At 44.6% G+C, this 60948-nt stretch overlaps 1 protein-coding gene across 1 annotated transcript; it reads left to right on the top strand.

Annotated features, from left to right (window-relative positions):
* Positions 1–5323: 5323 nt before the first annotated feature.
* Positions 5324–38952, top strand: ABHD5 (abhydrolase domain containing 5, lysophosphatidic acid acyltransferase). The gene is made up of 7 exons (XM_004581396.3): positions 5324–5486; positions 13700–13785; positions 17038–17410; positions 33381–33535; positions 35658–35769; positions 37789–37975; positions 38517–38952. Exons 1-7 carry the CDS (start codon positions 5443–5445, stop codon positions 38604–38606), a joined length of 1047 nt encoding a protein of 348 aa, XP_004581453.1. The 5' UTR covers positions 5324–5442; the 3' UTR covers positions 38607–38952.
* The last annotated feature ends 21996 nt before the right edge of the window (positions 38953–60948 follow it).

The raw sequence follows: 60948 nt of genomic DNA, 5'->3' as shown, positions 1-60948 counted from the left end.
TGTGATGTCACCTTGCCCATGCAGCAGCCTCTTGCATACTACCCAAACTCTACTCCTTCCATGCAGACTGCAGCTGCTGAGACTTTGCCACTCAAGAACCTACACCAGTGGGCCAGTGTTGTGGCCTGACAGGTTACACTGCTGCCTGCAATGCTGGCATCCGTATGAGCACTGGTTTGTGTCCCAGCTGCTCCATTTCCCATTCTTGCTGATGGCCTGAGAAAGCAGCAGAGGGTGGTCCAAGTGTTTTTTTGGCCTCTGCTACCCATGTGAGAGATCTGGTGGCAACTTCTGGCTCTTGGCTTCCAACTGGCCCAGCTCTAGCTGTTGTGGCCATAGGGGAAGTGAACTAGCAAAGATCTTTCAATATAATCATCACATCCAACATTACCACTCCCATTATGTATCTGAGATTCACATGACACTTCTAAAACTAAAAAAAAAAAAAAAAAAAAAAGGATAAAAAAGAAAAAAGGAAAAGTAGAGAATAGAATAAGGACATGGAAACGCTGCTCTGCCTCAGAGTCCACTATTTTGACCATTCAATGAAACCTTGCCCCAGTTGCCCAGATTACATGCAATGACCTCCTCACAGCCTGCTGATGGCTTTTCTCTCGGGAGCCAGCTCACACTCATTCTTAATTTAAATGAATCTTTTCTCAACTTTCTCCATGTCTCTTCCTTGATTTCCTTCTCATGTGGAGACAGGAACTTGGACCAAGTCTAACCAGAACACGGCAGCCACCAGGCAGAGGAGATGGCTTCCGGTGACCTGTCACTCCCAACTGCCTTTCTAACCAGAACGCAGCAGCCACCAGGCAGAGGAGCTGGCTTCCGGTGACCTGTCACTCCCAATTCCTTTCTCTTTCTCCTGCATCTATGCTTGTGCTAATCCTACCACCCACACCCGCCCGGTCCCCACTAAGAAGCTTGCTTTCTCTTGTGCGATGGCGTGCGTCTGACAAAAGTTCTCCTGAGTGACCGGCACTTGAAATCCACCAAGTAATAAGCTTCATGTCGTTCTTAAACATTCCCTGCTTGTGGCCTGGGAAAGCAGTGGAGGATGGCCCAAAGTCTTGGGATCCCATGCCCTTGTAGGAGGCCCAGAAGAAGCTCCTGGCTGCTGGCTTGGATCAGCTTAGCTCCAGCCGTTGTTGGATGCTTGGGGAGTGAACCAGCGGACAGATGATTATTCTCTCTGTATCTCCTTCTTTCTGTATATCTGCATTTCCAATAAAAAATAAAAATATAAATCTTTTTTTTTTTTAAAGAAGAGAGAGAATACTACAGAATGAGTAATTTGCAACAAACACATTCACTTGGCTCCTGGTTCTTGAGGCTGATTAAATCCAAGAAAAGGAGTTGGCTCTGGTCTGGGTCTTCTGGCTGCCTCAGAACCTGACAGGACACATTACACAGATGAGAAAGCAAGAGAAAGCGCCAGAAGGAGCAGAGGTTGGTTTTGTAACAAACCCATTCCTGGGATAACACTTGCCCACCTCCCAACACTGCTGCATCCTTCACTGCACAAGAACTTTGGAAACACTCAAACCCAAGCGTGGATCTAGGGCCATCAAAACACACAGCAAGAGTGCTCTGATGATCTGTTGTGTAGCAATCTACACAACAAAATTAACAAGCAACACAATGTCTGAAAACCAAGGGTCAGGTCACATTCATCTACACAGATGCTGGAAATTCAAAGGTCTCACTCTCAAGTCTGGTCCCCGGGTGTTCTGCACATGGTATCTCCCCATTGTTAGCAAGCAGCCACATACTATGGGCATCTCAGGGTAGTTGCACTTGGGTTATGGCAATTGAATTTTAAAGGGAAGCAGGTGAACTGGTAAATACCAAAGCTGACATCTCTTACGTCCAAGCCTTAGAAATTACACTGCATCATTTCTGCCACAAGTCAGGAATTAAATCAGGGGAAGAAAAAATAGATTCCAATCGATGTGAGAATTGGAACTTGTGGTTATGTTATTCCACTATAATTGACATTTAATTGGCTATTTAGGAAAAAAACTTTTCATTGTAGGAAGTTTTATTTTAGACTATATTGCTCAATTTAAAATCATTAAGCTATTTAGATTTTCTATTTCAAGTTATCATTTTTGGTAAGTTATATTTTCCAAAATGTTTTTAAAGATCTATTTATTTTTATTGGAAAATCAGATATACAGAGAGGAGGAGAGACAGAGTAAGATCTTCCATCTGATGATTCACTCCCCAGGTCAGCAAGGAACCAGGAGTTTTTCCTGGGTCTCCCACGCAGGTGCAGGATCCCAAGGCTTTGGGCCGTCCTCGACTGCTCTCCCAAGCCACAAGCAGGGAGCTGATGGGAAGCAGAGCTGCTGGGATAGAACCGGCGCCCATATGGGATCCTGGTATGTGGAAGGTGAAGACTTTAGTCACTAGACTAGCATGCCGGGGCCCAAATGTTCTATCTATTTCATCCAGCTGTTGAATTTATTGGCAAAAACCTATTTGTAATATTGTCTAATCATTTTTTTCATGTTGGTAAGATCTATAGTTATATCTTTTTTTCATTCCTGATGGTGTCAATTTTTTTTTTCTTTGCTTCTCATGCTTTTCTTAATTAGCTATATAGAATTTTATTAGTTTTATTAAAAAAGAATTCTTTTTTAATTACAAACTGCTTTTTTCTACATATCAACCTGTTTGGGGGTACTTCTTGAGGGTATTAGTACAAAAACAATCTAATTTCTGATAATTTATATAATAAATCACTAAGTTATCACTCATTAATTGCTGCCATAGTATTCTATACGTTGGAGATTCAAGATTTATTTTATCATGGGCATTTTCTATGCATCTTTTTTTTTAATGACACCAGAATCCTAAAGCCAACATCTTTTGTGCCTCTATGTGCACGTGTCAAACACCAGCCCCTCAGACATTAAATTGTTATATATCGTTGTATGATAATCTTACTTCTTTTTGTTGATATTGAGAGGCAGGTGGCATTGACTGGCAACAGAAATATACATGTGACCAAGTGTTAGGAGTCCACCCCAGATCTGCAGTCAGAAGCTGCAATTTAACGAGGTCCACAAAGAAGTTTGCCTGAATAGTAGAGTCTGGGGTCCTGTGATCTGTTTCCCAAGTTCCTACAGCTAACTGGCATCTAACAGCTTCCCTTGACTCAGCTACCATTTCCCCTTATCATTCTGTGTCCTTCCTAGCATCTCCCTGTGACAGTCCTTTAATCAGGCACTCAGGACACAGTCCTCAGAAAACTTGCCCTTCTCTACTAGGGTTAATGAGTGTTTGTGGTAAAGATACAGGACTGCATGACTGCTTGGCGTTCCCCCTGGGGGTCTGGAAATCTAAATCAACTTTGCAAGGAATGGGGCATTAGTCATCACCCTACATGGCATGTTTGGTCTGGGTGGGACCATGGTAGCACTCAGTTCTTCAGGTCACAGAAGAGATTGGTGTAGAGCATGCAGGAGGGAGGAGCTGCTTCTGTTTCTCCCACACGGGTGCAGGGTTCCAAGGCTTTAAGCCATTCTCCACTGCTTCCCAGACCACAAACAGGGAGCTGGAAGGAAAGTGGAGCTTCTGGGATATGGACTGGCAGCCATATGGGGTCCCAGTGTGTGCAGGGTGAGGATTTAGCCTCCAGGCTATTGCGCTGGGCCCCTCAATTTTTAACTTTCATTAGTTTATAACTAATTTAATATGATTTATAGATACAATTATAGAATATGATAGTCCCTTCCTCCCGTGGGGGTATAGATAATGGCTATAAACATGAATTGAATGGGGAAATGGCCATTTTGCCCATATACAGTAAATCTTCAAGTAATTTCAGATCATTAAAGCTACGCTGGTATAACAGTCTTTTAACCACTGGTTTGGCAAAGGCACGAGACAAAGTTTTATGGAACTGTATTTTCAACAATGCTGACACACACAGAAATTTCCCCATTTCTTTTTTTAAATTTTAGCTTCCACATATAAAGGAGAACGTGCAGTATTTGTCTTTCTGGGTCTGGCTTATTTCACTCCATATGATGTCCTCCAGTTGAGTCTGCTTTACTGCAAATAGCAAAATTTAATTCTTTTTTTTAAAGCTGAATGATACTCCATTTTCCCCATGTTTTAATCCATTCATCTGATGGAATCTAAATTTTGACTGTGGTGAGGAGTGCTGCTGTAAGCACACAGGTGGATCTCTGTAATAGGGGCAGCACTGGAGGAACTGCTCCCGCTTCCCGTGGTTCTGTTCCACACCAGAGAGCACCCGCTGTCTTTGAGGAACTCCTAGTGTAGCTGAAGGAGCCTTAATCTCGCCCCATTGAAAAGCCATAGTGATGATGCTAGGCTGAGCCTGAGTGGCAGATAGTTGGCAGGCATTCTCAGAGGGCGTCAGGAAGACAGAGCAGGGGAACTGCTAGGATTGGACCATGTCCCCAAAACTTACCTGCCTGACCCCTCCTCTCTAGAGTAGCAACACTGGGAAGCAGGATTAATGGGAGGGGGTGGCTCACGGAGCCTTGCGGGCAGGCTGCTTTGCCCGGCAGTGGGATCCTTACGAAGGACAACCCACACACCCAACCCCCTCTGTGTGCTGTCTCTCTGGTTTTCTGTCACAGGCTGACGATTCCTGCTGGGCTTCCCAGATTCCCAGCCACCCCACTGCAGCGGGCCAGGCCCACCAGGGCACGGAGCCATCCACCGAAGTCTAAAGTTAGGGGTCGCGGGCTCCCTAAAGGCAGGAGGCATGCCTAATGCCTCCTTTCCCAGTGCCTCGAGCAGAGTAGGCACCAAGTTAGGCAAACAAGAGGAATAGCTGCAGGGTAGTGGGTGGCAGCTTGTCGGAAAGCAGGTTGACGTTTCCAGGAGCCAGGCCCCTGCCGCAGCCTGAGGTGACTACACACTGACACCCCCAAGGACAGCAGAGAATGTACCTTTGGCTGACAGGCCCTGGGAACCCTCCTCTCCCCTTGGCCTCTCACCTGCGAGGAAGGATTGGAGGAAGACCAGAGTGCACCTGCAAGGTGGCACTTCTCTCCCCACTGGACAAAATCTGCAGGCTCTCAGACAACTCTCAGCTCCTGACAGGCCATGTCAAGGGGATGAGGCACCGATGCAGACGTGCTACAAGTCAGTTTACCATCTGACTCGGTCGGGCCAGTCTCACCGGTTCCACTAACCTGTCAGTCTCACCCAACGCCCACAGAGAAGCGCGCCTGAAGGGATGACGTCTGCGCGCACCTGATGCGGCGTGGCCCGGCACGCGCACGCGCACGCACACGCCCTACAGCACCGCCCGCTCCTGCCGGTGGACAATCCACGCATGCGCGGCCGGCGCGGCCTTAAGGGCGGCGGCGGCTCTGGGCAGCCCAGTCGGCCTGGCAGCCGGCTTCCAAACTCGGCCCCGGCGCCTGCGCGGCTGCGGCAGTGGTGGCTATGGCGGCGGAGGAGGAGGTGGACTCGGCAGACACCGGCGAGAGGTGAACGCGGCTAGGCCATGGGGGTCGGGACAGGGCTGTAGGGCTCCTCAGCGTTGGCTGTAGGGGCCGGGCTCAGTGGGTAGCGCCGAGGATCCGTAAGCTGCTGCTGGGTCGCGAATCCACGGAGCAGGGAGGAGAAGCCCCGGCCACCTTGACTGCCCGCACCATGGAGCCGCCCAGATGTTGTGTAAGCGGCTCCGAGGGGGCGAGGTGACCGAGGCGTCCACGCCCGCCCTGATCCTCCGCCAAGCGATCTCGGGTGTGCCCCGGCCGACCCCGCACCTGACCGGGAAGCCCTGAGATGGCCGAGTCCCTGGGTCCACTTCTCCGGGTCCGGCTTCCCGAAGTGCCCGGAGAAAGGGGCTGGATGGAGGAGCCGCAGGGTCGAGCGCGCTGCGGGCCCGAGAAAGTTAGGGGCAAGGACAGCGCAGAGCTCGCGGACTCTGGGTGGAAAGCAGGTGGACACTTGCGATTGGATCCCGAGTTCAGAAGTGATCACCCATCTTTCACATGCAGAGCCTTTGCTGGCCAGCTCTTCCCTGCCTGGCTTGTTGTTGTTAGTTGGGTCGTAGTTTCTGTTTTCAGATGAAGACGGGTACCTGAATCGTTGTGCAGGTTACAGGACAGATAACTAACAGGAAGTGTTTGGAATATACAGAATGCCGAGTTTATTGCTTTTCTTACATGGGAAGAAGTTCATGCACTTGTTAGCAGAATAGTTAGTGGATAAGTTATTTGTTATGAAGATTGTTTATTGCCTTGTTTGCTCGTTTGTATTGGGGGGACCTGTTTTTAACACCCTCCCTCCCCACCCACCGGCAATGTGCGTTTAATACTTGCTTACTTGTCTACTTCAGATGTTTGAAAAAACTAGCATGGGGAAAGTCAGAGATATTGAAACCCAGGAGATGGAGAAATTGTACATTTTAGATACTGGGTTCTTTGGGTCTTGTTTGTGATGAAGGGGCCATTGCTCTGGTGTGTTGATGACATCCTTGTTAACTAAGGTGGGATGCTGAGGGTCTCCCAGATGCAAGCAAGAACATAACAGGTAACTTGTGTTCCCATGTGGTTTGTGAAAACAGTGTTGGCTGTTTGCAGATGTGCTGTGAGGTGAGTCCTTTGGGCTCAGTGTTGTTGTGATGGTGGGAGGTCCCTGAGGGCAGCATTTAAACAGCTGTCCCTGGACAGCAGTAGCAGTGGGCCTCCCTGGTGGTGCTGGCGTACCCTGAGCAGTGGCCAGTGCCCACGCTGATAGGACCTTCGGAACTACATCAGTAGGTGAATAGGGAAAGCTAAGCCCAGGCTCCTGTTGGGTGTTGCCCAAATGTTGTCAGGGGTGGGGGTGGCTTGTGCCTGGGCACTGTTCCCATTTTGCAGTTGGAACTGCTGCCAGCTAGTACTAGGACTGGCTGGTTGGAGTCCTTCAGCTGTCTGAATTCAGGCTAAGACGTGTTCCCCGTATTTCTGCTGCTTCTCATTTGGATTAGATGTTTGAGTCATGTTCCCTGTCCCTAAGACATCTGGGATTTGGTTGGGGAGGGGATACTAACTAAGGGAACAATTCTGAAGTAGTCATTTGAAGTATAGAATTCTTGTGTTTTCCTTTGTGGCTTTTAGTGAAGACAGGCTTGCCAGGGAAACATTTGGCTTTCAACATCCAAGCCTTTCCAGTTGCAATACAGTTGAAAAAGCTAAATGTACCAGAATACGGTAGACTTCCGTGAATTGTTGTAAGGCTGGCCTAGAGAATCATGAAGTGTCAGTTGAGTTTAAAGGAAAGCTGCCATAGAGTTGCTGAGTTGCAGGGTTGTGGAGCTGGAGTTGAGTTATACTAAAAGGCCACTTCTGTATTTTCTGTTGTTTTGCCAACCTTTGGCAGGTTGAAATTGGCCATGGTGGAACTATTTAAATCATCAGATGCTATAAATAAAGTGTAAAAGATTCTCTTCTCCCTTCTGAGTTTCTGTGGGTTTGTTAACACTGGGTTGACACTGTAGTTTGAATGTAGCTCTTTGCCTTGGAGGCAGAGTAAGTTTTTCTGTTTTGTCTTTTTGAAAGATGACAAGATGTGCGTCTTCTTCCCTCCTCCCGTTCTGAAGCCCTTGCCTTCTTAGGACCAGGACTTCTTAATAAAACTCACAAAACCCCTCAATGCCACATCCTAGTAGCTTTTTATGTTTCTCAGTACTTATCTTTCCTGGCTCCTGTAATGATGGCTACTTCCTTTTGAAACTCTTTTCTAGCATGTATATTCTTTCTTACCCTGAGAGACAGCTATTTTTATTCGATTCTCTTGTTTTTCTTGTTCTCTGAAGGTTGTCAGCCATCCCCCAACATTCTGTGCTCATCCTTGATGAACTCCCATGTCTGTGAAGGGGACACAGGGTCTCTTTTTCTTTCTGGTTCTCTTCAGTGCTTGGTGGAGTCCTCCAGTAACATGTCCAGACTCTTGCCTTGGGCCTTTCTTCCATCAGACTACAGTAAGCAAGCCCAGTTCTTCCAGGGGATTTCTGTTTTGATCAGGGTAGTTGCATTCTTGTGGTCATCCAACATCCCAGCGGTGACGGTGCTGTCTTTTCCTGTCCCATGTCCTTTTGTTGCCCATAAATATCAAATGTGTTACTTAGTTGAGCAGATTCTAAATGGATGGTCTGTAACTGGGAGCCAGCCTGGCTCAGCCTCCTGGGTTCCTCCTCCCCTTGGTTAGGACAGCTTTGGTAACATGCTTGCTGTGTAGCTCATTTCATGGGTTGCTTCACATTTCCAGAAGGCAGGGTCTAATTTGTAGCACTGCTGCACGTGGAGTGGCTTTTTATGTGTTCTCTCTCACATACATTGGCTTTATGATGGGTCCTTAGGCTGACATCAGAGCCCATCCTAGCCAGCATGGCTCCCATTTAGCTTTGGCATCTTACTTCCTCGCCGGGCACTGGACTCTTAATTAGAGCCTGGCTGTATCTCTCTTGTTTCCTAAACGTTCCTTGCTCACATCCTCTGAGTGACTTGGATTATGTTCTTTTCTCTAATACAAGGTGGTGATCTCCTTTCTCTGAAGGTACACAGTGTTTTTCTGAACCTTCTTTGTGGTACTTGTATCAGTATTTCATAATATAGTTGTGAGTTTGCTGGATCAGCTCAGTGAGGACAAGACTTTTGTCTTACTGGCCTGAAGGGACTTTATCAATAGTAAACTTCAATACAATTTTACTAAACATCTCAACTGTTATAAATTATGCTGATGCAAGCATGAAGATCAAAAAGAGTTTTATATATGAGAGTACTTTGGAAAGTTTATGAAACATTGAAATTGAAAGAGTATTTTGATGCAAAGTGTTTTGAATATTCATGTGATCTCCTGTATACATTGTAGCTGTGTTGAAAGAAAAATTAAGATCATGAACTCACATTGTGCTGGGGAGGTTGGCATAGGGTTGTTTGCCCTGACCTTGGATGAACCAACCCATACTTCGCTGTTTTTTCCTGCCTTCCAAAAATGCCAATCACAGACTAACAAATGCAGAATTTAGTCCTATGACAAAGAACTTGTTAACAAAAAAAGTCTCAGAGGTGGTCCACTCAATTGAAAACAAAAACAAAAATCACTGAATTAAACATTTTAGAATGACACATGTTTCTGAATGAGGCTTTAAAGATATAATTTAGGGCCCAGCGGCGTGGCCTAGCGGCTAAAGTCCTCGCCTTGAATGCCCCGGGATCCCATATGGACGCCGGTTCTAATCCCGGCAGCTCTGCTTCCCATCCAGCTCCCTGCTTGTGGCCTGGGAAAACAGTCGAGGACGGCCCAATGCATTGGGACACTGCACCCGCGTGGGAGACCTGGAAGAGGTTCCAGGTTCCCAGCTTCGGATCGGTGTGCACCGGCCCGTTGCGGCTCACTTGGGGAGTGAATCATCGGACGGAAGATCTTCTCTGTCTCTCCTCCTCTCTGTATATCTGACTTTGTAATAAAAATAAATCTTTAAAAAAAAAAAGATATAATTTATTTATAATAAGTCTTCTGAAAGACATTGGTTTAAAAATAACTTAGATTAGTTACTTAATTTTTTACTCTAACTTCATGGTTCTATAATTTCCAACTACTGATTGTGCATTATAAACGAGTTGTGGTTTTATTGGAAATATTCATTTTGAGATGCAGGTGTTTATAGTTTATCATCTAGTAACTGACTTATTGAGCAAGATCAATGTAAAACTACACCTGTAACTTCTTCAGGTATGTTTGGTGATGAGCTCATGAAGGTGTCTGATTCCAGAATGGTTTGTTTATTGTATGGCAGGAAATAACAGGAAAAATATTTCCACCACTCTGACTTGTCTTAAAGCACTGATTTTTCCATTTCTGGGTCTTTAAAAGTTACAGGTTAGAAGGCAGAGGTGCTAAAAGACTTTTAATTAATGTTTAAAACAAAACATAAAGTAGTGGGGTTATATTTGACAAATCTCATTCAGTGATAAGATTGCCTGTATCTATGACTTATCTAAATAAATGACATAAAATTAGCCATTAAAATTGTAATTGTATCAGATAAACTCCATGTTTTTTTTTTTTTTTCTGTTCCCCAAGAATGGGATTTAGGAATTCAGTTCCCAAAAAGACTTTGGTTGCCCAAGTGTTAAAATTTCCAACTGGGAATGTTCAGTCATTCACTCTTGAGGAATTAGTTCAGAGGCATAGTATATAGTCATGCATCTTAATTAATGTGCATATTATAATTAAAATAAAAACCTCACATTTTTTTCTAAATGAAGCCAGATGCTTTGTCTAGGTTAGTATGAAGCAAACATGCATTGTTTCTTTTGATTGTGTCAGTATGTGGATGGCTATTTTAAACGTAAGTGTATTACAATGAAATCCTCTTTGCTTATAACCTAATTAGAAATGTTATTTTAAGTTTCCGAGAGAGTGTGGAAATTGTCCAGACTTCTGTACATTTTCTTCAGATTACTATGAAACTTCTTTCCTGGTTTCACAATATTTATAGATTGTGTAATTCCGGTTTAGTAATACTATAGATAGTTAAGTGCTTAACAGAACAAAATAAAGATTACAAGGAAACTTAAATGTTGATGGCCTAGCTTATAAATACAATGCTAATTATAGCTTTTCAAAGAAAAAGTTAAATGGGGAAAATAATGGGGTCGCATGGGCCAAACTCAATATACTTATAATGAGTTTCTTAGGTAAATAGAATCTGATAATATGCTAAGCGCATGTTACTTGACTTTCCTTTATGCCACCTCTAGTGTGGGCTTATAAAATATATTTATTTATTTATTTATTTATTTATTTATTTATTTATTTATTTATTTGAAAGAGAAAGAGGACTCCCCAGATGGCCACAGTGACCAAGGCTGGGCTAGGTTATGGCCTGGAGCTTCATCCAGGTTTCCCACGTGGGCAGCAGGGGCCCAAACACTAGGCATCTTCTGTTCCTTTTCCCAGACCATTAGTTGGGAGCTGGACCAGAACTGGAGCATCTGTGACTAGAACTTATTGAAGGGTGCAAGAGAGATCACACCAGACAAATCTAGGATGTATTAAGGAGTCTTTATTAGCCAAGCTTGGTGATGGCAGTGCCCACTAGAAATTAGCAAATGAAGTCTCTGTGGCAATCCAGTCTGAATCGAAACCCTGAGAGGAACAAAGGTCATTAACCTGAAGTCTGTCTGTTAAACTAAAGACCTATGTCCCAGCTTCCCCAGCAAAGTAAGTTATCCTAAGAGATGTGCAGTGAACTACCTGAACACATTTATAAAGCTGAAAATATTCACCCTTTTTTGGCTTCTCTGTCCACATTCTGTTACTGCTAGACCTCATCTCTCCTGGAACTCTTGAAAGTACACAGATTAGAAATACAAAGCACCTTAGCATTTGCTTCTTCAGTGACTCACCCAAGCAGTGAGCAAAGGGTGAGGAATACAGACATACAGGGGCCATGCTCAGGGGCTACCTGTCCTCAGAGTCTGTCCACAGGAAGCCGGAGAGCACACAGGTATTGGGGAGGCCAAGAGTTGGAATGCCAGAGCAATGGAAGCACAGGACCAAGAGAGCGAGCCCCCTCCCTGTCATGGGCCTTGATGGGGGCATGCGTTGGGAGTGGTTAAGCACCAATGCAATGCCTACCTGTGGAAGGGGCAGATGTCTCATTGAAGGAGTGCTTGATTTACCTCAAAGATGCAGTTGGATGGGTGAGTTTGAGAGAGGTCAGATAGTACAGGTGGCAAAGGAAGAAGTGGAGATTGTTGAACAAAAGGCCATCAACCCAAGGATGGAAAAGGGAGACATTGCTTCTCACTCTGCGAAAGTGTTCCTTTGACCCCGTTGTGTGTGGTACCCAATTCTATAGGGACGCTCTAGGAAAGAAGTGGAAGGTAGTTTCTATGAAATGTTTTAGCATGGACAGGAAGATTATCAGTGCTTCGGGAAAATATGTTCCTTATAGTTTCATTAAGAATGCAAGTAAAATACCTTTTATTGTATTTTCAGTGTAAAGATACTTCAGAAAAAGCATACTTTAAAATGTTTTGTGTTTTGATGAAAAAGCTGCTATGAAAACCTGAAGAGATTGCTGCTCTTACTGTGGTTGGAAAGTCTTGCTTTTTTAATATCATGTACTAGACATTGTGAAATACGAGTTGAATTGGTCACTAGGAGGCAAAATCCAGGGACAGACAATCCTGGCGTTTGAATGTGTTTTTATGTTGGATAGTGAGTTAGTGAGCTAAGTATCATTCCTATGTTAAAGGCTGGTATATAACTCTTTAAACTACCTTAGACATATGAGTTATTTTAAAGGTAGCATTTTTTTAAAGATTGAAATAAAGGTTGCTTGTAGTTCCCACCCCCCACCAGTGTGTCTGTTGAAGTCAGTGGAGCAATAGTAGTTTATAGTTCAGTTCTGTTTAAGTTTTGTTTTGTAGTGACTTTTGGTTCTCTCTGGCAAAGAATAGTAGCAAGGAATAGATTTGAGGGAAATTTAAGACAATTGATGATATTGAATTATAAGTAATTTCCTATATTGAATTGTAAGTAATTTTCTGTTGGTATTCATTTATGTTTTTAAATTTAAGTGTTTGATTAAGAACAAGAGAGGTTTAACTTAGTGCTAGGTTGCTTTTTTAAAAATATTTTTTTTTAATTGGAAAGTCAGATTTACAGAGAGAAGAATCTTCTGTTCACTGGTCTGCGGGTTCACTCCCCAACTGGCCACAGTGGCCGGAGCTGACCTGAAGCCAGGAGCCCTGAGCCTCTTCCAGGTCTCCCACGCAGGTATAGGGTCCCAAGGCTTTGAGCCTTCCTCGACTGCTTTCTCAGGCCCCAAGCAGGGAGCTAGAAGGGAAGAGGGGGTCACCAGGATCTGAGCCAGGGCCCATTTGGGATCCTGGTGTGTGCAAGGCGAGGACTTTAGTCACTAGGCTACCACACTGGGCCCAAAGGATATTTACTATTCTTCGTGGAATTGTAGCTTTTTTTGTTTGTGACCTCAGATTTTACCAAGATTTCTCTTCTCTCCACCTCTGGCAGGTACTGTTTTTTGCTCAGCTACCAGTGAACCCGTGCATTTATTCAAAAAGAATGACAGGGAGAGAGGGAAGGAGACAAAGATGTTTCATTTACTGGTTCACTCCCCAAACGGCCACAACAACCAGGTCTAGGCTAGGCTGAGGCCCAGAACCAGCAACTCCAACTGTATCTCCTACCTGGGTGGCAGGTGCTCAAGTACAGGGGTCGTCTTCCTTCCCGGGGCACATGGGCACGTTAGCAAGAAGTTGGATTAAAAGCAGAGTAGCAGGGATTCGATCTGACATTCAGATGTGTGGTATAGGTATTCTGTGCAGAGGTTTACCTTGCTATGCCAAATGCTGGCCCCATACCCATGGTCTGTAACTTTTTTGCATTTCTGCCCTGAAGGGAGTATCTTGCATAGAGGAAAATGCCCTTTTTATCTTTTCTTTCTCTACCCAATTTTATCCTCCACTTGATTATATGGAATCTATCTGTGAGGGAAAAATGGGCTTAGAAATCTACTTGTAGGTACCCAATACTTACTCATTTGCATTTGCACCGATTTTGTGATTTTTGTCCTGTGTAGAGTCACCCCCTCCCTGGCTGCCTTCCCTGTGTGCAGCGGCTGGGAGTTGACAAGAACATGCACTCACTTATTTGCATTTTATGATTGGAATTCTAGGACAGGATGGCTAACTGGCTGGCTGCCCACCTGGTGCCCTACATCTACAGCACATCTTAAGGAAGCTGAAGAGAAAATGCTAAAATGTAAGGTTTTCTTTTTAAATAAATGTAACTGTGATGTTTATTAAAATAGGTCTAATCTATCACAATGGAGATAAGCTTCTGTGAGGTGTTAGTTGGTGGCAGTTGTGCCTTCTTTTGTGCCATCAGCAAGTACCAAATGGCAGTGGGGTGTAGGGGTGACAGGGTGGTTTGTGGGGGTAGGAAGAGCTCAAACCCTTTGGCCTCGGGTTCCTGTTACACTCTTCCAGCGAACTTCTTTTATGGGTGATAGTTGAGATGATACAATCAAAAAGAGTGAATTAAATGGTGTGGGGCTTAGACATTTATCTGTGTGTGTGTAGATGTTTGTCTATTTCTGGTTTTAATCATCTACTAATGTGTTTTCTTGTTTGTTCATTTGAGTGATTCAGGAGTGACTATTTTTGATTATACTCTTAGAAGGGATAATCAGCCATCTTGCATGAATTCCTGCTTACTTCATACCTGAGTCATCCTGGTCAATACAAAGTGACAGAGTGACAGATTTGTCATTATGGTTTATAGTTTACCAAAACAAAAGAAAGATTGTTGACACAGCAAGTTGAACTTCTTCTGTAATGCCAGCATCGGTATGAATGCTGGGTTTGAGCCTCAGCTCCTTTGCTTTTGGCTCAGCTCCCTGCCGATGTGCTGCTGATGTTTTGGGAAAACAGTGGAAGATAACGTGAGTGCTTGGGCCCCTGCACCCACGCGGCAGAGCCTGGTGGAGTTCCACACACGTGGCTTTAGCCTGCACGTTGCAGCCATTTGGAGAGTAGATCGGTGGATGGAAAGAGGACTTTTTCTCTCCTTCCTCTTTCTGGCTGTACCTTTCAAGTAAATAGATAAAACAAAACAACAAAAACAAAAAGCTTTTCTGGAAATAAATAAAAAGCTGGTTGCTTGATTTGTGCATTTAGCACACACACGTTGATTTCCTGACTAGGTTCTAGGGATGTAGACAGGACTACATATGGATTGAGCCCTGCTCCAGCATCAGACAGGAAAGCCAGTGATTAACGCGTAGGGTGAGAGTGCTAATGGGTGTTCCAGATGAGTGTTAGAGGATTCATATAGCTGTGTTCACAATGCTTGGCACTGATACCTGTTGGCTCCTTCTCTAAGCTGGTGACATCTCCCCCCACCCCATTTGTGGACATGGGGTCTGTTATTCTCAAGGACTAGTGAGTTTCTTCTTGATACCCATATGTGCATTACATATGTGGATTGCGCTAGAGGGTGAGAATTCCCAGTTGTATCCTGGGTTTTGTCCATTGCAGATGAATATGCACAGATAATTAAGACATATGTCTGAAGTGTAGCTGTTCAGTTGATAGTTCAGTTGATGTACTTGAATTTCAGATTTTATCTGTAGTCCATTTGGGGTAGTATGTAAAATATTTAGGCTCATAGTATTTTTTTAAACATATTTTTATTGCATTTCATTTTTTTAAATTAATTACATTGCGTTATGTGATACATTTTTTATGCACTGGGATTCCCCCCGCCCCTCCCCACACCCTCCCCACACGGCGGATTGCTCGACCTTGTTGCATTTCCATAGTCCAAATTCAGTTGACATTCCTTCATTGGAGGTATTCACCAAGCATAAAGTCCAGCATCTTATTGTCCTGGTAAGTTCAGTGGTTTCTTGGTGAGACCGTCTCTGGTCTGAAGGTAGAGCCGGCAGAGTATCATCCCAATCAATTAAAAGCCCCAACATAATATTTCCAACCATTTACAACATTGTAGCATTAATTGACATGGTATTGATTAACCAATATGTTAATAGGAAAATGCAGGTTCTCAACCACAACCTGTGACTTCTTCATAGACATTTCAATTTTGGTTTACATTCAACCGTATTCTATACACCTTAAAATGGCTTAGATTGCTATTCAGCTGTCTCATGCCTATTTTAATTTTAGTCTTTAGCAGTTTATAGCATTGAAGCACGTTTTCGCTGAACCTGGCTGTTTTTCGGGTGGTCTAACGCTATAATTCTAACAGGATATATGTCAACAGTTTAGGTGAGCATGTTTAGGAGGGATGTGCAGAGAAATCTTCCATACCCCAGTTAGGAGTAACTAATCTTTGTGTCCCACCCAGTGAGTTATAAGTGCATCCCCGCTGACCGTATCCTGTCTGTTTCTAAGCTTTCCTTGTTGTTCTCTGTCTATCTATTCTAGTTTTGTTTGTTTGTTTGTTTTGAGGGGTTTCTGGAGCGCTCCTGATGGTTATTACGAGAGGGGGTGGGGACCCAAAATTGGAAGCAGACAAGGACCAGAGAAAGCTCCTCTCCCTAGTCCCGAAGGAAGTTTACTGTTCTTCTGTTTCTGCAGACCGCTCAGGGATCCTGGTTGTCGTTCCAGTGACCTTGGATCCTGCTAGGCAGGATTTGGGCTTCTTCCATCCCATGTGGTAGATCCAAATGGGGGTGGGTGACCTCAGAGTTCTTGGTCTCCGAAGGCACTCCATTTCCCCGTGGTCTCCTTGGCAACAGGGATGTAGTCCTCGGTGCTCATACTGATAGTCCTTGGTGAGGATCTAGGAGTCTTCAGGTTTGGGATAAAATAGGCTCATAGTATTGAAGGCAAGTGAGTTTTGATCTATAAAATTGTAATTATTTGCCTTTTCTGAGGCTTGTCCTCAGGTTACCTGTAACCACATGCTGAGTTCCCACCATACCATCACCATGTTTCTATAGAACTTTGAAGTGACTGAGGATTTCAGATGTGTGTTTAATACAGATTCCATTAGTCCTCCTCAGAGTCATGATGGCTTGTTTTTTTTTTAAACATAGTGTTTCCTTTGAGTCTGAGTTCAGTCTCCAGTCCTTGGTCTGTCAGATGGTCTCAAATTTAGGCTGGTTTTCTTCTGTTGATGTCTACAATGCTGGAGCCCTTTAGATCATGGATTCCGAGGTCACTAAATTCCTTTCCAGTTCTGGAAATGTAAGTAATACCCTTGTTGACAGATGTGGAAAAAAAGGCACGAGGTGAGGTGACTTTACAGAAACTTGGCCACAACCGCTTGAGGCTCCTCTGAGGTAAGTCTTACCACTTAGATGTAAAACCTGGTCATTCAGAACTACCGCATCAATAAGATACTTTCCCTAAGGGCTGACCTAGAAAGGGTGAGGATGATATGACAGGATGCCATGTAGTCTCCAGATTGTTGATATTTGACTGCTCTAAGAATACCCCCTTCCCACGAGTATTACACCGAGCAGAATCTCTCCTGTGTTTCCATTAGGTGTCCCCTGCACGTACAAGAAGGAGCCTGTTCGCATATCTAATGGAAACAAAATATGGACACTGAAGTTCTCGCATAGTATTTCAAATAAAACTCCGCTTGTCCTCCTCCATGGTTTTGGAGGAGGTCTGGGACTCTGGGTGTTGAATTTTGGAGATCTTTGCACCGATAGGCCTGTCTATGCTTTTGACCTGCTGGGCTTTGGACGAAGCAGTAGACCCAGGTTTGACAGCGATGCAGAAGAAGTGGAAAATCAGTTTGTGGAGTCCATTGAAGAGTGGAGATGTGCCCTAGGGTTGGACAAAATGATCTTACTTGGTCACAACCTGGGTGGCTTCTTGGCTGCTGCTTACTGTCTGAAGTACCCGTCGAGGTAAGTCCTGCTGGCCAGAGAGGGTGGTGCTGTAATGTGTGTCCACGTGGTAGACGCCAGTTCCTGCCTTTGATGCTGCTGCTGGTGGCTGAGCCTTACATACATAATAAGACGTTCTCCTAAGGGGAGAATAGCCGCAACTAATGGCCAATTAGGTAGCTGAAGTATAAGTCAGATTTTCCTATTAAAATGTACTCTACACATTGATAGACTTGAGAAAGGATTTTGCTAAACTTAGAACTGGTTAAAATTTAATGCTTAATCATAAGACATGATTAAAAACTATTCTGTCTTTATTGTTAACTGTTGTCCTTATCATTTAGTTCTTATCATTTAACAACAAGAACTGTTGTTCTTATCATCTTACCCAGCAAGCTTTTCCTGACTTGTTGAGTTGTAGTAATGGGAGTAAGCTTAGAAGGCAGAAGATACAGATTCTAGTACTAGCTTTGTAATTTAGAGCAAATAAGCTGTAAATTGAATTCCTTATCTCTAAACTACAGAAAATGAATTTTCATAGTGTGTCTTCCAGGGTTTTGATTACACTCTGCCCTAACCTTCCTCACTGTAGAACTGCTTTAATGAGTAGTTACTGTTTGCTTCAAAATCTTTCAGCATCAACTTCTTTTTAACTTTAGTTTTCAATTCTTTACCCTGACATTCATATTGCTACTCTAAGGGGAGGTCACATGTAAGTGCTAAAAAAAATTAGGAGAATGTCTCTGTTTTGTTTATGTATTAGAAATTCAAAAAAAGAATATATGCATTTTTGATTGCCTGTGTATTTTTCCACTGTACTAATTTTTATCCAAAATTGCAACTGACTTTGTTTTTAGAATCTGTGCCTGAAACATGGGATGAGGCTCGTTTTTAGGGTGCCTCTTGGTACAACTCTGTCCCAGTGTGGAACACATTGTGAATTTGTGTGTGTGTATGTGACTCTGTGTGTGTGTGTGTGTGTGTGAATATGAGTGTATGTGAGTGTGTGTGGATGGGAGTGTGTGTGTTTGAGAGAGAAAGAATTTCACCTATGGAGCAGCAGCTCTGTGTTGACATTACTGTCCTCTAGAACAGCCACTTTTCCTCTGCAAATACTTTATTCAAACTTGAGCTTTTAAACCGAATTTTCCTGGAGAGATCATAGTCCTCCTATATGTGCGGACCAGTATCAGTCTTGTGAATTGGCAGAGCTCATTTTTTTTTTTTTTTTTTTTCGAAAGAACCCTAAGCTTTTGTTACTTGGGGTTTTCTGTGTGACCTGCCCTTGGTGGTGAACCTTAGCTGTGTCTGTAGAAAGGAGGCTGTGAATAATTCCCTGGTTAAGCAACAGGGCCGATTGTGGGAGCCAAACTGCTTTTTTTTTTTCTCATCAGGTGCTTATTATGTATGACTGTGGTGTTTACTCTGTGGAGATATGACACGAGACTCTGACTAGACCCTGGTCATGAAACCCTTAAGCTTACAATCCCAACCTTTATAGCTATCCACTGATTAGGTCAGGTGGTGAGATTTCTCATTTGAGATTGTAGATTCTCTAAGGAAATCGGAAGGCTTTAGTCATTCCAGAGCATGTAAAACAGAGCCAGTGATCCCTGCATCAACTGACTGGATTTTAATGCTAAACATAATGCTATGGAGCACTGAGGACCAAAAACCATTCGGTAGTAGCAATAGATGGATATGAGAATGCTTGAAATAATTAGCATATCTGAATGCAGCTGGTTGCCACCAAAATATTGTACTCTTCTGATGCCTACATTCTTAATTGCAGAAAGCCAAATTATTAAGCACGTTAATTTCAACCTTATGACTTTCCCTAGATTTCACACGTCTCAAGGCATAGTCACAGTTAATTCAGCTCAGAACATTATGGTACCCAGAATCTATTTTGTTTCTTAAAAAATATTTACTCAAAAGGCAGAGCAACAAAGAAATGTAGTCAGGTATTCAGACAGGAGGGCTGGACATACCAAGGCACTTACTGGGAGAAAACAGCTTTATCCTTTGGTGCCTGTGGGTCCAGAGGAAAGTGCTTTCTCTCAGTCCTGAGCCCCAAACAAAAGCAGAGTGTGACCTCTTATACCCTAGCACAAGCAAAGGAGCTTTCTAATACATGTTCCATTATACCATGTTTGAGTATTTTAGTGCAGTGGCGCTACTCATACCTTCCCCAGCTGTGTGTACTTTAATTGCTACAGTTGGCCTAATAGCATTACTGTAGTTGAGGTAGTTGGATGTGCGGTGTTTCTCAAAAAACTCCCTCCATCCTCTGTGTCCAAAAGATCCCTGTTTCAAAATCTCTATGGTAGTTAGGCAGGTGTTTTTGTTTGTTTGTTTCACTTTGAGGAGAGGGATCTCCAGGAGTTCCTGCCACAGAGGGGAGAGATAGAAGATAGAGCAACAGTGAGAGAGATCTTCCATCTACTGGTTTACTCCCCAAGTGGCTGCAACTGCCAGGTCTGGGACAAGCTGAAATCAGGAGCCAGGAGTTTCATCTGGATCTCCCACAGGGGGCGTCATGGACCTAGTTACTGGGGTCTTCTGCTACTGCCTTCATTAGCACATTAGCGGGAAGCTGGATGCCAAGACTGAACTGGCACTCCAGCATGGTACAAGAGGCGCCATAACGTGCTGCATTGCCATGTAGGCCCCAAGGTCTCTTTCTTGAATAGAAAACCTTGAAAGGAAGAATTGTAAAGTAAATTTACCTTTATTGCTTGCAGTTTCATCAATTTTCTTTGTCTCTATATTCTATATAGTTAGTAAAACATCAGAACTGGTTATGTTATACCTTTCTAATTTCTTTATGAGAAAAAAATGGATTTTAGATATAAATGGGAAATCCTTTGGTTTTCTGCCTACTGGCTAGTTAATTTACATCTTAAGTCAACATGTCTCAAAAAGACAAGGCAAAGAGGAAATAAATAGATTATATTGTGTGAGAGAGAAGTAGAATGTTCTAACATTTATGCTTGTTCTGCATAATTAATAGCTGTGTAACAAATTTAGTTACTTTAGACGTTTGTTAAAGCTACAAACTAGAATTGAGGCTTTACAGTTTGTTTTTTCCTTCAGGTGTGCTACAGTGTAACACGTAGTATGGGAAAGCAGCCATTCAGTCCCTTGGGCCTCCCTAGCCTTTTCCTCCCTTGCTTTCCAGCATGGCTTCCCTTGAACCGCTGCTCTTAGAGCCCAGAAAAGAGCATGAGCCAGAGTATCTCTTGTTCCTATGGCTAAGTGCTCTGTCCTCAAAAGCTGTTTTCTTTTTTCTTCTTTTTTTTAAAAGATTTATTATTTTTCATTGTAAAGTCAGATATACAGAGAGGAGGAGAGACAGAGAGGAAGATCTTCCATCTGATGATTCACTCCCCAAGTGACTGCAACAGCTGGTGCTGAGCCAGTCTGAAGTCAGGAGCCAGGAACTTCCTCCAGGTCACCCAAATGGGTGCAGTGTTCCAGGGCTTTGGGCCATCCTTGACTGCTTTCCCAGGTTACAAGCAGGGAGGTGGATGGGAAGCGGGGATTAGAAGCAGTGCCCATATGGGTTTCGGGAGTGTTCAAGGTGAGGTCTTTAGTCAACAGGCCACCGCACCGGATTCTGTGCCATTTTCATAGTTGAACTTGTGGCAGTGAGCCTGTGTTTTCCTCAGACTTTTGTTACTGCTTGAAAACTGAATAATAAATTGTTGTCCTTTATGTAAAAGTTAAAATGAGTCTGCTGCTAATAAATTGGTGATGAAGGAAATGCTCTAATACTGTGTTCAGCCAGTTGGTTGTGTTTAAACAATACTGTGACTTTGTGTTCTGGGCCATTTTGTTTTCATTCTGTAAGAAGAACTGTCTAAAGAGGCAGCTAAAGCTCTATCCACAGATTAAGTCACATCTATCTTTCTAAAATAGATACCAAATGTAAGGAATGTCCCTGGGCTTCATCATACCCTGCATCCGTTTATCCATCAGGCATGTGCCAGGTAGTACCCAGTAATACCCGGGATGCAGGGCCCAGTGGGGAATGAAGGGGAACTGAGCAGAGTCCACATGTGAGTGTTCCTGTAGGGAGTGCTGGGGATGAGGGGAGGCGGGCCATGTGTGAGAACAGTGGATGAGCTTGCTATAAGGGCTCCCTAAAAGAGTTGCTGCTTGAGCAGAGGTCCCAGCAGGATGAAAGTTCTAGTCAGCCGGACAGAAACTGCAGTGGCTGTATGCTGGCCAGGAAGACCAGCATGTCTGCTTCGTAGATGACACCAAATACAGACACTACCCACCCACTTGTTCCTCTAAAGCTACCTTCTTTTATGCCAGTCTTCTTACCAGTGTCTGGTCGTAGAGATGGCATCTGTAATTGCATTACAGAGAGTACAGCCTCTTGCTGGGGAGGCGGCTTGGGCTGCTGTTTTGTAAAGCTGACTTTATAAGGAATAGCAAGCCAGGTGGAAACGCCACAGTGCCGTCACCTTTCCTTCGTCCGTGTACTTATTTTTTGAATTGTCCTTCCCCATACAAAGACAGTTTTATAGATATTTTTGGCAAACTGAGGAAGGGAAGATATGGACGCGTTGAACATAGGAAGTGGTCAGAGGTGGCAGTTTGTGGCAGCAAGTCTTTGAGGAGCCAAGCGTCTGTTGGAGATGCGAGACCTCTCAGCTCAGAGGAGAGCTCAGTGATGTGATGGAGCGAGCAATGTTTGCATCTGAGATGGAGTACGGACCAGCCTTCCCTTAGGTCTGAAAAGTCTTGAAGTTCTGTGAATATTGAATTTGGCGGAACGGCAGTCAGGACCATGGGCAAGAGGAGCAAAGTGCAGCACATTGACCATAGAGTGAGGTGCTGCAGCGCATGACCTACAGCCTGGCCGGGTCTCCGTTGGCACCGTTAGGCTTTTGACAAGCATGTGAATTTGACAGTCTGCGATTGGGAAGAGTTTAGAAAGATAAAGCCAAAGAACGGGAAGCAACTAGGGCATGAAGAAAAGCGGGTTTGGGATCTGGTGTTGCTGTGTGGGGAATACTTGGTACACGTGACTGTTGAGGGCCGCCTCTCAAAGATCCTGCCATTGCTTGGGAGCCATTTACTGAAGTTGAAGGCATTGCTGTTTTGGAGTTGGGAGGCTGCTGGCGGAGGAGTACCACCTGGGCTCTCAATTCCTTAGGCTGTTGCTGGATTATCAGGCCCTTTCCAAGGAGTTGGAAGCCATCACAACAGGCTCCCTTAGGAGCTTCCATAGGGAAGAGGCAGCAGCAGCTGCTGCTATGGCTGCTACTGCCAGCATTGCTGGAACCAGCCCGTGCCTGTGAGCAGAGCAGCCCCACCTCCAGGAATTATGACTACTCCATCTGGTAAGAGTCCCCCATGCCATAGTTGCACAATGGCACTTCCCACTGCTCACGTGCCCTCTGGGAATGAGACCCGCCCCAACAGGAATTAAGAGGCCCAGCTCTCGCAGGAATGTGCCCCTCCAAGACCCTGGGATCTACCTCAGTCATCTTCCTCTTGCAGTGTACCTTGTGAAATTGTGCAGTGGTTATGGCCTTTTTGTCCCATCTTTCTGCACTGATAATAGCTGAGAATGAATGATGTATACAACAGCTTAAACAATTTTACAAAAAGTTTAGTCAAGATACCCAGACCATGTTATACTACAATAGGTTACAGCCGCTCTGTACTTCCCCAGTGATAGGTTTTCGGATGTTTTTACCTTGACTATTTCCCCTTGGCCTTGGTTGGCCCTGTCTCCAGATTGCACAGATCTGGGCTGAGCGATCTGTATTGTCTCCTGTTGAGAAGAAAAGCTGTTCTGTATGACCTAGTGTTGGAGATATTCAGTTCATTGTTCCTTGTGCCTTTTCTGTCCTCCCTGCTGGGGCTTGGAGCCAACAGGAGTTACCTGGGGCTACCTTGGCAGTGCCTACTTTGGACTCTGGCTCTTGAGTTCCTCCTGATATTTTTCCTTGTTCCTTCCCTCATTCCATGTATATAGCTGCTTGTTATTTATGGTTGATGACTGACCTCTAAATATCTAAATCTGAATCTGGTCCCAGTGGGTTGGTTCAAGCTCACTGCTTTGTCCTTAAGGCATAATCTGCTTGGGCCCAGCGGCATGGCTTAGCGGCTAAAAGTCCTTGCCTGAACACGCAGGGATATCATATGGGCGCCAGTTCTAATCCCAGTGGCTTCACTTCCCATCCACCTCCCTGCTTGTGGCCTGGGAAAGCAGTCGAGGCTGACCCAAAGCCTTGGGATCCTGCACCCATTTGGGTGACCTGGAGGAAGTTCCTGGCTCCTGACTTCAGACTGCCTCAGCACCAGCTGTTGCGGTCACTTGGGGAGTAAATCATCGGACGGAAGATCCTTCTCTCTGTCTCTCCTCCTTTCTGTATATCTGACTTTCCGATAATAAATAAATAAATCTTTAAAAAAAAAAAAAGACATAATCTGTTCACCGTCTTCAAACTCAAGGCCAGCCCTGATAACTAGTATCTTTTCATGGTTCAAAAGGATGGGTTGTTCTTTTGTTCCCGCTCTACTGGTTCTTTGTTTTTCCTGTAGTTTAAGTCAGTCTCTGATTCTTAACAAAAGTTGAAAACTTCTAGTAGGGTGACTCACATGTACTGATTGGAACTTTTCCTTACCCTGCTTGTGGGCTGACAGTTCCATCAACATGTCTTCCATGGAATATTGGAGAGTAGGATTTGGGTAATTCTTTTTTTAAAAAAGATTTATTTTATTTTTGTTAAAAAGTCAGATATACAGAGAGGAGGAGACAGAGATTGATTCATTCCACAAGTGGCCGTTGATTCACTGCCCAAGCAGCCGCAATGGTTAGAGCTGAGTCAGTCTGAAGCCAGGAGCCCAGAGCCTCTTCCAGGTCTCCCACATGAGTGCAGGGCCCCAAGGCTTTGGGCTGTCCTCCACTGCTTTCCCAGGCCACAAGCAGGGAGCTAGCTGGATGGGAAGTGGGGCTGCAGGATTAGAACCAGTGACCATATGGGATCCTGGCACATTCAAGGTGAGAACTTACAGCCACTAAGCTACTACGCTGGGCCCAGGTTTAGATAATTCTAATGCTTAGATACTCATTAAAACCAAGTAGCTGCTATCAAATGAGGAGATAATCTTTTTGCTGGAAATGGAAATGAGATGATAGCCTGGGAACTTAGTCTGGTCCAAGGTTATAACCTGTGAACCACAGCCTGTGATCAGGCTTTCCTGGGAGTAAATGTACAACTGCCTGCTGCTCGCCTTGCTGAGGACTTGTCTTCCTGGGCTCTCTGGAATAAATTCTGCCTGGACGGTCTTTATTTCCTCAATTACAGCCACCTTGCATTTTCTGCATAACCACCAACCTCAGTACTTTGCAAGGTTTGTCTTATTAAAACCTTATCACCAGTAACTGTTTTTGAGGTCTTTTGCATGTAGCAGATTATTTGTAACTACAGTTTAGACATTAGTTTTAAAAATTTAACCATATCCCTCAGAATCTGATACCTGTGTGAGGGTATCTGTAACAGAGGTTTTGTGGGCCCGTACTCCTGTTTTAATGTATTGTTCTAAACAATACAACTTATTAAAATAGGCTAGTTTTTCAACCTTTAAGTTTACTTTATTGCCCACAAATGCGTGATGATCTGCAAAATTAATACAAGAGGTTTTCCAAAAGTTCATGGAGAATGCATGTTATGAGAAAACTATGCATAGAATTCAAATTTTTTTGTACTTAAATGACTTTTTTTGCATTAAACACCATGTTTCATTCCATTTTTCTACAGACTTTTTGAAATACCATCAAATAAGAAATTCCAGTAATGTTCTAATGTCAGCTGGGGATCAGAAAAATCCGGGCCGGGCCAACTCCCATGCATAGTACGCTGACTGCTTTATGAAGGTTGTGTGTCCTTGCAGACGAGGATGCAGGGACACATGAGAGAGCTTGCGATGGAGCCTCTGGCAGGGCAGACACCACGCTGGGCTCTGAGGTGCAGGATCCATCGTCACGGGCCATTTACTCCTTTACAAAACTCAAAAGGGACATCTCCGCTCACACATACACTTTGCAAAACTTGTTCAACTGACATTTTAACCTACGGATGATATTTTGAATAAGGCAAGCTAAAACTGAGGCCAAACCAATCATTTATCTGGAGAGTGATGGGGCATCCCTCTGTCATTTTGCTTTGTTCTTGGGTCAGCAGATTAGAAAGAGCCTTAAAGAGAGTAGGAAAGAAACCTTAGTAAATTTGTTAGATAATATTAACAGCCCTTTAGGATGGGGTATCTTTTATTAAAGAGTATATTTGCTTCTTTCAGAGGTAAGTCAGTAAGTGAATAATCTGGCTGTTTCTGACATGAATCTCAACAAGGTGGGGATTTCATTAACTCCTCTCATAGCTCTCTGGCTCACCTCCAATTTTTGCTACTGCAAGTGTCGTTGTTTGTAATAAGAAAAGGAAGTTAGAACCTGGCTGAATGTGAGAGACAGTCTTCACCATTAAAAAACAAAAAACTAATTTCCCCAAACGCATTAGACAGTATTGTCATATAAGACCTTTGAGACTGAAGACGTAAGATCACTGCGCATATGGTATTGTCCACATGACGGTTCTCAATGCAGAGTCATCATTCAGTTCTGTGGTCTTACGAGCACTGTGAAGTCAGGCATACAGTGTTAACAATGTTAGAGCTGGGGTTCATAACATAAGCTTTACTCCTCTGTCCCTTGTGGCTGAGGATAGAAAACCTGCTCCCAGTAGCCTGTTGGTGTCTTTGTGTGTTGGGAGATGTGGGTTCGAGCTCTGGTTCTACATTAGCTAGAGTTGTAGTTAGGAGTGGCTTTTGTGGCACAGCTCAGCCTCCTTCCTACCTGAAACAATAGGAGGGCCAGGTGCCCTCCAAGGGCCCACAGAGCTCGATTTCTGTCTCTGCTCTAAAGTCGTGTTTGGAGAAACAAACTCACGGCAAAATGACTCATTACTCAGTCATCCTTCTGTGTACTAACCAAAATAATAAAACTGATTTTATATACAATGCCCTTGTTTTAGTTTCTGTTTCCATTCTGACTCAGGTAAAGGACTTTAGAATCCTTGTTGGCTCTTGTCAGGAGATTCTGGGTGGTATTTGTTGGCCTCCTTAGTTACAGTTGAACATTACATTGTATCAGAGAGACCTTTGAGCTTTGGTTTGAATTTTTGATACAGCCATGTGGAACAACACAAATAGTTCTGACCCCTTCTCAGCAAGAAGTTTTGTAAGGTGGAAAATTAAAACTACCATTTATAATAAACAATTTTATATGAAGATAGTCTGAAGGTTTTCTGTTTCTTTGATTGGCAAAGAAGAAAACTGGGAAAAGATTAGAAATCAAATCTGTTGTCACTGTATCAAGATGTCATGGAGATCAGACAGGCCATTTCTCGTTAAGCAGTTTCCAAAATCCCAAATAAAGGAAGGCGGCATTGTGGTATAGCAGGTAAACCCGCCTCCCGTGACACTGGCACCCCATATGGACGTGCTGGTTCATGTCCCAGCTGTTCCCTTTCTAGTCCAGCTCCTTGCTGATGGCCTGGGAAAAGGGATGGAAGATGATCCAAGTGTTGGTGCTCCTGCCACCCACATGGGAGACCCACTGAAGCTTCTGACTCCTGACTTAAAGTTGGCTCAGCTCTGGCAATTGCAACCATCTGAGAAGTGAATTAGTGAATGGAAAATCATTCTGTTTTTCCATCGATGACTCTTTCAAATAAATAGAGCTGAAAAAAAATCCCTTAAGTCTAGCTCATATTACCTTCATGTTCATGAAAAGTCCTTTTAAACCCACTTTGAGTCCTAACTTACATTTTTAGAATTGTTGATTCATAGATGATATATGGTGGGGTTCTTGGGAGTCTCTGGCCAGTACCTAGCAGTGAATCACCAGAGACAGATCAGAGAGATACATGCCTGCTTATTGCCAATCAAGTACAAGCTTATATAGGGAGGGGCAGGGAAAATAATTTCTGGGGTAGCAACAGTGGTTCTATAGGGTATGAATATATATGATGTATCACAAGCTTAGTCAGTCAGCCTATAGGTCAAGTACATGACTGGTGGTCATGTACATCACCAAGTGGCACTGTGTAGCCCACCATATCCTCAAACTGTTTACAAGAAACAGGTTTTTGATAAGGGTAGGTGGGGGTAGGAGGTGAGCCTGTTACCAGAAAGTACCCAGTTACCTGAAGACGTAGATGGGGGAGGGAAGCACATCAGGGCGCTCTGGCCTCCGATCAGTGGCAGTAGGCCATGGCTGGGGAGCCTCCGGGCATCTGCTGCGCTCACCAAGTCACCCAGAGGCCTCAAGGTGTGCATTGATTTGATGGGTCTTAGGGCAAACAAGGTGTCTCTAGGCATACTCCGAAGCCATGGGATCTCTAGGCATCTGCCAGGGCCCCACCAGGGGCCTCTGGCCCTTAGCATAGGCCAGGTAGGCTGAAACCCAACCAGGCACAGGCTTGCCCACAGGGAGAATGATATCCCTGTCTAATGAGAACGTGGGCGACAGGTAACGGCTCAGGTGATTGGGTCTCTTGTCACCTACTTGGGAGACCCAAACAGGAATCGTGCTCATGCCTGTCTATACACACATACTGTCTCCCTGCCATTCAGCTAAATAGAAATTACATTTTTTAATGTTATATTGATCTTTGATCATTTCTGGAGTGTTAACCTGAGAGTTTTCTGGGTAGCCAATCCCTACACCGTTTGCTAGCGTATAGCTTGAATAACGACAGCTGCACTCTTTGCTTGTTTCTCAAGAAACATAATTACATACTGCCGCCAAAATCTTTTATTATTTACATTTTGAGATTAAAAATAAAGTCCTCTTTGAATAATATACCTTTCAAATACTACCAAATTTCAAAAATTTTAATGATTGATGTATGTATTTAAAAGGTAGAATTACAGCCTGATGTAGTAGCCAAGTGGCAAAAGTCCTTGCCTTGCACACACCGAGATCCTGAATGGGCACCGGTTCTAATACTGGCTGCTCCTCTGCTTCCTCTCTGTCTCTCCTCCTTTCTGTATATCTGCCTTTCCATAAAAATAAATAAATATTTTTAAAAAGGTAGAGTTGGAGAGAGAGAGAGATAAGAGAGATCTGCACTCATTGGGTCACTCCCCAAATGGCTGCAATGGCTGGAGCTAGACCAGGCTGAAGCCAGGAGGCTGAACTCTGTCCAGGTCTCCCACGTATGTGGCAGGGGCCTAAGGACTTGGGCCATCTTCCATTTTCCTAACCACATTAGCATGGAATTTGATTGGAAGTAGAGCAGCTGGAACTCCAGGTGGTGCTACATAGGGTACTGACTACCTCCTGAATATCAGAAACTTATATATACTAACAATAGAACATATATAACCTGTTATTCCTTAGTATTCTCTTTAATGTGATGAGTTGTAATGTTTAAAATTTTTAATTAGTATTTAACAGATTCAGTGTGATTATATTGTAGATATAATTCTAGGAACATAGTGATATTCCCTTCCTTCCTCTCCCTCCCTCCCACCCCACTTCCTTTTCCTTCTTTTTTTGTTTCTGAGATAATATATTTTAAATTTACATTATAGTTAAAAGTATTTGTATGTCACTGAAAAAGTTTAGTAAGTAAGAAGTAGAAAACCCTGCTTTAGTGGGAATACAGACAATGGCTGTGAACGATAATGGAATGAAAAAATCGCTATTTTGTCCATATATAGTGAATTTTAAAGTAATCACAGATCACTAAAACTATAGTACTATAACATGCTCCTTTTTAAAAGATTTTTTTTTTTATTTGAAAGGCAGATTTACAGAGAGGAGAGAGGTTTTCCATCTGCTGGCTCACTCCCCAAATGGCCACAACAGCTTGAGCATAGCTGATCCAGAGCCAGGAGCCTCTTCCAGGTTTCCCATATTGGTGCAGGGGCCCAAGGATTTGATCCATCTTCTGCTGCTTTCCCAGGCCACAGGCAGCGAGTTGGATCAGAAGTGGAGCACCTGGGATTAGAATCAGTGTCCATATGGGATGCTGGTGCTGGCAGGTGGTCGATTGGCCTGTTGAGCCACTATGCTGGCCGCTATAGTAGTATAACGTTCTTAACTAGAGCATTGACAAAGATATAAAGAAAAGTTTTACAGAACTTTATTTGCAGCAACACTGATGGATTTCCTTCCTTGCTTGCTATCGCTAATTTTTTTTTTTAATTTTAGATCCCACATACAAGAGATAACACACATTATTTGTCTTTCTGGGTCCAGCTTATTTTACTGAATATGATGTCCCATCCATCTTGCTACAAATGGTAGACCTTCATTCTGTTAATAGCTGAATAATGTTTCATTGTGTATATACACCATAATTTCCTTATCCATTCATCTAATGATGGATACCTTGATTAATTCCAAATTTGGGCTATTGTGAACAATACTGCTATGAACATGGTTGTGTACGTAACTCTTTGATTCATTGTGTTGAAATCTCTTGGGTAGTGGGATTGCCCAATCAGATTGCAAGTCTGTTTATTGTTTTTAAATATCCACAGTGGTTGCATTAATTTACATTCCTAGTAGCAGTGTTGAAATGTTCCCTTTCTCGGCATCCTTGCACCACTGAAAGGAGCATTGTTGCTCTCTGGAGTTTGGGTTTTGTCATTTTGACAAGGGTGAGGTGATATCTTAGTGTGCTGTTGATTTGCATTTCCGTGACAGCTAATGATGCTGAATCTTTTTTTTTTAATATATTTGTTGTTCTGTATTTCTTCCTAGAACTGTCTGTTGAAATCTTTTGCCCATTTCTCGACTAGATGGTTTTTCTGTTGTTGAGTTTAAGTTGCTAAAATATTTGAGATATTAATCCTTTGTGCAGTAGGAGATTCACAGATGTTTTTCTCATTCTGTTGGATGTCTCTTCATTCTGTTGATTGTTTCTTTCCTGTACAAAAGCCCTAAGTTTGCAGTTGTTGCCTGTGTTATCGGGTCTCATCGAAGAAGTCATCCCCTACATCAGTATCTTAGTGTCTCTTGTGTATTTTCTCTAGCAGCTTCATCGTCTCAGGTCTTAACCTTAGGTCTTTGGCCCATCTTGAGTTTATTTTTACATATGGTTAGAAATCATGGATCTGATTTCATTTTTCTTCACACGTACACCCAATTTTGTCAGCATCATTTGTTGAAGAGATCATCTTACTCTACCGTATGGTCTGAGCACTTTTGTAAAAAAAATCAGTTGAATGTATGTATGTGGATTAGTTTCTGAGCTCTTTATTCCATTCCATTGATCTGTGTATTGCTTTTTATGTTAGTATGATACTGCTTTAATTATGATTGCTTTGTTTGGAGTCAGTTAAAGTGATGCCCCCAGCTTGATTTTATTCTTGTTAAAGTTGCTTTGGCTATTCTGGGTCTTTTGTAATTCCATGTGAATTTTAGATTGCTTTACCTAATTCTGTAAAGAATGTCTTAAGTATTTTGATTGCAGCGAAGCTGTAGATTGCTTTAGGTAGTATAGATGCTTTAAGGATGTTGATTCTTATTAGTATGTAGTTCTTCATAGTGGTTTCTTATGACCTTTTGTGCTTCAGTGATGCCAGGTGTAATGTTTCCTTTTTCATCTCTAATTTTACTTGTGCTTTTTCTCTTTTTCCTCTGTCAGTCTGCCTAGAGGTTTATCTATTATGTTTATCTTCTCAAAAACTAACTTTTTGTTTTGTTAATCTCATTTTTTTGTTTTAATGTCATCTATTTCTGCTCTGATTCTTATGATTTCTGGTCCCCTGCTGATTTTTGGTTTGTCTTATTCTTGTTTTTCTAAATATTTAAGATGTATCATTAGATCTTCAAGATATTTCTCTTTTTTCTGAAGTAGGCACTTAATGCTATGAACTTCCCTTTTAGTGCTGCTTTTGCTGCATCCTATAGGTCTTGATATGTTGCTTTCATTTTCATTTCTTTTAAGAAAGTTTTTGGTTTCCTTTTTAACTTCTTTAATGACCCATTGATCAGTCAGTAGCATGTCGTTTAATTTCCAAGTATTTGTGAACGTTCTATTGTTCTTCCTGTTGGTTTCTAGTTTTATTTCCTTGTGATCTGAGAAGATACATGGTATGATTATAATCTTTTTAAATTTGCCGAGACTTAATTTGTGGCCCAATATGTGGTCTGTCCTAGAAAGTGTTCCATGTGCTGCTGAGAAGAATGTGTATTTTGTAGTTGTGGTAAAATGTCCTGTAAATACATCTGTTAGATCCATTTGCTTGATAGTATGTTTCAACTGTTACGTACCTTTGTTGATTTTCTATCTGAACTGTCTGTCCATTGATGATAGTGGAGTATTGAAGTCACCCACTGTTATTGTACTGGAGTCTATCTATCCTTTTAGATCTAATGATACTTGCTGTATACATTTGGGTGGTCTTATGTTGGGTGCATATATATTTATGCTTATTATGTCTTCTTGCTGAATTGAACCTTTTATTGAAATATAATGTCCTCTTTTATCTCTTTTTAAAGGTTTAGTTTAAAGTCTGTTTTATCTAATATCAGAATAACTATGTCTGCTCATTTTTGGATTCTGTTTGCTTGGTAAATCTTTTTCCAACCCTTCTTTTTGTCTCTGTGTCTTTGTGAAGTGAATTTCTTGTATGCGGAATTTATTTTGGAGTCTTTTTTAAGATTTATGTAGACAAGGAGAGACAGAGAGAAAGAGCTTCTGTCTGCTGGTTTACTCCCCACATGGCCACAATGGCTGAAGCTGAGCTGATCCAAAGCCACAAACCAGGTATCCCACGTGGGTGCAAGGTCCCAATGACTTGGATCATCCTCCACTGCTTTCCTAGGCCATAATCAGAGAGTTGGATCGGTAATGGAGCTGCTGGGACATGAACTAGTGCCCGAATGGGATGTCATGCTTGCAGGTGGAGGATTAGCTATAGTGCCAGATCCTAGGGATCATGGTTTTGTATCCATTTAGCCAAGTTAAGTCTTTTGGTTAGTGAATTTAACCCATTTACATTTAAGGTTAGTTTTGATAGATAAGAACTAAGAACTTCAGAATATGCTGAAGTTCATTACCCAGATCTCTGAGGGCGGGTGCAGATTTTTTCTATGGTCTGCTTCTGAGGGTAGCCCCAAGAAGCTAAGGCTCATGTAGAGTGAGTGAGCAATAGCTCTGGGGCCATTGCCCCAAACTCCCAAAGTTGTAAGGTACAGAGGATCTGTCTTTTGCCCAAATATTGGCCTGTCTCTGACTATGATGCTATGATGCTAGTAGGAACATATCAGAAGTGTAGTCAGGATGTTTGTGTGTGTGTGTGTTTTGCTGCTGAGTATGGCATTCACACAGGTCAAAGAAGGGAGGAAAGCAATGAATGCAGCTGACCTGTCCATGCTTCATTTGGCCTTGTTGTCCTGAGGTATGAGTGGGTCAGAAGAACACAACTAGCAATGGTGGGAAGAGTAAGGTTCCAAAAGAAATTAGGAGATGGTGATGGGGGAGAGAGGGTACTTGAGAGAAGATCTTTGAAGCCAGGCATACCCATTCTAGCCCAGCAGTTGCTTTGACCCCAGTCAGCTCCCCAGACTGAAGTACAAGTCGGTGGGTGACTGTAGAATCCCATCTCACATGAAACCTTACTGTAGTAAGGTGGTGGTTCACGGAAGGCAGCTGACCGTGCCATTTGACTATTGGCAGTGCTGACTCTGCCTTCCCTCCTTCTGTCCCACAGTCTTCATTGTTTCTTTATCTGTGTTCTTTACCTACAGTTCCCATCAATCAGACCCCTGGAAGCGTAGTTCTTATTCTTTTCATATCCCAGAGCAACTTAGTGTGACTCTACCCCGTTCAGCCATCTCAGATCCTCTCATGCGATGATTTTTGAAGATGATTCATTCCACCTTTACTTTATGTTTTTTTTATGATCTCAAGAATTTACCTAATGAACTTAAATCTCTCTCCAACAGGGTGAGTCATCTAATTTTAGTGGAGCCTTGGGGTTTTCCTGAGCGACCAGACCTTGCTGATCAAGACCGACCCATTCCTGTGTGGATCAGAGCCCTGGGAGCAGCACTGACTCCTTTTAACCCTTTAGCTGGCCTCAGGATTGCGGGGCCCTTCGGTGAGTCCAAGACGGCAGAGTGTCTATAGATTAGCAGCAGAAGAGTATTAGTCACCAATCACCACTCTCAGTCAAAAGTGAAACAAAGAAACCTGCCCCCATGCTTGTTCTGCCCTTTAGTCCCAGGCCACAGACAAAGGGGAGTGAAGCCAGGCTTTTCCCCTCATAAAGGAGTCTTTGTAGTGTCAGCATTGTCATTTATCAGCCAAGCAAAGAATGAGGGGAATGCTGAAGACGCTGTTAATCTTGCACCTTCTGGGAAAAGCCAAGCCAGCAGGGAAGCTAGCACAGGGTGATGGGTTAAGGGAAGCATATTGAGCTGTGACGTGACACTGGTAGATCACAAAGCCTAATGTGATGGGGTATGTGCTAGCAGGTGCCACCACACACGTGTGTACCTTCCTTTCTCTATAATGTCAGAGTGCTGGAAGACTAAAGTCATTCTTTTGTACACACAGTTTGGGGACTCTTCTGGTCCTATTATGAGGTGCCAATCTTTAGTCTCTGGTTTAAGAGTATTCCTCTCAGGCCCACATACAGCCATGGGACTTGATTTCCTTCATTGTCCAAATGATGATAGTCCAACAGCTAAGATCAACCAAGGTATCTTATCAAGTGATGACTGGATAAAGAAAGTGTGCTCTCTATATAGACATGATAGAATTCTATTCAGCCATCAGAAACAAGGAAACCTGTTTTTCACAACAGAATGGAAGCAGTTGGAGACAATTATGCTTAGTAACACAGTCCCCGAAAGATACTGTTCGTTTTTTCCTAATTTTTGCTAACAAATATACAGAGTACAAAAAAAGGTAATGCATATGCGTGAAGCTAACATGTTTAGATTTGATCACTGTTCATAGCCCTTGTCTATACTCATGAGGAACAATGGTTTTCTGCTTGCTACTTCTTTAATTCTTTATTTAATGAAGGGTTAAGCTTTGATTATAAACTAAATTGAAGATTTGACATTGCAAACATTAAAAGAAAAAAAAGGATGGGTGAGAGGGAACGAGAAGGGGGTAGGGCAGGAAATGTCATCCTGTTCTTAAAACTGTAGAAATGAAATACATGGGAATTTTCCATTTGTGTAAATACATTAAAAACTACTGTGATGGTGTGCTATGCCTCTGCCTTTCCCCCCTTCAGCCTGGGTCAGTCAGGAGTGCTTTCAGCCCAAGTACACAAGAACATAAACTATGAGTTCTATTAGGATTTCCTTAGCCAAGAGGTGGTGCCAACACTTGTTCTAGAGCTATCTCTTGGGCTTGGATCTGGGTTTGTGATTCTCTTGGCCTTTTTCCTGAAAGTGTTCACTGCTTCTAAGGGTTGGATGAAGGTGTGGGAATCGCTGCCAGCATGTTGCCTGTGGCCTCTGCTCACCTCTGCTCAGCCCTCCTTGCCACCTCCCCTCCTTCCCCCTGGCTGAGGAGAGCAGTGGGACTGCAGGATTTAGAAGAGTACCAAAGGCTGAGCTGGTGACCCCCAGGCCCCCACAGGCCTTCTTCCCTGTCCCCAGGAATGTTCACCTCCCTTCATAGGGCCTTTCCTCACATTTAGTCCTCTTTGGCTGAGCTACATATGAGCTTGATTTGGTCTTGTCCTGAGGTATAAGTGGGTCAGAAGAATCATAACTAGAAATGGTGGGAAAAGTAAAGTTTGAAAAGAAGTTAGGAAATGGTGATGGGGGAGAGAGGGTACTTGAGAGAAGATGTGACACCCAGGCATACTGTCCACTGCACGCATTTGCTTGCATTTGGTGGTGGAGAGGATGTAGGATATCAAACACACCATAACAATTCTTGGTGTAGCAGCATGATTCCTTCAGAGATAGGGAGTGCCAGAAGAGAAGTGAAGACTTGCTAGAACAAAGACAAGCAAGTCTTGGAAAGCTCCCTTATGACCTGAAGTGCTCCTGTAAACCAGTACACTGTGTTCTTCGGTTATCGTTGGAATCTCGAGAGCAACTTCCTCAGGGTGTGCTTTGTCTCTCCCTAAAATGCGTGTTTGCATATATGCATGTCCATAGCACTCACAGTGCCAGAAGGTACCAGAAGTTTCTCCAGTGTTTAGGCTGTAAGTTATAGTTTAAAACATGCATCTTGTGTTTCCTATTAAATAGGTTTAAGTCTGGTGCAGCGTTTAAGACCAGATTTCAAACGGAAGTATTCATCGATGTTTGAAGATGACACTGTGACGGAGTACATCTACCACTGCAACGTGCAGACTCCAAGGTCAGGTTCTGGTGCCCAGTGTCTGTGTTTGAGTTTCAGACTTTCCTGAAAACATGTGAGTAGTATAGAAGGCATTTCACAGTTGTTAACTAAAAGGGCAAGCACGTAATAGTCCTTAATTTATTCATCTATTTATGCTTAGATGAATATTCATGTGTTGGACGCTGGTGGGGATTAAAACAAAAACATACTTTCTTTCCTGCCACAGTGCTTTGGGAAAGTGAGGAGTACTGGGTCTTGGGCATGGTGAGAGGTAGGTAAAGAAGAATCTCATGTAAACCAATGTTTCTCAGACTGAGTGTAAATGTTTCATAAAAATGGGGTACTGGCTCAAGCTAAAGTGAATGGTTTTCTGTGCTCTGGAACATCTTTGAACTTTTACTGAGTAGTACTGACCCTCCCAAAAGTAGGAGAGACGCTGTGCCACAGTGTTGAAGCTCATTTTTTATTACACCTGTCTTCTGCTGAGCAACTTTTAATGTGTGTAAGTCAGAATGAGAAACCTAACTACAATGGGTGAGGAGTAATGAAGTGTGCAGGGAGGAGACACTACATATGTTCTGACAGTGATTTTTTAAAATATTTATTTAATTGGAAAGGCAGATTTAGAGAGAGAAGCAGAGAGAAAGATCTTCCTCTAGCTGCTGGTTCACTCTCCAAACGGCCACAATGGCCAGAACTGAGCCAATCCGGAGCCAGGAGCTCCCTCTGGATCTCCCATGCGGGTGCAGGGTCCCAAGGCTTTGTGCCTTCCCAGACCACAAGCAGGGGGAGCTGGATGGGAAGTGGAGCAGCCAGGACGTGAACTGATGCCGAGGTGGGATCCTGGTGCTTGCAATGGGAGGATTGTAGCCACAATTGAGCTCTGACAGTAATTGTAAGGAGGGAGAGAAACCAAAGCAAACGAGGGCAAAACATCATTTTTAAAAATATGGCTGTGAAGGTTGAGTGCAGGGCACCAGTGGAGCAAGCAGCCTGAAGACAGCAGGGAATTAGGACAAGGCCCTAGTTTCAGAAATGGAGTATGCAGGTGAAAGCTGCCCTTCTTTCGCTCTGTTGTGATGAGAATTGTTGAGGGAGCTTGTGGATAATGCGACTCTTGAGTCCCATTTCTAATCCCCTGATTCAGCAGCTCTGGGCTGCGACTCAAACCAGTTGGCAGGCAGTTTTAGTCGAGGTGAGCCATAGACATCTTTCACTCACTCCTTAAGACTGACGTTCGGAGGCTAGATGCCAAGCGTCTCCCTCCCTTTGGGCAGAAGACGTATCCAGCTACTTTAAAGACTTTAGACCACAAAAGCATTCTTAGATGTAGTCTCAGCATTATAAATAAACCAGGCTGGAGATTTCTCTGCCAAGAAATGGAGGGGAGGGGCTAGAGGTTCAGGGTGTTCAAGAGACTGGGTTTGTGGCTTGCTTGGCCTCTGGCTGGTGGCTGAGGTCTGCACACGTCTGTGACGTGTTCCGAAAGTCATAGGCGTCTGTCCCAGAAACATCACCCTTCCTCCTGCACTGCCTTGGTGTTTGGCTCTTGAGTGTTGCTCATTTCATGATCGTACACACCCCTGTAGTCCTACTGTGTTGTGATAAAACTCATAAAAGATGATTCAGAATGTTGTCTAATCCTGCAAGAAAGGCAGAAATGATAGCCAAATAGACGTATTCTGGGAGTTTTCAAGAATATATTGTCTGAGTTTCTTAACTTGGTAATGGTTTTGCCGTTATAAGGTTAGTGGCATGAATGCATGAGAAAGCCACCATCCACATTAGTTTGAAGTAAGAGTGAAAAAGTTTTTACTCTCTCTAGATTAAGTCATTTAAGAGTTAGAGAATTAGGATGACATGTTTTGATTTAAAAGGTGTTACCTAATTTTTTTATCATCCAGAATATACAATCCTCTTCAGTGCTTCTGTTTTATTTTCTGTTGAAGCAGAGGTTTTTCTTGATGGAAAGCCTAAATGCAGTACAGACTCATCCCCAGAAGGTCCTACAGTATGACTTTGTCCTTCGCTTTACAGTGGGGAGACAGCTTTCAAGAACATGACAATTCCTTACGGGTGGGCCAAAAGGCCCATGCTGCAGCGCATCGGGAAGATGCACCCAGACATTCCTGTCACAGTCATCTTCGGCGCCCGCTCCTGCATTGACGGCAACTCTGGCACCAGCATCCAGTCCCTGCGACCGCACTCCTACGTGAAGACCATCGTAAGTGTGGCCTGCAGTTTAGATTTCAGTCACAGGTGAAGTCTGTTGTGTCGCTCGGATTTCGTATCTAGTGTCATGTGTGGAGGGTCAGCATTGGACTTTCGTGAATCTTTCTGTCAAAGAGCAAGTCACTTTTCTGAGAGGCCTTTGCTGACCCTGGAGAAGCCACAGCATCCAGGTGACAGCGAGCTTGAAGGAGGGACTAGTCTCATCGTAGCTCAGCTCACTCCCTCTTCCCAAGGCAACACACTCATTTTACTCAGTGTTTCTGCTCGCCCTTTCACTGGTGATCAATTTAAGGGGTGGTGGTCTTTTTGTTTTGTTTTACATGTTAAAAATTTTTGTTAAATTCACTAGATTTTTCTATTCTCAGATCCTTTGGATGGAAATGCTCGTTAAGCGCTGTAAATCAGTGTTGCTTATTCATCTTTGTGTTCTTTAAGTAAAGTGACTCTTCATTTTCTTTGTGAACTGCCTTTGCTCATGTATCCTAGCGTTTTATTCAACACTTTCACTTGTGGGCACGCCCTTCTTTACCCAGGCTATTCTTGGAGCCGGGCATTACGTGTATGCAGATCAACCTGAAGAATTCAATCAGAAAGTCAAGGAGATCTGTGACAGTGTGGACTGAGCGCCGGGAGGTTCTGGTGGAGCTGCTGGCTGGCAGGACTCCTCAGCGGCGATTCCCCGTCTACTTCGAGGAGAGCAAGTGTAAGAACGAGTCGTCTTCCCGACTGTCCTGGGCACATGTTTTCTTTAGGAAGTCACTTGCACACTCAAACCAATTAGTGCCTTCTAAAGGAACAACTTTCTCCTATACAAAATTGAAATGCACAAGAGTCTCCAAACTTAATAGCTTTAAATAAAGGGTTATTTGTCCCTCTGATGTACTGAAAAATTGTTAATTTTTCAATGAAAAGCTTTTTTTTTTCATTTTTATCTAACTTTGCTAGCTGATTACTTTTAATATTGCAGTCTAAAAAAGTGATTTCAGGGTCGATTATGTTATATATCATATAGGTGCACTTTATTTTCCTTGTCTGTGTGTTTGTTCAGTCAAATAACTGATACAGTTAATCCAAATTCAATGTGTTTTTATGTAAGCATTTGTATCTTTTCCTTTGGAATACGTCGTTTTTGAAATGGAGTGAGAAGATAAGTTTTTGGCTCACAGGATGGCAATTAATCACTAACATGATTTTTTTTTTTTTTTGGTTTTTCTCTCTTTTTTATTTAAGGCTGCAAAGCCACATTCAGCATTTTAAGTGTAGCTCATGCTGCTGCACAGTCGCAGCTAACACCTGGAAATGTGTACATGTGATTGAATTTTCTACTTCTAATGAAACATGATATCAACACTTAAATGACTCATATACTGAAAAGCCTTAACTAAAAGCCTGTCCTGTTTTATTCCCCATTGAAACTGTTCCTTTCTATGAACCAGGGCCTAGCACCTGGGTCAGCTCTCCTCAGGTAAGCGGGAATCTCAGTGTTGTCTCACTCCTGGCAAGCTAGGCATGTCATGTTCTCATTAACAGCCGAATCTTGCAGAGGCTGCTAAAACTGGATTATTTAATACTTTACCACTGAAATATTAAAATGGGTGGTGCTGTTACGTCCCATAGTACATGAAATAAGCTAGAACTTGGATTTATTTTTTAATTAGGAGCATCATGTTGACTGAATCATTTAAATACTTGAAGTTAAAGTGCAAAAATTACATAGTGTTGATTGAACTATTAGTAACTACCATCAAGCATAGCACTTTCTTGAGATTTTTAAAGAGAGGAAATCTTTGAAGCTGTGAAAAAGCTCCATTTATAACTGGCTGCTGAGGAGAACCCTCTAAAAAAGGAAATTGAGATGAATTGTCTGCCACAAGGCATCTTTGCCTTGGGTTGTGCTGTCTATTTGTCTAGGAGAAAGGCAGGTTATGTAAATAAACAGTGAACTAGAGCGTATAATGGGTTAATGTTTTGGATTATTGCACTTTTAAAATGGTTAATTAGGAAATTTAAGGTTGCATCACTGTTGATTAACTGCCAGAAAAACTGAATGTGCTGTTTTCAGCATCACCTCCCCAACTAAGGGTTAGGCAAATGATGCTGCAGCCTGGCCAAAAGCTTCCCAATGAAGTGCGTGTCTCCTTTGTCAGATTAACTAGGTTAGTGCAGGCAGGCAACGTGGGAATCCAGATGTGCCGTCTGATGTCTCAAGAACAAAAAACAGCTGACGGTAGTACCTTAGATGGCCAAATCTGGAGCTGTAAGTGCCATAATTAGGATCTTTTTTTTTTTTTTTTTATGCACTCTTCAGTCTTTCTTAATTTTCCCTTGCTGGGTAGATGCCAGTTGTCAATTGTACAAGGTTTCTGCCTGGGAAACTTGGTCCCTTGGAGGTAAATGACTTGTTTCACTTAGTGAATGGGGTTTCTGACCACAGGTGTGCCAAGTGATTCAGGAAAAACATATACCTAACTATCCAATGAGACTTATTTCCCTGCTGACTGAATCTACTTTATTTGAAAAATGTCATAATTCTTGAACAGTCACATTTTACCTTGGGGTGTCTAATTTTCTGAACATTGAACAAGCAGAGAATCAATCCCAGAATTCTTACAAATACAGTGGGTGCTAAATGTTTTCTTAAAATTCGATTGCAGTATTTGTTTGCTAAGTTACACACAATGTATTTTAACAAATAAATTTTGCTGTGGTGGTCACAAAAAGACAGCTGTTATGTCTTCCTCATTCTTTAGTGTGGGTTGGCCTGTTGACGATGAGACGGAGCCCTGGATTGGTGAGTGTTCAGGAAACGCTGTCATGTTCTGAGAGAAGCTGCTCTGTAGGTGTTGTGGCCACCACATGGCCTGTCTGTGCCTACACATTCCCCGTTGATTTCTGTCTTCCTTTTTGTCTCTATGAGGTTGAAGTTAAAACAAAACAAAACAGCTGCCTAGGGTTAATTTGAGAGTACGATTTAGAGAACACTTTGAGATGTCTCCACTTATATACACTTTCTATATTTAAAAGATTATACTTGAGTCTAATCAAACTGAAGTGTTTTTTCATATACCAAAGTATTGGGAAAAAAAAAAAGAATAGACCAAAGAACCCTGGCATTGAACAGTAGGGGAGGAAGAGCAGGGCTATGAGGTACAGAAAGAAAACGAGTCACTCTTTATTCCTTGGCAGTGATACGGAGCATCGCATTATCAGGTGATTTTGCTGTTGCACAGTCTTGCTGATCTGTCATTTCAGCCATATAAATTTATGAGATCATCATTGTACACACGAATTGTTCTTGTCTGTATAAATAATACAGCGAACATCCAGAGATTTAGATTTGATAAAGGAATTCAGGAAAAGACCTGAAAAATGGTGTGGAGAACAGGGTAAGATCTGGATGGATCAAAGACCCAGTTGTAACATTGAAACCATTAAGTGACTAAAAGAAAGCATGCGAATTCCTGTGGAATCTGAAAGTGGAAAAAAACCCTCTGAAGCCTAGAAATCCAGAAGCAACAGACAGAAAAGCATGTGTCCTTTGCTAAAAAGAATAATCTTCCATGCTCCCCGTAAAAAAAAAATGTGCAAGGGTCAAATCTAAGTAAGAAACTGGCAAAAATACTTCTTAATCACCAAGGGTTAATTAAAGCACTGATAGATGAAGAATTTCTTGACCTTGAAATGTGCCTGAACAGTAAGTGAAGATGTGCTTAGTAAGAGAAACTCCAAGTAAAATGGCTGAGACAACATTTCTTACCTGTCAGGGGATATCTTAAGTTACACAATGCAGTGGGGAAAAGAGGTACTTGGTTGTCTCTGTGGATGGAATGTGTTAGTAAATAGCAAAACAATATGTGGGTTCATCCTTCAACCTGGAAGTTCTGGGAATAGGTTAAGATATCTGGCAAGAATGTGGATGCATCACGAAGCATTTTTAATAGAGATCAGACACCATGCAAGTCTTCATTGATAGGGAATTGAAGGGAGAAATTAAGGTCACAGGAAAAGGATGAGGACACCATCTTTGAAAGGGCTCTCATTGGTGATACGTAGAATAGCTTGAACATCAGAAAGAATAGTGGTTTGATGGGCCTGACGTGGTAGCCTAGTGGCTAAATTCCTCACGTTGCGTGCCGAGATATCATATGAGCACGGATTTGAGTTCCACTTCCCATCCAGCTCCCTGCTTGTGGCCTGGGAAAGCAGTTGAGGACGGCCCAAAGCCTTGGGACCCTGCATCCACGTGGGAAACCTGGAAGAGGCTCTGGGCTCCTGGCTTGAATTGGCTCGGCTCTGACCCATTGTAGCCACTTGGGGAGTGAATCCTTCGACGGAAGATTCCTCTCTGTCTCTCTTCCTCTCTGTGTATCTGACTTTCCAATAAAAGCAAATCTTTTTTGTTTGTTTATTTTTAAGAAAGAATAGTAGTTTGAAACAGGACGCAGGTCCACAAGATCATAAAGCTGTCAGTCACCCTCGGAAGTCGCTAAGACATCAATTCAATATTGTGCAAAGTGATCCTAGGAAAAATGAAACATCTGTCTGGACTTCTTCACACATTTAGAATGACAGGATTAGGAAATTATGGTTTTGCCTCCTCTAATCGATTGGAGCTGTTCAACACATGGAATGACCATGTTTACCTGGGTGACTCGCAGTGATGTCTGGAGCCAGTGATCCCAGCATTCCTAAGAGGGGGTCAGCCAGACATTGCAGAAGAGCCCCACACCAGCCGTGAACCTAAACAAGCCTGTGACGATGTGGATACAGGAGACTGAGGAATACGATAAACGTACTAAATCCACAAGAGAGAGATTGGACGATGCATGGAGAGGCAGCTTTTCTTAGATGTAAAGAAAGCAGAGCGTGAGCAGCAGGCGGAAGGGCAGTCATCCCAGCAGCAAGGAAGCCTGGGACGATGCAGCAGAGCAGGTGCGATGCTGTGTTGGCATGAGGCCAGGGCGTGGTGTCATGGAGACCAGAGGAGGGGAAGGCGTGGACTCTAAATATTACTGCTACGCTGAGTTCACTATGAGCTGTGCCCTAGTTTCCACCTGTGGGTGTTTTAGTAATTGGAAGGTAGAGCAATGGGAATGATTCAACATCGAGTCCAAGAGGCCAGACATGAATGACTGATATCTCACCAACCTATGCCAACCAGCTTACCATCCGGCTTTCTGCTGACTTAGGAGAGCCCTCACAGATTTGTAACAATTGTATCTTCAAGACTTGGAAATGCTGTCTACATCAGTGGGAGGGGCACTGGGGCGAGGGGCCATGGAGAGTCAAAATGACAAAGGAAGTAGCAGATGCTGAAGACAACACAGAAGGCCTGATTCTGGTACTGACCTACAGGACAAGGGACAAGTGCTCCTGTCTCAGAAGGTTCTCAGTGGTGACCTAAAATTGTCAAGCATCTCTGTGCCATAAGACGCCCTCTCAGTGTCACATGGCAAGCACTGAGATGGTGGCCACTGACACATCTTCCTTGACAGCTGCGGCGAACACCATACCTGTTGCAGCCAGTATGTGAGCATCATATGTAGGCTATGCCAACTCCCAGAGCCACAAAGCTCAAAGTGTAGTGTGCTGAAGTGTCACCAAGGCTGCTCATCGCAAATGCAGAGTACAGCCTCAAGGGTCTCTGACCCCACAATGTGTATGAAGCAACATTAAAAAAAAAAAAAAATCTTGGGCCCGGAGCGATGGCTTAGTGGCTAAATCCTCATCTTGCACACACTGGGATCCCATACGGACACCAGTTCATGTCCTGGCTGTTCCACTTCCCATTCAGTTCCCTGCTTGTGGCATGGGAAAGCAATAGAGGTTGGCCCAAAGTTTTGGAACCCTGGAAGAAGCTCGTGGCTGCTGGCTTTGAATAGACTCAGCTCTGGTCGTTGTGGCCTCTTGGAGAGTGAACCACAGATGAAAGATCTTTCTGTCTCTTCTTCTTTCTGTAAATTTGCCTTTCCGATAAAAACAGATGAATTTAAAAAAAAAAAAAAAAAAAAAAACCTTATTTGAAAGGTGAAGAGACAATTTCTCAGCTGTCCATAACACACAGGCCTGGACCAGGCCAAAGCCAGGAGTGCAGAACTCAGGCTGAGTCTCCTATGTGGGTGGCAGGGACCCACCTGCTGACTGTCAGAGTGTCTATTAGTAAGAAACTGGAATAGAGAGTACAGCCATGACTTAAACCCAACACTCTGACATGCCATGCAGGGGTTTCACTTGGTGACTTAGCCACCATGCCAAAAACTCACCCAGGAATCCACGTGTTTTTAATGGATACCCTTCCCAAGTACATCTGGCATTAGGAATGCTTGATTTGTTTATTTGTTTTGACTAGACTCAAACCAGAAACGCTGGCTCCTGGAGAAAGCTCTAATCTCAGTTTAATTATTTTACTCCTAGCTCAAGTCATCCGCATCCAGACAGGCAGAAGTCTGGGCAGAGGTTGCATGCAAACTGTAGAACATGCTGTCCAACTCCCTCCCTTCCAGGACTCCTTCCAGAAGTACACTTTTGCTGGTACTGTGGCTGCTGTGAACTCTGTCCTGTTCTTGCAGGCACACAACTGCCAATTTTTCTACCAGAGCTCTGGTCTGTCCTCCACCTCACTGCCTTGAGTCATAGCCATCCCTCAGAACAAAAGCTATAGTAATGTTCTGATTCCAGGCATCAACTTGTTCATTTGCCTTTTCTTAATATCCCATGTGTTAGTTATGGGGTTGGTCCCCAAAAGGAACTCACACTGTTATCCTGGAAGTAGCATTCCTGTATCAAACTGATTTAAAAAATAAAGTTTACTGCACCCAGTGTAATAGCCTAGTGGCTAAATCCTTGCCTTGCATGCGTCAGGAATAGGGTACCAGTTCATGCCTTGGCTGCCCCATTCCCATCCAGCTCCCTGCTTGTGGCCTGGGAAAGCAGTAGAGGATGACGCAAAACCTTGGGACCCTGCACTTGCTTGGGAGACCTGGAAGAAGCTCCTGACTCTTGCCTTGGCATCAGCTCAGCTCTGACTGTTGTGGCTACTTGGGGAGTCAACCAGCGGATGTGAAATCTTTCTGTCTGTAAATCTGTTTCCAATAAAAATAAATAAATACATCTTTTTTTTTTTTTAAAAAAGAGAAAGGTTCTACAAACCCCTGATTTCATCTTTACCCTCTGTTTACATAGCTAGGATTTCAGAACTGAAATAGATGGTCTTATTCCCTTTAGAGTTCTTTTATTCAAACTGCCTTCTGTGGAGTGGCTTCAAATATTATCAAGAATGGTGTGACTGGGCCAGCAGTGTGTTTCAGTTAGTAGGATCTTTGTAGAAAAAATCACAAATCACAAACATTATATGCATAGATAGTTTTGTAAAGAAAATATATGTAATAACTTATTTATTTGAAAGGCAAAGAGTGAGCAAGCAAATTCATTTACTTATTCCCTCGCTACATAGCTGGACCTGAGCCAGGTGGGAGCCAGGCTGGAGCCAGGAGTCCAGAACTCAGTCTAGAAGCTCCCGTGTGGGCAGCAGGGACCCACAGGTTTGAGCCATCACCTGCTGCCTCCCAGGGAAGCTGGGTAAGGACTCAAAACCAGGTATTCTGATAGGGGCTGTGGGCATTCTAAGCTGGGTGTAACCCACATATCACATAACTACCCTTCCATCTAGTCAAGTTTCGATAGATCTCCCGAGGCTACCTGTGCCTCAGCAATGGAGAATTAGATAGGTTCAGAATTAGCCAAGTTTCTTTATGATACAAGATGCCCCGTGCAGGCCAACACTGAATTCCATGGTACAAGGGCTCTAGTCAGCAATCTCTGACTGCAACTGCTCATGGCGTAGCAGGAAAGCCCAGTATCTGTGGCACTAGTGCCAGTTTATGTCCCAGCTGCTCCACTTCTTTTTTTTTTTTTTTTTTTTTTAAAGATTTATTTATTTTATTTTCATTACAAAGTCAGATATACTGAGAGGAGGAGAGATAGAGAGGAAGTGGAGCTGCCGGGATCAGAACCAAGCTGCTCCACTTCTAATTCAGCTCCCTGATAATGGCCTGGGAAAGCAGCGAAAGAAAGTTCAACTGCTTGGACTCCTGTTGCCCATTCAGGAGACCCAAAGTAAGCTCCTGGTTCAAGGCTTTGGCCTGGCCCAATCCTGACTGCGGTGACCATCTTGGGAATAAACCAGCAGGTGAAATATTTCTCTGTTTCTTTTTGTAATTCTAACTTTTAAATAATCAAGCCTTATAATTCTTTTTTAAAAAGATAACAAGTCTGCTTTTCAAATAAATAATACACTTTACAAACTTTTTCAAAAGAACATGAATAAATTGTGACTCCTTTCTACCGGTGTCTTTGTGTGTTTTTATCAACTATACTGCAAGGAAAACATGGCTTGTTGCAAAGGAAGCGAAATCACATCTGGCCGGGGAGATCAGGGAAGCCACAGCAGGTGCCATTTGAACCTGACATATTACGAACCTGGAGATGAAACTCCATTTGTCTTTCATAAGAAATTACATTATGGAATGCTCATTGTGAGCTTTGAGCTTTGCAATATTATTCACTTAAACTTCAGAACAATCCACTGGGAAAGGAACAATTATTCCACCAAGAAGTGATAGTAAAGGCTGGGTGGAGTACATGCTGTTGGGACCTTGCCCAGATGGCTCTGCTGGCATAGTTGCCAGCTGGTTCGCACCAACCTCTCCCGTGAGGACTGCTCTGGGATAATGATGGCACTAGTCTTGCCTGGAGATGAGCTGTGGAAGGCAACGTCACGGACACCTGCTGACTGACAAGGAGCTAGAAAACAGGAAGCGGCTGACAGGAGACAAGAGAATTAGATTTTCTTTGTCTTCCATCTAGGAGACATTCTAGCAAGAGAATTTTATAAATAATCATTTATTGTCCCCCACCCCCGCTTGGAGCAGGCATTTAATTAAGAGGCCTGTATGCCATGCCAGAGTGGCCTGGGTTCAATACCCAGCTCCAGCTCTTGACTCCAGCTTCTTACCAATGGGTCCTGGGAGGAAGTAGGAACTTGCTCATGTAATTGAGTTCTGTCACTCACATGGGAGCCCTGAATTGCATCCCCAGCTCCCAACATTGACCTAGCCCAAAGCTGGCTGTTGTTGGGATTTGGGGGGTAAGCCAACAGGTGAGATAGATCTCTCTCTCTCTGCCTCTCAAGAACTCCATTGTTTAATTGTACATTTTTTTGTGAGGTTCAACAGTCACTAGTCCCTTGGGGCCCCGCCCACAGCTCCTCCCAACCAATTCCCTGGGCCCCTCTCACACCTTGCAGGCTCACTGGGTTGTGTAAATGAGCCAACACGGGTGCCCCTTCCCACCCTCCACTAGTGCCCCCTTTGCTTCCCCTTCACTTCCTCTCTCCCATCCTCATCTTGCCCCCTACCCCTGCCCAGGCATCCCCCATTCCTGCTACCATGGCAGGGGACATTTTCCTTCCCGTTCCGCACCCCCATTCCCACACCCGTTCCTACCCTGTTGGAATACAAGGACCTCCTGATACCTCATCACGTCTGGTATTTCGGCTGGGGTGAACTAATCGTGAAAAGAGGACTTGGCTGCGGAAATTAGCTGCAGGTAACAGCGTAAGAACTTGAAGTGCGTTTGAAATGGGTGGCTTACAGTAACAGAGGTCTGTAACCTACGTTTCTAAGGATCAAGATTTTAGACAAGGTTGAGCTGGGTCGTCTGTCCCCAGCAGTCCAGCTGGTAGCCAAAGCCAGGGTCTCCTCTGAATATGTGAATGAGGAAGGGCCTGGCTTTTTCTGGGACTGTTGCTTAGAGCTTGGTGGGGTGAAGGCTCAGCTCCCAGCTGGCCTTGGCAGAAGGCCACCCTGCTTCTACTCTCCTGGTAGTTCATGAAACCAGTGCCTTGGCCAGTGCTGACTTCAAGTGCAGTCATAGCATCAGTGCTCCTGGAATGAATGTATCAATTGCTTGCAAATTAAGGCGGTTTTTTCAGTTTGGCACCATTTACAGGTTATTTTGTTGTCTGCATTGTAACATGGATTTGGCAGTTTTGCAAATGAAAAGGTCAAATGCCCAGCCGTGAAAGACAAAACAAGCACTTAAACCCCACTGGAGAGAATTTTCCAGAGGATGCCCTTGTGTTTGCTTTGCATCTGGACCGCTCTCACAGCCTGCCTGCCGTCCACGGCCATTTGCATTTCAATCACGTTTCTCTAAAAACTCACACAGTACTTCCTTTTACATGCCCTTTAGTCAAGGAGAAAAACAGATTTAGGGGTACATGTTTCCACCAGCATATGGGAATACATTTTGAAGTCTTGAGTGCAAATGGGCGGTGCCAGCACCATATTAACCCTCTCGAGTTGCCATCTTTTGGGTGAATTACGGGAATGGATTCATAATGACTGCTGTTTTTTTCTTGGCTGGTTCTGCACAGCCCTGTCTGGGAGGCAGGAAGTCTGGATTCTCCCACAGATGAGCTGGGCAGCCTGGGCAAGTCCCCCCTTTGTTGGCGCCGGTTGGTTCTCTTTTCTAGGGGCCGAGGGTGTCTGTGTGAATAATCATTCAGGACCTGTTCTCTGCAGAGAACCTTTGGGTGGTCCATGATTGGGTGCTGCGATGGATGCCATGATGCTGTTCACTGGGCTGGGCCCGTGCTGTTGGCTGTTTGCACCGGACTACAGTGGTCTCCACTGGAAAACTGCACTTGGCTAAACAAGAACAACCTGGCCTTTGAGGTCACATCCCTACACCAGTGACTGCCTCATATCACCTGCCCCTATAGGGAACCCAGTCTACCTGTAAGTTGAGCTGAGGTCAGGCTCCAGGTGAAGCTGAGATAGTATGGGGCAAATCCCAGCTCCATCCACCAGGACGTGAGCTGAGAAACCAGATACAGGCAAAAGAGTCTGTTCAGCTAAATGCAAGACAAAGCCTAACCTGCCACAAAAATCTCACTGAAATTCTTCAGCTTAGCCACAGTCGTTCTCCTTGTGTGCGCCATGATGGTTTCCAGTTGCCATGACAACCTATAGATGTGATTATACACAAAGTGAGAAAAGAAGTGCATGCTTAATTCCTAGAAGTCCTTGCCGCTTCCACACAGATAAGATGAATATTCTTCTCAGACCTTAGTTCCTGAGGCCCACCCATGCAGAAGCCCAAGCACACATGGGGCAGCTGTCTGGTGAGTAGCCTGGCCTGGGGAGTAGCCTGGCCTGGGGAGTAGCCTGGCCTTGGTTCTTTTTGTCAATGAAATCCTCTTGCTTTCTCTTTGCAGGGCCTGACCCCCTTCTCTCTCTCGCTGAAGCCCAGTGCCTTCCTGAGGCTGTGGTGGGCCCCTGGAGTCCCTGGCCGTGTGCTATGGAAACCACCTGCTTGCTTAGCTCTCTTCTGCACTCCATCCTGCTGTCCTCTGTCCCTTCCTACTGGACATTTCACTGAACCCAATACTTAAGAATTCTTGACTCTATTTCCTAGGACTCTGACCCAAGCAAGGTACCTTGGAGGAAGGCTCGTGGGTTTGGGATTTCTGGAGGGTGTAAGGCAGTCATGAAAATGGGTAGCTATGAGATGCAGAAGCAAAGAGGAAGGCTTCAACTCAAGCACCAGGGATTGGCAAATCTATCTCTTTACCTTTCAAATAAAATGAAAAAAAAAAAAATTCTCTTCCATGAAAGAAAGAAGAAGAGATAAGAAAAAGAAGGAAGATAAAGAAGTCTTTGAATCTAGACTATTCCAGAATAATAAAGTGCTGGGCCCTGGAGAGTGTCCTGATTGCTGGGGGGTAGGGAGAGCTCTTGCTTGCCCCAAGAGAACATGCTCCCAATATAATCAGGTTCTCAGTGGCTGCCCAGGGGTGCAGGGCCATGTGATGCCCTCCTGCCACAGTGCGAGGAAGGCTAACCCAGCTTCCTGGAATTTGGCCGCCTGACTTCATGGGACTTGCCCAGCTCTGCTTCTTAGTGGAAGTCAAGCACGGCTGGGTTGTAAGTCCCACTGTGGCCCTGTTTAGCAGAACCACTCATGTCTGAGAGTGGACTTGGCTGACCACAGGGCTCACTTCCTGGAACTCCATGCCTGGTTTCCAGAGCAGGGGAGAGCACACACAGTTCTGCAGTAAAACTGAGGGAACCTCTGGCTGCTCTGTGCACAGCTGGTCACTCTAGACTGTGAGTGAAGATTCTGGACCCAGAGCTTGCCCAGTAAATCCTGGGGGGTGGGGGGGTACACTCAAGAGTTAGGACCTGAGACAAGGCTGGCGTAATAGGCCTGCAGCCACAAGGCCTCTGCCAGCCAGCTATTTCTTCTTCTTTTCTTTCTCCCTTTTAGATTTACATATTTTTATTTGAAACACAGATTTTACAGAGAGGGAGAGATAGAAAGGTCTTCCTCCTACTGATCCACCCCTCAAATGGAGCCCAGGTGCATTTCTGCTGACTGTTGGCTCAGCAGGGCGCATCCGTCATTGTAACCAATTGGGGAGTGAGACAGAGGATGAGAAGTCTCGCTCTCTCTTCCTCCCCCACTGAAATTCTGCCTTTTAAATACATAAAAATGAATCTTTAAAAAAGCATTTCTTTCAGTGACACCACTGTATTAGCAACCACTGCATTAGCAATATTATTTTCAATAATATATATATTATTGGAAAGCCAGATTTGCACAGAGAAGGATAGAAAGATCTTCCATCTGCTTGTTCACTCCCCAGGTGGCTGCAATGGCCAGAGCTGAGTCAATCCAAACCCAGGAGCCAGGAGCCTCTTCTGGGTCTCCTGCATGGATGCAGGGTCCCAAGGTTTTGGGCAGTCCTCTATTGCTTTCCGGGGCCACAAGCAGGGAGCTGCAAGGGAAGTAGAGCAGCAGGGATACAAATCTGCATCCATATGGGATCCCAACACATGGAAGGAGAGGACTTTAGCCACTAGACTACTGCGTTGGGCCCAGCAACCACGTTATTAAAAAAGTTTTACTTATTTTATAGAGAGAAGGAGAGATAGAGAGACCCTCTATCTGCTGGTCATTCCACAAATGGCTGCAAGCCAGTGCTGAGCTGATCCAATCTGAAGCTAAGAGCCAAGAGCTTCTTCTGGATCTCCCATGTGGTTTTAGGGTCCCAGGTATGTGTGCCATCCTCTGTTCCTTTCCCGGGCCGTAAGCAGGAAGCTGTGTCAGAAGTAGAGCATCCAGGACACGAACTGGTGTCCATGTGGCATGCCAGCGCCACAGGTTAGAGGATTAGCCTGCTGTGCCACCACACAGGCCCCAGAGGAGTATCACCTTTCCACAGAAGTAAGGGGGAGAGGTGTGAGGCCAGGCTCCAAGGAAGAACACTGCCTCGGGGCATGCGTAAAGATCAAGGTGCCCACATCCCATATCAGCTTCTTCGCCTCTGACCCAGCTTCCTGCTAATGCGCTCCCTGAGAGAAGTAGCGGGTTCTGGTTCAAGGACTTGCATCCTTGCCTTCCACCGCAAGATCTGGATGGAGTTCTAGACTTCTAGTTTCAGCCTGGCCCAGCCCTGTCAGTTGCAGGAATTTAGGCAGTGAACATTCCCAACCTTGGCTGTGGAGTTGGGGGCAGGGGAACCCAAAACACACCATACAGTCACACTGTTCATCCAGGAAGTACCCTAGACTCTAGGTCCAGTGGAGGCATGTTCCGGAGCCAGACTATGTGCTGAGGAGTTGAACGAATCCTTGAGTTCAGTTTATGAATTGAATGCTACCACGGAAATGTTACCAAAACCTGCTTAGTAGTAATCATCTAGGGTCAGCATTGCGATGCAGAGATCAACTCGCTGCTTGCAATGTCAGCATCCCACATGGGACGCCAGTTCGAGTCTTGACAGCTCCTCTTCTGATCCAGTTCCCTGCTTTGGAGAGATGCGTGTTGTCTCTAAGACTTAGATGTCATGAGGAAAAGGCTGGTAGGTTATTCACGGTGGGAAGGAAGGTCACCTCACCACGCAGCTGGAGGTCAGATGAGGCCCGGGCCAGAGACCCAGGGAGCTCGATCATTCAGCAGCCGGTGTTGGCAGCAATGAGAGCAAATGAGTTGGAAAAGCTTCATTCAGAGAGGACGGAGAATGGAGAGAGAGGCTGTGAGGAGCAAGGGCGCTTGGTGTTGTCAGCTGGCAGATAGCAGTGTGTAACCCAAGACGGAGACAGCATCACAATCAATGTGGGAATAGACATTTGTTCCCCAGATGGAGCCCGGACACTTGGGGACTGTTGCAGGAAAAAGCAATTGAGAGGCCACCCCTCCACTGTCTGCTGCTGAGCACCCAAATATATTTCAGACGAACCAAAGAATTAAATGGTCACACTTGATGGTTTGGAATTGAAGTCTTGTTTTTCAGGTGTGCCTGGGCCATTGCGGTGGGGGCTCATTTCCACGGAAAGAGATCAAACTACATGAACTACTATTGGGTGAGCATCAGAAACACCCCAAGTAAAATGAAGAGGCAAATGGCGAACTGTGTTACATGTTCCTCAAACGCCCGTAGATCAGGGGGGCTGTGCCGGTGGGCGGTTGTTCATACGACAGCACCAGATGGAAAGCAGGCAGAGACCTCGAGGAGGCGAAGTAGAGACCCTGTGTGTGCTGAACAGTTCAGAAAAAAAGCTCAGCTTCACTAATAAAGAAAAGCTCATTAAAATTGTGAACTTGATCTCCTGAATTTTTGCCGCTGCTACCCGGACTGGGATGCAGGCCATGTGACCTGCCACATCTTTTCTAGAAGGCATTTTGGCAACTCGTGCCAAGGAACTAAAAAAATGTGCGTGCCCTTTCACCCAGTAGTTTCAGTTCTAAGAAAATATCCAGAGAATATAAACACAATCGGGATCAAAGGTTCACAAAGACGTTTGCCTTAGCAATACAGTGGAAGTGAAAGAGCTTGACTCGTAGCTGTCTGAACCATGGGTGGTACACATATTAAAGTGAATTTTGGGCCTGGCGCGGTAGCCTAGTAGCTGAAGTCCTCACCTTGCACATGCTGGGATCCCATATGGGCTCCAGTTCGTGTTCTAGTGGCCCCGCTTCCCTTCCAGCTCCCTGCTTGTGACCTGGGAAATCAGAAGAGGATGGTCTGAAGCCTTGGGACCCTACATCTGCATGGGAGACCCGGAAGAGGCTCCTGGTTCCTGGCTTTGGATCGGCACAGCTTTGGCAGTTGTGGCCACTTGAGGAATGAGTTGATAGACAGAAGATCTTCCTCTCTATATATCTGACTTTCTAATTTAAAAAAATGAATTTTGAGGATGCATTGAAATAACATGGAGAAAGGTTTTGATGGTGTGATACAGGCCCCTAGAAATCTTACCAATTTATAAACTTAATGTGCATATTTCCTTTTGGTCGCTTTTTGAAGCACAAGTGAAAATATGTGATTTACCCAAATTTTATTTTCACTGGTGCCTTACAAAAGCAATCAAAAGGAAATACATGCAGTATTAACTTTGAATCTAGGTAAAGTGATTAGGAAATACAGATAATTCATTTTACGTTAGAATTTCAATAATGTGCAATTTTATGTTGTTGACTTCTGAAACTTTTTTTTGCTGGACTTAAAACCTTTTTTTACTGTAAATTCAGTCAATGAAAGTTAATTAAGTTGAACAATGTGTTTAAATAATTAAATTGATAAGAAAACTGATTGGATTTTTACAAAGCACTAAGACTACTATGGTATATCAATTCTGTCTACAAAGAAAATTAATGATGGGAGGGAAGACAGACAGGGACGAATCATTTGCCTGTGTAGCAACTAGCATGTGCGTGTGTCAGAGAGACACTATTCATGTGATGCTATCGTGAATACATAGAACACTTCAACACACAGAAAGATCAAAAGAATCATATAACCCATCCCAGCCCTCTCTGCACTCCCACGAGCTTTGCTGGTCTTCATCCTCCAGACGTGGGCAGAAAAGCCGCCAGAGCTTCATTGAGTTAGATGCCCAGCAGATTAGGGGGCTCCAGGTTGTCCTCTGCACGAGCCTGTTTGCATAGACTCAGCCTGGTCTTGTCGCTAGCCTGCACCCCGAAAGGCACCTGCACCCTGCAAGTTCTCTTCCTGCTCTGCCTCTTACTGGCCATCTGAACTGGAAAAAGCTTAACTGGAAGAGAGACGTAGGACTGGGAGTCACGTGCCCTTCAGGCTAGAGCTTGGGGTGTGTGTGGCATTGCCTGGATCTGGCTGGCTGTGCACCTGCCCCACATCACACTGTTCTTCAAACCTGCCTTCTCCTGCCTGTCACAGGCCTACTCCGGGAAGAGGATATTCAGAGTCATCCTGTGGCGGTTGGCAGTGTTGAAGGAACAGGCACATGAGGGGAGAGTGGAGGGGTGAGTGAGGGCTGGTCCAGGTCCTCCACTGTGTGCAGGTGCAGCTCCCCCAGCGCCTACCAGGTTCATTCATTTGTTCATTCTTCACCGATACTTACTGAGCCTCTCCTAAGTAGGAAGCATCCTGCTGGGTTTGGGTGATACTGGGTTGACCAGACACAGGCTCGCTCCCTGTGTGCACTCGGCATCGCCGCCATAGCACATTTCAACAAATTTGTGGCTTCTCCCAGCACAAGTAGAGACCTGGGGGTTAGAATTCTGAAGCCAAGGTGGCAGCTGGGCTGCTCCATCCCGAGGTTTCTGCAAAGGATCTGTTCCCTCAGCTTTCCCAGCTTCAGCAGCCACCTGCTGCCCTTGGCTGCTGACCACTTCCTGCCTCTTCATAGCACATCAATCCACCCCTTGTTCTGTCATTGCCAATCTTTTTTTTTTTTTTTCCCAGATTCTCCCAACTTCCTCCCCTAAAGATCTCACCTTGGCTCCTCTGAGCTAAATTAGGACCATCATTCCATCTCAGGATCCCTAACTGAGTCCAGCCTCGGCAGCCTTTTGTGCCACGGAAGGTAACACACACACAGGTTCTGGGTGTTTTGACATGGCCGTCATCATTCTGTCTACTACACTGTCCCCACGGCAGTTTTTGCGAGTGTGACAAGTTGTTCAGCAAATCGAAGAGGCAGATGGCCTCGCCAGGGAGGTCAGGGTCGTGGGCCAAGGTGTGGAGACTGAGGAAGATTTGACAGACGGAGGGGGGAGGGAGATTCACACACAGGGAGCAGCCACTGGGAAGGACAGCAAGGTTCTGAAGTCTAGGGGTCAAGAGGAAAGAGAGGAAGGAAGATAGGCCTCAGACCCCCGGGAGATGGGAGGGTGGAAGGGTCCAGGCTCTCCAGGGCATTTGGTTAAGGATTTGTTCCTCTTTAGTACCCGTGGCAAGGAGTGTCCAGTGATAGCATCCTAACCTGGGTTTTGACAGTGTGCTTTGGCAACGTTGGGTGGAGAGTCTGGGAAGAGACTGTACCCTGGGGCCGTGGGGAGACAATGGAACAGCCCCTATAAGGGTGCCTCGTGCCTAAACCGCAGGTCCTGTGACTGTGTTGGGCGACACAGCAAGGTGGCCTGTGGAATGACAACCATAAAAATGCTAAAGATAAAATAAAGGTCTACGGGGTGCCCAGGGTCAACCTGGAGGTCCCAGGGTCATCACCAGGCCTGGAGCTGCAGATGAGGGAAGCGTGAGAGTTCATCAAGGGCAGGTGATGGAGCTTGGATCACACAACGCTGGCTTTGAAGGTGAAGTTTTCTGTTTATGTGAATATTATATACACAACATGTAAACATTATATATATTATATGTCTATTTTATTATTCAAGAGGCAGAGAAACCAAGAGTAAGAAATCTCCCATCTTCTGGTTCATTCTTCAAATGTCTACAACCGTTGGGACTGGGCTAAGAAGCCAGGAGCCAGGAACTTTACCTGGGTCTCTCACATAGGTGCCAGGGACGCAGTCGCTGGAGTCATCACTTCAGGCTCCTAGTGTCTGTATCAATAGCTGGAGCTGGTCATGTTTTAAAGATCGGTTTATTTGTTTGAAAGGCAAGTTACACACACACACACACACACACACGCAGAAAGATACATCTTGCACCCACTGAGTCACTCCCCAAGTGGCCGCAATGACGGGGGCTGGGCCAGGCTAAAGGCAGGAACCTGAAACTCCATCTGATTCTACCACCTGAGTACAGGTGCCCGAGCACTTGAACCCAGCTTCGCTGCTGCCCCAGGCGCATGAACAGGGGGCTGGAACTGGTGCCCACGGGGGATGTACCACAACCCAGACCCTGACCAGTCCTTTTACTGAGAGTCGGGGTGCAGGAGATGTAGGGTAGGAATGGGCAGGAAGGCCTGAGTATTCTCCAGCCCAAGCCAGCCTGCAGGACACTGTCAGGGCCCATGGGAAACTTGGGGCTATTGTCCACAAGACAGGTTATCAGCAAGGGCCACACGCTGGAGCTCAGAATCACTTCCCGGTGTGCGGCTGTCTGTGAAAACTTTAAACCAGTGTTCCAGACAAAGGGTCCCGGTCACATGAGGCCGTGGTCATGCCGCAGCACTGTTCAATTTTAGCATATGTGCCGCAGAAGCAGGCCGTTTGTAGCACTGTCCATAACCCCACAGCGACACTGCAAGCGAGCCCTCCTGCAGGTCAGAGGTCAGAGGCCAACTCCAGGGCTGCTGGGGGCGTGTCCACCAGACATGAGTAATCACAACCTTGAGCTAGTCGATCACAGGAAAACTGCAATCTCAGAGTTACCAAGGAAGGAAGAAACAACTAATATTTCTCCTGAGGCTGCCACGGGATTAATTTGAAACAGAAAACCGAATGCTAAGTGCTTTCTCGTTTTCCCTTTAACCCGGGGTCATCCCTGTTTATGGGTATTATTATTATTTCTGCTGAGAAACTGAGAAATGTTAAGTATTCGATCCAGGGCGGGATTCAAAGCAGAAAGGCCCGTGGATTTGTTTTCTCGCCCCTCAACCCCGTCAACTCAAAGGGCTACAGGTGTCCACGTGAAAATCAGCGGAGATTAGCCAATCAGCGAGGACGGAGGGAAGGAACTGGACTGGGGGTGGCACAGAGGCTGTGCTACCCATTACCCTGCTACTCTGCAGTTTTTTGTTTTCCAAAGAAACTAGAAATCTGGATTTTGAATGAAGTTTCCCGCTTTGAAAAATTGTGACTTTAAACCACAAAGCTGGCTCAACAAGGCCCGTGTAGAGGTCAGCCCCCAGCGCTGGGAGCAGCACTTTTCCAGGTGTTCTCATTAGGAGCGTGTTCAGCGAGCAAAATGCTCAGTGCGGGCAAGCAGGAAAGATGTGGGGGAAGTTAGTTTGTGTTGCGTTGCTCTTGGGGCCTACCCCACCAGCCCAGCAAATCTGCAGCGGAAACTGCGGTGGAAGGATGCCAGTAGAGTCCTCCCTGGAAAGTACTCTGAGCTGGCGTGAAGCAAGAGGAAACTAGAACCTGCCTTGGGCTCCACAGAGTTGAAAAGCCTGTCCAGGTAACGTAAAGAATGTTCTGAGCTCTTCTCTTGCCTTGAGCTGTTCCAGAGATGTCTCCTTCCCTCCCGCGACGCCTATGTCCTCTGCACTCTCAATGACCCCGGAATCCTTCCCGCCGAGGTTGGCTGACTGAGTGTGAGCAGCGGGAGCGGGGAGGCTGGGCTGGGAGAGGGGGCGGCCAGCAAGCATGGAGCCAAGGCTGCTCTGGGGTTTGCGGACCTCAAGATTCCCAGAGAGGTGGGGCTAGGTGGAGACTTAGCTGTTCCTTTCCTTCTACATGTACGTGTCTGTTAACTTGGACTCCATTTTGATTTTTAGTATTCCGAGTTCCCCAAAATAGCGCCACAGGGAGAGAGGCTCTCTCTCCCTCCTTTTACCTTGTACATACACTGCCTGCCCTCCCCCTCATAGGGCTTTTTGTTTGAGCTGTAAGTTCCATGATGGGTATCTCCTTCCTTCTCCCAGGGAGTGGGAGGCGCTCCAGAAGACGTTTCATTCACACACATCAAAGAGGCACACTTTCATTTGGCTCCAGGAAAGAGAACAATGAGCTTCCGTCTGATCAATTAACATTCTTCACAGAGAGGTTTAAAAGAAAAAACATTCTCAGGCTTAGGAAAGCCTTCCTAGCTTTCAGAATGTGAGTGGCACTCTGCCATAATTAGGCAGGTGTGTCCCTACAGGACGCACTTGGTGCATGGGATGGGGGGCGCAGTAGGAGGGAGGAGGACATCTAGGCCCCCAGCAGGTGGCAGGGGGGAGCTTTCACAGTCTGGTCTGGGTTCCAGAGCTTTGGGGAGAGCTCTGGTGTGTGCGGTTTTTGTTTCTTTTTTTCCCATGTGCCTAGTCAGTGTTAGGTCATTGTTCTCCTTTGGAGGCAGCTTGCACACCTGAGATGGGAATAAGTCACTAGTGGTCACCTCAGAGTGGTGTCCCAGGGCCACATGGTTGCAAAGTGGTTGTGGTCAAGCAACTTGGATAACCCTGTATACTTTAAAGGCTTGGTTTCCGAAGTCTTATGGAATGGTTAATGGATTAATGTTAATGCTTAAGAATGGAAATTTAAGGCAGTGACGGTGTGTGCTGGTGTGTGCTGGTGTGGATTAGCCCTGTCTGCAATTGTGGCTTTGGAAGGAGAGACCCCACAGGTATCAGTAACCAGTGTTCCTCCCACCTCTGTCTTTCCTGTCTTGCCTTGTAATCCTCTCTCTGTGCGTGCTCTGCCACTGTCACCCTCCAGCCCCACCAGACACCTGAACCAATGGTGCCACCCAATACTGACCAGTGAACCTCCCAAACCGTGAGCCAAATGAACCCCCTTTCTTCACAAGTAGCTTATTTTAGGAATTCAGTTATAAGAATGAGAAGTTAACTAATACATGCTTCAAGTTTCAGTGTGCAGGGTTGTTATACATACATTCTCTTCTTCACTCTCCATTCTGACCATCTAGCGATCAGGTCATGGCAGCTAGTTAAATTAAGTGACTCTCTTGGGCCATATCACTCTTCCTGTACATCAGCTGTCACATGATTGAGGCCCAGAATGGTCGCCATGCATGTCATCTTGAGCAATCTCATGCAAAAACATGAGACAGAGGTGCCAAAGTACCACTCATGACTTCCATTGAAGGGACAGCACAACACACCATCCTGTAATGCTTGTGGAGACCCTAACTGCCCATGTACAAGGCAGGCATTATGACTACACAACACAACAAACCATATGAGTGTGTGGTGATTGGGTTAGTGAGCCTGAGAGCCAGAACTCCACCGTAAGGGGTGAGGATCAGCACTTGACTGAAGATTCTTCTCCAGACTGCTGGATCAGTTGTGCATTTAGCAAAGACCTGTGCCATTATTGTCTTCTACAGTCAAGTGTGAGAGTACTCAGAAACACGTTCTGCTTTACCAAACGTGTCTAGAGTTTCTGATGCTTTCTGTGTTAAGATAGAGCTGGTGCGGTGAAGAGCTAGACTGGGAAAGCCTTTGCGTTTATAGCTGCAGGTGGAGCCCACTGTGATTCAATGCAGAAACCTGGGTTTAGATACCTTGGTGTAACCTGGCTGGCCTGCTAAGCTCCCTTAGGTGCACTTGTCAATCTGTAATACGAGAATCATAGCAACACCCACCCAAGAAAGCAGCAGGAGGGATTAAGTGAAAGTATACACACTTGGCAAACTAGGGAAGAGGCCTGGACCACATGGGAGCTACTACGATTCTGTACTGTCAGTTTAGCACCCTGTTGGATGGTTCCTGTGTGCTGCTTGCTGCGATAAACACTTCAGACCAGCCAAGGAAGTATTGTGTCCCTTCCAAAGAGGGGACTGAATGTTGGCATCTGGAGCTGAGAGTTCAGATCCCCACAGCTACCAGAGTGTTCACCTACTAAGTTACACAACCGCTGGAGGTCGATGACGGAAGTGGGAGAACAAGCAGGGAACCCCATTCCTGTGTACGGTGCCATTAGGACACCATGGAACACCAAGTATCCATTGCCTGTTGATATCTTCCTTCCTGCCTGCTAATCTATCCAACAGGCATTGACAGTATTTGACCTTTTGTTTAATAAATGGGGGTCATTCTGTGGAGAAGTCCTCCGTACATTCCTTATATAAATTCATTTTCAGATCTGTGCATTTCCAATTTCTTCTTTCAGTCTGTGGCTTATCTCTTCCTTTTACGTGGGATGTTTATTGTATATGTGTTTTTAAAATGATACTGGTCTCAGATTTATCCGTCTTTGAAGGCCTGGGTTTTGTATGCCTTCACAGATCTTCCCCAGCACCACCGTCCTGATCCTCTCCTATGTTACCCTCTGATGTTTCAGAATTTTACATTTCTCATTTGTACATTTTTTTAAGCTGCTCCCTGTTCACCCCACCCTGCTCCATCCCAGCACCTGTTTGAAATGCATTTGCTGCCAGTCCCTTTAGTGCCAGGGCCTTCAAGACATTCCTGGAAAATGGAATCGAAAGATAAGCTTGTTCTGAATTTTCTAAAAATCCATGCCCACTAGGGGTCTTCAGAAAGTTCAGCAAAATGCATATTATTACAAAATGATGGATTCCAATTTTCTTTAATACTAAAGTAAGCCTATCTTTTTCTTCCAGTTTTTTCAAGAACTTTTTTGAAGTACACGCTTACATGTAAAATGAGGGAAGGTTCAGGACATTCAGGAAACGGGATGAATAGGTAATGTGCATTTACCTGAGCTGAGGGTGCGCCTCCCTGTGGACTTGCGTCCTGCGTTTGTTTTTGATGTGCATAGTGGAGTTTTGCTGCGAGCCTCGTTGGGGTCCCCCGTTCCCTGCATGTTGTGCTGGAGGTTCTGTTTTGCTTCCAAGTGCTGTGTGTTGTTCTAAAGTGCATTGCTGCAGCTCATGCATTCGCCAGTCTAGTGGAAGACACCAGACTGCCTGCAACTCCCCAACATAGAAACACCACCCGGAACCACCTGGCAGTGTGTGAGAACTTCCACGGGAGGTCTGTACCCAGGCTGGGGTTGCTGGGAGATGAAGTCAGTGGGTTCTGGCTAAGCTAAAACGTCCCC

This window comes from Ochotona princeps, chromosome 21 (assembly GCF_030435755.1).
Source record: "Ochotona princeps isolate mOchPri1 chromosome 21, mOchPri1.hap1, whole genome shotgun sequence".
NCBI lineage: Eukaryota > Metazoa > Chordata > Mammalia > Lagomorpha > Ochotonidae > Ochotona > Ochotona princeps.
Note: the sequence above shows the minus strand (reverse complement) of the source record. Positions and strands in the feature narration are given on the sequence as shown.

What these genes read in the sequence shown, in the direction of transcription:
- ABHD5 (XM_004581396.3), top strand. Translation starts at nt 5,443, where the DNA reads ATGGCGGCGGAGGAGGAGGTGGACTCGGCAGACACCGGCGAGAG. An exon ending in CAGGATTGCGGGGCCCTTCG is followed by an intron (nt 33,536 to 35,657) that starts GTGAGTCCAAGA and finishes CCTATTAAATAG; the next exon opens with GTTTAAGTCTGGTGCAGCGT. An exon ending in ACTCCTACGTGAAGACCATC is followed by an intron (nt 37,976 to 38,516) that starts GTAAGTGTGGCC and finishes TTCTTTACCCAG; the next exon opens with GCTATTCTTGGAGCCGGGCA.